General features: G+C 41.0%; 1 protein-coding gene across 1 annotated transcript; it reads right to left on the bottom strand.

The window, feature by feature from the left end:
- Positions 1–19,088: 19,088 nt before the first annotated feature.
- Positions 19,089–34,391, bottom strand: LOC109214977 (4-coumarate--CoA ligase-like 9). The gene is made up of 6 exons (XM_019378958.1): positions 33,196–34,391; positions 22,913–23,102; positions 22,499–22,644; positions 22,327–22,394; positions 20,143–20,245; positions 19,089–19,423 (listed from the first exon to the last, which is right to left on the bottom strand). The coding sequence occupies exons 1-6, from the start codon at positions 34,216–34,218 to the stop codon at positions 19,298–19,300; spliced, it is 1,656 nt and encodes a 551-aa protein (XP_019234503.1). The 5' UTR covers positions 34,219–34,391; the 3' UTR covers positions 19,089–19,297.
- Positions 34,392–61,327: the final 26,936 nt, after the last annotated feature.

Here is a 61,327-nt window from a genome sequence, read left to right as displayed (position 1 = left end):
AAATATATATATATATATATATATATATATATATATATATATATATATATATATATATATATATATATATATAAAATTCAGAAGATAGGCACTGAAAGCCTGGATGGGATAAATATTATCTTAGTGTGACTCTCGTCCCTAGTAGAGCAAGGACGTTGAGCAACCCGAAGAGCCGATGGATGAAGCAATGGGAGCAAAAAGCAAAAGGATGTCTTGTTCGAGTTTTTAGAATAAAGTAATAGACATAGATGTTAGCGGGAAATAACAAGAGAGTTAATGAAGCATTATGAGTAAGATGTGATACACGGATGACAACGTTAGGTAAAAAAATGACAGTATTACAGAGTCTACAGTCAAGTGAAGGAAAAGACGAAAGGTGAGAGGCCTTGAGACAACAAAAGAGTATAGGCCATAAAGTCATATCCTCATTTCAAGGAATAAGTTCGTGACTCCAACGCCACTACCAGAAGTGAGAGTTAAACCCCAAAGTTGTCACGACCCTAAACCCGGACCCGGTCGTGATGGCGCCTCTCGTGAAGACAAGGCCAGCCGACACACTCCCACTTCATTCTTAAGCAATTAAATAATAGAACTAAGTCTAAATCATAATAATAAATCCCAAAATAAGGTAGATAATACTATTGCGGAATAGACATAGCCCGACATCGGGGTGTCACAAGTCACAAGTATCTACTAAGGTCTAAATACAACGGAAATTCAAAAAAAATGCACTAAATATAGGCTAATGAAATCAGGAGGGAGAAATGCAGTGCTGCGGACGTCGGGCAGCTACCTTGCTAAACTCCGATGACTCTGCCTCTGAGCAACCAATACCCGCTAGCGAGTTATACCTGAATCTACACACAAGGTGCAGGGAGTAAAGTGAGTACTTCCAACTCAGTGAGTAATAATAACAAATGCAGACTGAGTAATAAGAAATCGCGTAAAGGCACATCAACAGGCTATAAAGAAGCAGTGAAAGCCAGTAAAAATAGTGAAACAATGAAAATATATAAAGTCACTCTAGTTCAATTTAAGCTTCTTCAAAATGCCTTTTTAATAGTTAAGCAAGTAAATTATAGGCAACTAGAAAAGATAACACATAAAGAACCGCCCCTCGGGCACAATATCAACAGAATCAGCCCCTCGGGCAAACACATGGAACAGTACCAGCCCCTCGGGCATAATAACAGCAGAATCAGCCTCTCGGGAAATAACATAGGACAATACGAGCCCCTCGGGCTATATCTCATATCACAATGGGTACCCGCGCTCATTGGGGGTGTACAGACTCCTGGAGGAGCCCCTTACGGCCTAAGCGCAATAAGAAGCCATCTCGTGGCATAAACAATCCGACCCTCAGCCTCACATACTAAACAAAATCATCACACTGGGTACCCGCGCTCACTGGGGGTGTACAGACTCCTGGAGGGGCCCCTTGCGGCCCAAGCACAATATCAAGCCATCTCGTGGCATCATCAGTAGGCTCTCGGCCTCATATCAACAAGCCACCTCGTGGCGTACAAATCTCAGGCCCTCGGCCTCATAATCAACAAGCCACCTCGTGGCGTATAATATCTCAGGCCCTCGGCCTCATAATCATAAATCAGCGTATCCTTACACACACATGCCCTCGGCCTTACTCAGTCTGAAGCTCATAAGCCACTCTGATAGCTTATATGGGTCCACCAAACAAAAGAGTACCTGGTCCTCTATGAGATTGATACGTGAAAGCAGTAGAGACTGAATGTAAAGGAGGCCAGAGGTTTTTCTACGTGGAAAAATAGCTACATTCCAGCTGTGCACTTTGAGTTGTACTTTTGTCAGAGAACCCCAAGGGAGCAGATCCCTGTTGCGTTTCTCTTTATCTTGAATGTGTACAGTCACTGACTTGTCCTTTTGTCAGAGAACCTTAATGGAAAAGGTCATCGGGTCCCGGTTGTGTTCCTCCATGTGGTCGTCCCATCCAATTGTTGATGTTCAAGCTTCGATCAGTTCATATGGGATATGTATGAAGCATAGCAGGTACTCTATCTCGTTCTTTACAACAAGTTTGTTAAATCATCAAAACCCAAGAAGCATAAGGTTAAGTAAAACCCATCAATTTCCCCCTTTTTGATGATGACAAACTTAGTTATGGACAACATTTGTTTAGAGCAAAAGTAACCCAGTAGTGATGAAGTTCCCCCTTAATCTAAGGTATCCATCATTCTCACAACTTCATCACACTGAAGTTTACATGAGTTCCCACGTATAGGGAGTTCCCACGTATAAGGTCTAAGTTCCCCCTTAATGTAAGCGTTCTTCCCCCTTTTGGCATCATTAAAAAGATAGAGAAAAGAGAAGCACCAGCAGACAAGAAGCATAAAGAAGTCTAACACAGCTAGCTCATGCCACATATGTGCACACAACATAACAGAAAAGAGAAGCCAAAGGAACACAGCGTTGTACATGCAAGCAAAGGGGAGTTGTTTCATTAATGTTTACGTTGGACTGACCAAGTCAGGAGCAGTAATGGGTAATTTCCACATGCCATCACAACAACAAAAAAAATAAACACCAGTAAAACAGCACCCATAGAAGGTTGGAACAAAAATAGTTAGACACTGGGGGAGGATCCTAGGGAGCACCAAGGGACGGAGGGTTCGATGGAGAGACAGCAATTGTTTTGAGAACCAAGTCCAGTCTGGCGTTTGCAGCCAGTTGTTCTTCAAGTAGTTGAGCCCGGAGTCTCTCATTTTCCTTTCTCAGTTGAGCAACCACCGTATGTAAAGAATCGGGTCCCTGACCTGCTTGGCTAAGCTGAGTTTCTAGAATGGCATTTTGAGTCGTCAGTCTTTGTATCTCCTCAGATGCTACATCTTGGGCGTTTATCAGCTGAGAGATGGTCGAAATGCTTCCACCAACATTTTCTATGCACTCACATTCTTCTAAAGTGGTCTTTGAGAAGGTTTTCTTGTGTGTGCCTACTCTAGGGTTACCCAAGGGAACCTTATAGAATCTGAACACTTGAGTGAGGAGAAAGCCATAAGGTAATCCATGATTGTCACCCTTAAAATTTGCCACTTTTTGCATGTGATCTATCATGATTGCTGGCAAGTTGATTGGCACAAACTCATCAAGAGCTTCCATCAGGACCAAGTCTGATTTTGTAGCAATGGAACGTCTCTCAGAGCGGGGCAGAAGCACTTTATTGACCAGTTCAAAGAGAAGCTGGTACTCAGGAGCAATACCTTCTTATGAACCTGTTCCCCCTGTTGAATGGCTTGCTCTTTCATAATGGCTCCTCGAAAGTTTACTCCACAGACACCCTTAACTAAGTTCATACCTTCAGACGGAACTCTGAGAACCTTCCCCAATGTTGGAGCATCTAGCACAATGTCAACTCCATTTACGAGAGCACAGATGTGGTCCCCCTCAACAGTGAAAAGAGAGGCGTAGAAGGCTTGTACAGCATCTTCGTACACTCGAGGCATTCTTTCTTCAAATAAGTGTTCCCATTGTTGGAACTCCACAATTTCCAGAATTTGACGCATTCCTATCATTTCCGAAATAGCTCGATCAAATGTGCGTGCCACAACACTTTCTGAGTTCTAAGTCTCTGTTGCCAAATACCCCTGTTATTTGCCATGCACCTTATCGGACCAGGTTCCTTTACTGTTTCCACTTTTTGATTGCTACAACCTTCATCAGAATTTTCTTTCCAGCTTGTTGTTCTCACATTATTGTCTTCAGACGCAGCCAGCTCAATTTTACTACACTTCAACTTGCTCCTATACGTCACAGATGGACCTTTCTGTTTCTCAACAATTTCAGCGAGTCCCCTTTCCATGGATTGTTGCTCTATGGAACCAGGTTCCTTGGAAGCATCTGTGTCTGCTTGGTTTACTGACCCGCTGTTGATAAAATCCTTTGGATTAATTTTTCTCCTTTTTCTTGGCTTGACACTCTTTTTGCTTTTCTGAAGTGAAGATTCGAAGCTTTCTTGCTGTAGAGGCCTAATTGTGAGAGATTTTGAAGAAGATCCTATGATCTTGGAATGAATGAGGGGTACAGAAGTGGGTTTTCTTGGAGGAGGAACGGGTTCACCTGAAGATTTTTCTGGGAACATTTCACGAGTCAGGGACTCCAAGAGTTCCGCAGTTCTTGCATTTTCTAAAACTGAGATATCTTCCCTCTAACACTCAGACGAGAAATAAACTTCCTCATTCGTCAGACTTTCAGCAACTATGGCCAATATGTTGTGAGCTGCTTCTTCTTCAGGTGACTCCTTGAGAGTCACAGTGTCCAACATAGAGGATTTTATATACTGGTCAGGGTCATCCTCATGGGCTTCTGAAACCAGAGAAGTGAGACCTTCTGTATGTTCTTTTGAAAAGTCATGGGATTGACTGGACATAGGGTTCTCAAAATAATGGTAGGCAGGGTTTAGTAGGAAAGGGGAGACAGTAGGAATGGAGAAGAGATCAGAAGTGAGTAGAGTATTAGAGTGCGGGAGACGGTAATGATCTGAACTTGGTTTCAATAAAGGCAATGAAATAGGGACGGTGTTCGAGGTGGTAGACTGAGACGATTGTTAGATCGTAATTTCATAAATACCTTCCAGACAGGTAGCTTGGAGATGGTAAGAGATGAAGAGTGAATTCTAGCTGTACAACGAAGAAGAAGGTTCATGACTTGTCTTAGGAGGGAAGATTTATTTGAGAAGAAGCTAATGATAAGTGAAGACAGAAACGGGTTCTGAATAGTCCTAGAGACGGCGGCAGGTTTGTGGGAAATAGGTGAAAGGATTTGACGGACAAGACATGACCGACAGACCTTGAAAAGTTTGATGATGTGGCAGCTGAATTAGAGGGAAATTATTACATATTTCTTTTTTGAGAGTGCATGCAAAAATTAAGCTTATTACCACTAACCTGAGAGACGAGAACCTGATGATGGATCAGTCCTTTTGAACAGGATTTCACGGCTCCCCCCTTTTTGTAGTTGATAACTCCACATTTAGCTTCTATGATCGTTATGTATGATTACCTATAACGGTATCAATGTGAGTTAGGCTTGGTTAGAAAACACTTTAGCTGCCCTTACCTGATGGTCTCTTACACAACCAGCAAATTGATGATCAGGTTCTTCATTGGGTTCCTGTGACTCCATCTTCTCTTTGATTTTTCTGGAATGTTCACTTCTTGAAGCTTTGTTGCCGAGGTCTGGAATTTGGTGTGCTTTCCATAGAACAGTATTCCCTCCTTCATACTGATTCTAAACGGAAGGTCTCTCCGTTCCAGTTGTTGGTGTGGTCGTTTCATTTTACTTTCGTGTCTCCCAGAAGATGAGGCATGAATCATCACAGGTACACTTTGCTATTCCAATTTGTGGCAGAAGTTGGTTGAGAAGAGAAATATGGTGGTTTACTCGACTTCCCATGCTATGTGTTCTGCTGTTTGCGTAGTGCCTAGAGCTACATCTTCGCTTCATCCTTCACCTTCATAGATAGTCAGTAATGGACCAGGTTCTTTATGATGGTGCGATGTCTCTCGCCAGTCTTTTACACCTTGCTCACTTTATCATCTTCCTGATTTTGAAACCTCAGGCATTTCCCAGAGACAGGATTGGTCCATCATTTTAATCTTCACAGTTTCTTTCTTGACAGAGAGAGAGAGAGTGTGCCCTTGTTTTGTGGATTGTTTCTCAGGAGCATTCCTTCTCTCATCTGTTTGCATTGTGCTTCCCAAGCTGATTCTTCCTGTTTTCTGGAGCAAGGCATTTTCCTCTAATTGGTGGTTCCTGGCGAGTTTTGCTTTGAAGAAGGACCTAGTTCAGCACCTGTTCTTCGGTAGGAATTCAAGTTCCAAGGGAACACTTCTGCTTTTTCATTTTCTGAGAATGTACCCTTTACTTTCTTCTCAAGGATACATTCTCTTCCTGCAGGGCTTTTAGTGAGAAGCATTTCATGAAGTTTTCGACTGCATGCTTTTAGGCATTTTACTGTCCATAGTCCATCATGTTCTGCTTCCTCTCAGTACTCCCTGCACATACACATCAAGGGTTAGATTTAGGAACCCAAACTAGTTTGGGTCCCTTGTTACTATAAAAAGGGTGAATGAGAGGTTTTCTGGTCCATGTAGGCAGCATCCGCTTTTTGTGAGTGGTACCTGGTCCTGTGCTAGTAGTCACTCTATTCGTGAATGCTTTGTTCTTCTGAACTGACTTAAACCTAGCCTGGCAGTTTTCTTTAAAATGCCCATTGTTTCCACAGTGGGTACAGTGACATACTTGCTGTGTGGGTTGTAGGGAGTTTTCTCCCTTTTAAACCCGATGCCCTGCTTGTTCCCGCCATTGTTGAGATACATAGCAGTAACAACATCTAAGGACCAGGTCCACTTTAAGGATTTCTCAAGATCAGTTCTCACTTTCTCCAACTCAATTTGGAGTTGGTGATTCCTCTCGAGTTCTTTGCAAAGACTAGTTTTTACGACATTCAATTCCTTTTCCAGCAAGATGTGCAACTCACTAGCTACTCCCTTCCCTTTCTCAAGATTTACACTCCTATGTTCTCTATTAGGTACCTCACTGGTTTCCTCTAGATCAGCACATATCACAAGAAGGTCATCCCTTTCCTTTTCAATAGAGGCGATCTTTTCTTCTAAAGAGTGTTTCTTATTGATAAGATGTTCTATTGTTTCCTTCAGATCGACAACTACCACCATCAGATCGTCTCTTTCATTCTCCACTCTGGTTATTTTTTCATTCAGGGCCTCCTTCTCTAGTTCAAGATTGGCTATGGTCTCATCTCGGTCTACTACACATACCACTAGATCATCTTTAGATTGCTCTGCCTCTCCTAGTTCTATTGTGAGGGTCTCCTTATCATTTACAATACTATAATAGGCATCAATTAAGACATTTGATAAAGACCTTAACTTCTTGGAAGAATAGGATTTCTGATTTCTCTGAACATCCCGAAGGCTTACCTCATCATCTTCATCTTCTTCATCATCTTCATCATCTGACTGAGCCATCAGCGCGAACAGTGAGTCGTACTTTGTTGCTTTGGTTTCCACTGCCAGCAGGGAACTGTTTTCTGCATCTGATTCCCTTTCGGATTCACTTGAGGAGTCTTCCCAAGCAGCAAGGGCCTGCTTAACGATATTGTTTGCAGCACTTTTTCGATTGAATCTTTTCTCGGGAACCAGGTTCCTTTTTCCTTCCTTGTCAGGATTCTGCTTGTACTGCTCCTCTTTCGCAAGTGGGCAGTCTTTGACGAAATGTCCTGACTTTCCACGTCCGTGGCAAAGATCATTGTTCCTAGTTTTGCTTGAGCTGTCCCACTTTGGTATACCACCGTTGCTTCGAATCATTTTTTCAAATCTTTTGGTAAGATAGGCCATGTCACTATCTTCGTCACTGGAATCACTCCTTTCAGCTTTAAGCACCAGGTTCTTTTCTTTCTTAGGCTCTCTTCGTTCATTGTCCTTCTTTCTCTTCATCTCGTACGTTTTCAGATTACCAATCAGCTCATCCATGGTCAGAGTCTGTAGATCTTTAGCTTCCGTGATGGTATTCACCTTACTCTCCCAAGATCCAGGTAGAACACTGAGAATTTTTCTGACGAGCTTGTTTCTCGGAATGACATCTCGAAGCGAGTGTAGCTCATTTATGATGGAGGTGAATCTAGTATGCATGTCTTGTATAGATTCATCATCCTTCATCCTGAAGAGCTCATACTCTGTGGTGAGCATGTCAATTTTGGATTGCTTGACTTGGGTGGTTCCTTCATGTGCGGTTTGCAACGCCTCCCATATTTCTTTGGCAGTTTCACAAGCTGAGACTCTGTTGTACTCATCAGGTCCTATACCACACATCAAGATTTTCTTGGCACGGTAGTTCTTTTCTACAGCTTTTCTGTCAAAGTCGTTGTACTCTCTTCTTCCTTTGGGTACCATTTGCCCTGTTTCTTCAATCTTTTTCATGGGAACATGTGGACCATCACATATAATATCCCACAACTCTGAATCTTCTGCCATAATGAAATCATGCATCCTGGTCTTCCACCAGCCGTAATATTGTCCATTGAATCTGGGAGGTCTGTAGGTTGATTGTCCTTCTTCAAATCTTGGTGGAGCAGCCATTGAGGATTCCTCCTAGGTGTTAGCATGATAGGAGAAACCTGCTCTGATACCAATTGATAGCTTATATGGGTCCACCAAACAAAAGAGTACCTGGTCCTCTATGAGATTGATACATGAAAGAAGTAGAGACTGAATGTAAAGGAGGCCAGAGGTTTTTCTACGTGGAAAAATTCCACACGCGGGGATCAAAAAACCACGACCTACCCCAATAGGCTTTAAACTCAACTAACTTGTAATCTACCTATTACAAGCCACTTTGCAAACTCCCTTTTGCAAAGACTTCAAACTAACTTGTGATGCACCGCCACAAGCCACTCTCTAACTCTCCTAGTTACAGAGGATTCAACTTATGACTACTCCTAGTCCCAACGAAAACTCAAAAGTTTACAGATTGGTTTGTTCCTAAAACAGTGCTTCTAAGAAAGCGAAGTAGGAATTACAATGTAAAGCAAATAACAAGATTACAACTCAACTACGAATATACATAAGACTTCGTTTAGAAACTGATCCTTAGTGGAGTTGTCTTCTTGTTCTTGACACACCAGTGATTTCAATACTGGATGGATGTTTCTTCTTCTTTTGAGAGTATTACTGAAATGCACAAGTTAGTGTATCATGCACCAGGTTGTTTTATCACAAAGGATATCACAATCGATAATGGTGTCAACTCTTGGTGTACTTCTTGTCAGTAGGAAGTGACTGTTGCACTGTCTGCACAGCCACTTCTGGACAGGTGCGTTCCAGCTGGACGTTGTGCTTCTATCGGGACATACCAATGAACCGGGTCTAATACTTCCGTCAAGACATACCAACGAACCAGGTCCTAGTTATGTTCCTCTTCTGTAACAGTTGATTGATGGCTTTCTTCTACTACATTCCAGCTGTGCACTTTGAGCTGTACTTTTTTCAGAGAACCCCAAGGGAGCAGATCCCTGTTGTGTTTCTTGAATGTGTACAGTCACTGACTTGTCCTTTTGTCGGAGAACCCTAATGGACAAGGTCATCGGGTCCCGGTTGTGTTCCTCCATGTGGTCGTCCCATCCAATTGCTGATGTTCAAGCTTCGATCAGTTCATATGGGATGTGTATGAAGCAGAGCAGGTTCTCTATCTGGTTCTTTACAACAAGTTTGTTAAATCATCAAAACCCAAAAAGCATAAGGTTAAGTAAAACCCATCACACTCGGGCAACAATAAAACATGATGCTCAGCCCAATTATTATTTTAAAAAAAAATCATTTAATGTATTTAAACAGAGTAAGCATGGCTGAGTTATGAAAACAGTGGTATATAACATGACTGAGTACAAGAATAAAGTCAAATAGTGAGGAAATATCAGTAAAAATCCCCTAAGGATCCAAAGAGTTGGCACAAGGCCCAAATATGGCATTCAGCCCAAAACATAATGATAGCAAATAGTTTTCTATCAAATATGCGGTAAAACAATCATTCGGGATGGACTAAGTCACAATCCCCAACTGTGCACGACCTCACGCTCGTCATCTAGCGTGTGCGTCACCTCAATATAGCACCACGATGTGCAATCCGGGGTTTCATACCCTCAGGACAATATTTAAAGTCATTACTCACCTCGATTCGGTCCAAACTCTAGCCCGCGATGCCTTTGCCCTCACAAATCGACCTCCGGATGCTCCAAATCAGCCACAATCAGTACATAATCATTAAAATATGCTAAGGGAACAAAGTCAGCTCGAAAATATCCAATTTGCATCAAAAATCTCGAAATTGCTCAAACCCGGTCCCCGGACCCACGTCTCGGAATCCGATGAAAAATCACATCAATAAAATCCTCATCCTCTCGTGAGTCTATACATATCAAGAACATCAAAATCGGACCTAAATGGCCCCTCAAATCCCAAATTCTAGGTCTCCAATTACAAGCCCTAGTTCTTCAATACTAGGCTTAAATTCCATGATTAATTAGGTAGAATTCACATAAGAATCGAGTATAAAGTCCATAAATCTTACCTGCAAGTGTTCCCCCTTGATTCTCTCTTCAATTCCCTTCAAGAAGCTTCAAAATCGCCCAAAAATGGTGAACTTAGACCCAAAAATCGCGAAAAATGACCGTTTAAACATTCTGCCCAGCTACTAAAATTTCTTAATCGCGATCGCGGGAAAACCATCACGATCGCGAAGCACAAACTTCGCTGGCAATTTTTACCCTACGCGATCGTGGATGTACTCACGCGATCGCGATACACAGCAGCTAATACCAGCGCGATCGCATAACTCACATCGCGTTCGCGATTCTGACTCACCTAAACTCACGCGATCGCAGTTCCAACTACGCAATCGCGAAGAACAAACCTGGATGCCTTCCATACATGCTCTACGCGATCGCAACAATCGTCACGCGATCGCGAAGAAGGAAAACCTGCAACAGCTGAAGCCAAAAATCTGCAACTTCTCAACTATGCATTTTGATCCGTTTAACCACCCGAAACTAACCCGAGGCCCCCGGAACCTCAACCAAACATGCCAACATATCCCATAACATCATTCAAACTTGTTCCAACCTTCGGAACGCTCTAAACAACATCAAAACACCAAATTCGCATCGGATTCAAGCCTAAGAATTCCAAAATCTTCTAAATTACGCTTTTGATAAAAACCCCAACCAAACCACGTCCAAATGACCTGAAATTTTGCACACACATCCCAAATGAAATGACGGAGCTATTGCAACTTCCGGAATTCCATTCCAACCCCTATATCAAAATCTCACCTATCAATCGGAAAATGCCAAAAACTCAATTTCGCAAATTCAAGCCTAAATCTACTCCGGACCTCCAAAACACATTCCGATCACGCTCATAAGTCCCAAATCACCTAACGGAGCTAACCAAATCATAAAAACTCCAATCCGAGATCATATATAAACAAGTAGAAACTTGGTCAAACCCTTCAAATTTCAAGCTTCAAATTGAGAACTGTTCTTTCGAATTCATTCCGATTATCCTGAAAACCAAAACCAACGATTTACATAAGTCATAATGCATAATACGGGGCTAGACATGCCCGAGAATTGGTGAGCGAAGTGCAAAAGCTCAAAATGACTGGTCAGGCCGTTACAAAAGTAATAGAAATCAGTATGGGCTGGCAAAAAAAATAAACTAAACATGAATTAGGGACTGAGTGATTGGATAATAGTTGGCATCATGAGAATTTCAGGTTTCGTTCCAGCGATAATAGAATGGACAACAGAAGAAGATTCATGAGAAATACAGAGAATGGTCATTCAGGAAGGCGCTTCCCTAAAGCAAGCAATGTGAGCAAAGTTAAGCTTAAGGGACTATGTGTGCCAATTACACTAAGTGCCACCCTCGTGAGTAAGGAATTTCGTTATCCTTGTTATAAAAGAATTACCGCAAGGCGAGTAAGGGTCCTCGATGATGTGACAAGACACCAAAGATGAAAAGGTAAAACATCTATAGGTAGATTGCCATAACGTTAAATCTTAGTACTTCCCTAAAGGGGGGAATATGGAGTAATGTGGTATTAAGTCAAAATTTAGTGGTTCTAGTAACTATGGAGTGGTAAAGAAGGAACGCGATAAAAATTAAAAAAGGGATGAAATTGCACTTATTCAAATCCCACAGATATGCTATGATTCCAGAACATTATGCAAATGCGACGTCAAAGAAAAAAAGTAAGGCTTCCTGCCCGGAATGTTATTGAGAAATAAGGAGCCAGTGCGAGAGGTAAGTTAAGACAAGGAAATAACCCAAGAAAGATTACGCAGAATATTGATATAAGAACGAGCCAACGAGTAGTTAATAGTTGATTCAGGAAGAGCCTAGTTATGGCCAGATAAGAGGTTGCAGACAAATCAGCAAATCGTGCAAGATAAACATAGGGAACCCTAACATGGGGAATTCATCCTTGCAGTTATGACATCGTGACCCTTGAGAAATATTCAGATAGGAGGTGGGATAGTTAAAGGCACCGTATAAGTGTTACGGAAATAAAAGAGAGTGCCACTTGGAAGACAGTCATAATATCAGTTCAGAAGCAGGCCTACAAGCATAAAGGCATGGAGGTAAGTAACTACGGATAATTATAGGAAAGGAAGGACATCAAAAGGTCCGTCGAGTATACGATGTAATAAGCTTGCAGCTTTACAAGAGTCAGAGGGTCCTCCCTAAGTACTAAAACGAAAGACTAGCTGAGGGAATAAGGAAGAAGGCTTCAGCCTAAGCACAGTGACCTAAAGATGAAATGGTCTTGTAACAACAGTCTCATAACCACATTGTATGCGCTCCATAAGAAAGTGGCACCTACCGTGGCTAATGAACGGGAAGTGAAATCAGAAGTGATATCCCTGATCATATGAGTTGTATGGAATTCCAATGTGCGTGGGCACTAAGGTAAGCTAAGTATGCACACGAAAGGGGGAAGAAAGACTAGGAAAGGTAAAAGCTTACGTTTAAAGAAAGCTAAGAAGGAACAAAAAGGAATTATTCGCTCAATAATCCGGAGTTAGTTACGTTATGGGTACACTTAAGAGTTTGGAGTTTTATACATGTAACATATACAGTCGTAGAAGATTCCGATATTAGTTAAAAGAAAGAATTGAGCCCAGGTCATAGATCGAATTGTGAAAGGATTATATCATGAATATTCCATAGCACCCATGAAAGGCTACCATGAACCGCAGATTAGGAGATAGCTTAAGCCTACATAAAGGTTGATCAGAAGAAGGAGGAAATTAAAGAGTTACATCAACGAAGTAAATCAGGAATCTGATTATTGGACCCAGAAAATCATAGAAATCGTGATTGAGCACATTACAGGGTCACTCTTAATATCAGAGGTACAAGAAGGATAGTACAACAACCATATTCTATAACGGCCTTATGATTAAGCCGGTTAGAAAAGTACCAGCCTCATAAGAAGTCAGTACGAAGCTTCCCCCGGATTGTGTATGCACCAGAGGTGCAAGTATTATAGTAGAGCTTCAAGTTATGGATGTAATTACACCTAGGTGGAAGGGAGGTCATGAAAGAGATAGAAGATATGATGCGAGATTTTAAGGTAAGTAAGGTAAAGGTGAACAACGTACGAGATACTCAAAGGCAGAAGATCGTGAATAGTCCATTCTTCGAATAAAAGGCTAGAAGCGCGGGGATTCAATATCTAGGAATAATAGCCGCACCGTCAGTAGCATATCTTCTAGCCTATGGTGTAGGTATCGAAAAGCCTGACTAAGAGAGTAAAGAAGAGTTAGAGACGATGTGATGTCTCTCTTGACGTTCCAAAATGACATAAGGAAATCTATGATGCAAGCAAGTTGAAAGATTGCAAGTAATATAAATAGAGTTGTGTAGGTCGCAAGCTATTGTATGGTGAAGCGACAAGGTTCTAGAAGACAGGAGTAAGGATAAGAAGGGGCGAGTGAGAAGGTATTGAAAATGGACAAGTCCTCAGGATTAAGCCCATGGAAACAAGAAGAGCAGATGATTTCTCTAAGTTATACAAAGCTCACTATAGCCTGAATGAACTCAAAGGAGTCTAAGACTAATAGCATTTAGAAGAGATGGAATGTTGCCCTGGTAATAGAATGAGGGTGTAATTGTGATAGATAAAGGATGACGTTTGGGCCTTCGATTGAGTAATAATCTGACGAAGAAAAGAAAGGGATCTCATGAATTGGACAGGGTTAAAATACCCACGCAAGGTGAATCCGATTGGGATGCTGTGAGATACGGTTATGAAAGCATGGTATTGCCCCGGGTGGATCATTCTAATCATTTCAGATGTTCCCCGATGAAACGTGAACCCTAGCGGCAGTGTTACATAAAAGGTTAAGATATCAAGGGTAGATTATAGATCAATATTGAGGTGAATCAACAATGGATGGATAAAATTTACAAAATATGAGATGATATTAGGCCGTCATTCTTAAGATGAACAGTAGTGTGGAAGCATTAAAGGACATAGATTTATACATATTGGATAAGCAATGAAAATAACCTGGAATTTGGTAGCAGACCTCAGTAACGAGAAATCGAGGTAAGAGTTATAGTATAGAATGACCTACTTAGATACAGTGTCATACGGATGGATAACCGGGTCTATGAAATAAGATATAGCAATATTCGTAAGTTCGACAAATACCGAGCGAAGAACTTCAGTAATGGTTAAAAATCGGTGAAAAAAGGAAAGAAGAGACGCATAAGCGCACTTACAAGGTCAGAGTCGTACAGGCTGCATGATAAAAGGTAGCAATAGCTACGAGATTGGAAGGATTCCGACCATAAGTCGTAGTGTGAGAAAGTGGCCTAAAGGGGGAATACTCTGGCCTTTGGACTTATTCACAGAATAGTTGCCTAGATGGCAAGAAGAGCACTAAAGTATTCGTAAGAGCTATGGGTTATGAGAATGATAAGTGCATCAGTCAACATTTGAGGACGAATGTTCCAAAGGGGCGAATGATGTTACACCCCATATTTTCGTACATAGAAATACGCCATAAGTAAATTGATAAAATCTCGGAAGTGAGATTATCTCGAGGTTAGCATAATTATGTTATTTACAACAAGCGATAAGTGCCATGAAGGATAAAGGGTACACGAATTAAAGTAAATGAGTTTAGTTGAAGGTTGTCAATTTAGGATAAAATACGGTCTGAGTTATAATACCTGATATTTATGGACTAGTACCATACAAGGTACTATAAGACCGTGATAGTATGATGTATAAAGTATATTAAAAAATGAGTAGAACTTTAAGTAAATTGAGAAAATTTTTAATTTTGCGGGTAATTGATTAATTATCAGGTAACGGGATATTACATAATTACTTAATAAGTGGATAATGATTAATATTTTCCACCCACCCCACGTGACAGCCACTATGTCTATGTACATATGACTCATACAATTGAGGGAAAGGTGGCAAAACATTAAGGAATTCAAGATTAAGTACTTAGTCCTAAAGAATTCAAGACTCAAGTCTTCAAGGTTAAAATCCTTAATGGTAACGTTGATGACTTCAAGACAGAAGCCTTCATTATCCAAGTCTTGAATTTAATAGGTAAGACTTACTACAAGTCTTTGTTTCTATTCTTTATTTTAGACAACAATCAGAACAAAGATAAGTCTTTGTTTCCATTTTCATTTTGGACAAAAAGAGAACCAAGGACGTTCATATCCAAAGAGCAAGAAACAGATACCATTTTCTTAGTTCAAAATACGGTAGGAACAGAAGCTAAATTCAGTTTACGAAGGCTTCCAACGAGAATTTGTTGGAATCGTAGTAACGTAAAATTTTGCGGTTCTAAATGAGTACGGTGCAATCTTCTCCAAGAATATTATACGGAGTTTTCCCTACTCCAGGTATATTAAGGTTATCCCTTCTTTCTTTTTGGCATGATTCAAATTATACAGAAGAAACAAGCAAACACACAATTTTCATAAACGACTCTATTCATAGAGATACTAGGGGTCTCTGTGTTCTTGATTCTCCATGTGACATATTATTATATCTCCTATTCATGGGTTTTAGAATAATACGCAGTTGATAAAGTTTATCCGAAAGTAATATTGAGATTATTAACATATTTTCATGTATTTATACCTGTGCATTTACCCATGACTCAGACGGCGTTATATATATATATTACGGCGTTATATACGCACCACCACCTGATCAGCTGGTATACGTTGATGATTTGCCCACAGTGGCCGAGATGATATGATGGGATGCCCTCAGAGGCTTGATGATGTTATGAACGCATATACCCATGCATGGTATGACATTTATACGCATATGCACGACATTATAATGTTAAATGATTCACAGAGTTATTCAGATATACATGTTGAGTCTTTTACTCCATGTTTCTCTCATCTCTACTAGTTACTGATTTTCATTCCTTACATACTCGGTACATTATTTGTACTGACGTCCCTATTGCCTGGGGATGTTGCGTTTCATGCCCGCAGGTCTTGATAGATAGGTTGAGAGTCCTCCAAGTAGGCTGTCAGCTCAACCATAGGTGTTGGTGCGCTCCATTTGCTACGGAGTTGCTTCTTTGGTCAGTATGATTAGTGCATGTATTGATTAGTATGGCGGGACTCTGTCCCAAGCTTCATGATATTATGTATTCTTAGAGGCTTGTAGACAGATGTCATGTATACGGATACTTGTATGGCCTTGTCGGCCTATGTTTCGAGTATATAAAGAATCATATCGGCCTTATAGGCTCGTACTTCATATGTATAAGTTTGTATTCCTCATGCTTTATTTCGGTTCATTTACCTACAATAGAATGATATGAAAGATACGTTATGTTGGTAATCGGTTGAGTAAGGTACCGGGTGCCCGTCGCGGCGCATCGGTTTGGGTCGTGAGAAAAGCAATGTGCGAACTAACGTCAGTTGGTTCCTGATTTGGCACTTCCCCAGGGTTTATTGGCGGTACACCGACCCCTGCATTGCTGTTTTCCCCGTGAAATCCAAGACCTTCGTTGTCATGAACAAGTGTATTTTGCGATTTTGACATGTTTAATCCTGAGAATCAAAAAATCTTGACAAGAAAAAGTGTAAAAATAACGTGTGGAACGAGAATCAGTAAAGAAATAATCACTATTATCTTTAGCCCCAGGCGCCAAACTGTTTACCTCGAAAATACGAGTAACAATTAAATTTCATTTGTGGTTTTAAAGATATGTGATTAAATTTGATATCAATTAATAATCAAGAGATATGAAGTAGAAATGAAATAAATAAGTGAATCAAACCAATGTTACTCAGCAGTGGTGACCTCGAGCCTAGTGACCTCGAGATGAACTAAGAGCAATAAAGTAAGAACGATAAATGTAAAGGACAATTCTGATGAACAGTAAGTGAAAAGTAGGATAGTATATTCTTGCCAATGATGAGATGATATTACAAATGATTGGGGTCCCCTTTATATAATAGGGGAACCCTAAATAAGGTATATTTCTATTTACAGTAAGGAATATTCTTGATACAGCTGTCTAACCGCCTGGTACGAAATCGTACAATCCTACTCCGGGATTTGCGACATGATCTTGAGGACGTGACAGGAATCTAGCTCATTCTGTTACAAATCCATAACGGTACAAGTTCGGGGTCGAATCACACTTGACTTCGGTATTCCTCGCACTCCTAACTTCGGGCATTGCATTTCATCCTCGAGCTCGAGTGTAGTCTGTCGACCTCGAACTCGAGCTTACTTGAACTCGGACCTAAGGCGATCCCTCGAGCCTGGGAAATCGAGCGTGCCTGGTTTCGACTGTATACAGATACCATTTTTTCTCTCTCTAATTTTTCCCCTCTTGTTCATTATATATCTCTATTTTATACTTGTAATTTAATTAATTATACTAATGATCTTTAGTTTACTTTACCTTTTAATTTCTGATATTATTGTCCTCGTTAAATTTTTGGTAGGGCAACGCACATAAAAACTAAACCCATTATAGGTGATATTTATTACAAATCAAATGATATTATAAAGTATCAACAAATCAAATGATATTATAAAGTATCAACAATGTAGGGAGAAAATACGAAAAGGAGGCCAGAGACCATCACAACGTACAAAACATTTACCATCAATTTTTTGACCCCGTTATTTATCCCATGGGTAGAGCTTTAAGTTTAATAAGTGTTGCCCCTCGCTTGTTCCATAGGCAACACTTTTGACTTTTTACCTTAAACGTTTGTCCATGGGACAAGGTGCGGCCAAAAAATCAAGATCATCCATTTTTAAGGTCATTGGGTATAATTTCTTGTTCTAGAAATCTCCATGAAGTACATTAACTGCAATTGTATTTATTCTTTATTTTATAAGTGTATCTCTAATATTTGCAGTATTTTGTTAAGATTTGCGATCATATGATTTTGATTTGTGTTTGGTTATCTCCAATATTGGGTTTCCTATGTGCATTGCTCCACCAAGAAATAAAAAAGAACAAGAACCTAGGGTAACATATTTGAGCAACAATATTAATATCACAAACAATAAGGTGAAGTAAAATCAACAGTATAGTTACTTGAACTACAAGAAATAACCTATCAGCTAAGACCAGCCAAACATGTTAAAGAACAAATATGAATTTATTAAAGTTTATGGTCATGTCTTATTAAATTCTGGCTTTAAGCTACCGAATTTATTGAGCTGACCTGATTCATGTCAATTTTAATGATAGTTGTAATCCTTGTTTGATGTGCATCTTGGTATTATATTCAAGTTTACTATGGAGTTGTGCATTTTGATTCCCGAATTTGGATATGAAGTTAAATGTGAAATTAATTGGGAGATAATTTGAGGTACCTGGGTGAAGGAAAATTGAGAGATTTATTTACATGTTCATGAGCATTAAGAGTTCCAAAGTTATGTAGCAGCATATCAGTAGATTCGTCTCATATTTTTTCCTACATGCAAAACCTCACAAATTAGTGTTTTAGTACTTACCCTTCTTCTGTAGTTTCATTGTGTACACTAATACGTATCACTTAAGTAATTATAATGAAATGACAAAGAGGTCAGAACGGGACACCGATAGACGATGGATATTTCATTACGTTGAACGGCTTAATTTACACAATATATCATGTATTGCGACAGAATTCTTGGGAAGGAAATACAAAATTTAAAAAACTTGAATAGAGGATAACCTAGATTATTCTCCTTTGTGACAAGAATTTTCACGTGCTTAATGTTCTAAAAAATCAGGCGTGCTCGTGAGTGAGTGTGTTAAAGATATAATTAAGTAAATAAAAATATACACCTCGGCAATACTACTTCCTTCTCACTTCCTTGAGGATGACCATACTTTTAGAGGATTGAAGGGAGGGTTGGGGAGAAAGACTTATGCAATGTAGAGAAGATTGTGACACAATAGAATTCTCAATGTACTAGCTTCACCCACCCGCCCATCCAGGTTGCCATTCCAACAAACAAGGCAGCTAATAATGAGTAACATTTTAACAGCAAAACTGTTCAATTTATCTCTTTCAACTTGGGAGGTTTATATCAACCAAAAATCAGGAACTATCAAGTTCGCAGTGAAAATCTATTCAAGTTGTAGAAGACTTGAAGGAACATATAACATGTGTACCATTTGGGTTTGGATTAACTACACATATTTCTCCATAAGATTTCCATGTTTCTGTCATAATCTAGCTGAAGCACCAGAAATGGCCTGATCAATGAGTTCTCTTCTCAAGATCTTTCCTGCTGGAGATCTTGGTATTGAGTTAATGAATGCAACACGCCGTATCTTTTTGTATGGTGCAACCTGCAAGATATCCTTTGGTTATAATATGCTTCAGCGGATAATCAGCAATTCTTATTGTCCATCCTAAGAAGAAACACAATCATTTCATCAAAGTTCTCCATCTTTACAGAAAGTAGGATCGAAGATTGTTTGTGTGTATATAAGCATCCCATGTTCACATAAGGTTTGGGAAAGGGCCGCAACTGAAGGAGTGTAGTGTAGGCAGCCTACCATGACACAAGCATCAGTGGCTGATTCCTCGGCTCGAACCTGTGACCTCTAGGTCACATGGAGACAACTTTAACTTGTCTTATGTGGTGTTAAGGATTTTAACAATTGGACAATTTTAGCATGTATCCACTATACACTAAGGTTGCAGTGCTTAAAAGTCCTAACAAATTTCATAGGCGTATGCAGCTTATGTTCAATGGGTTCAACTGAATTGACCAAGTTTAAATTACGTCTTGTGACAATCTAATAGATGCTTCTTTAATGGAAAGAGTTTTAGTCTTATATATATATATATATATATATATATATATATATATATATATATCCAATTGGTAGCCAATGAAATGCTGAAAGTGATCATCATCATTACCGTGAGGACATGAATTATGTGTCTAANATTATTTCTCTTAGTTGAAATATATGTATGATATATATTTAATAGTCACAATTGATATATATATATATATATATATATATATATATATATATATATCCAATTGGAGGTGTACCTGTTTTGCAATTGAATCCACAATGTGACACTCACTAATAGTGCTCCCAGGTTTTCTGACAACATAAGCCATTGGAATCTGCCCTGCTTCTTCATCAGGATATCTACATCAGAAGAAACGAAAAGAATGAGCAAAGCATCAGAACATCAAAGGGATTAAGAACTGCTTGGGAAGCTTAAAATATCCACAACTAGATAAATATGCAGATGATTTTGTATAAGAGTCTTATTAGCATTTAACTATCAGCATAAAACTACTAAAAGAATGTTGGGTCCAACTAATTTCTTATATTACTTGTGCCTACTCCAGACTAAAATTCACATGCTGAAATTTTTAAGCTGAATGGATCTTCTAATTACGATCGTCCTGTCTCTTTTATCATTTTTCTTATAACTGAATGTAGAAATAAAGGTATGATAAGATGAACACAAGCTCTTCTAAATGAGCAGATTGTCACAGTGTGCCCCTGCACAATTCAGACGAGGACCAAAGATTTGATGATCTAAAAGCCTCTCGTCTCTTAGAGTGAACGGGAATAGAATTCAAAGGTACTAAGTCAAAAGTATCCACATGATCGTAAGAGCTGCAGAAGAGAGATTAGAATTATCTTGCGGACATTGCTAGCGTTACAGAAGCCTGGAGAACTGGCACCTATTTTTACTCAAGACTTGCTAGGAAAAAACAACTGCCACACATATAACTATCAATCAGAGGATTCAGTCAAATTATTACTTCAATAAGCATGACAAAGCAAGGAACTGATAGAAAATTCTTGACGTCACACTTCGGGATTGACGCAATACCAAACTCGATACATGTCGAATTTGTATTACCAAGTTCATATGCTTGTTAGGTGGACTGATCAAGAAAAATGATGCATCAAGGATAACCAATTAATGAAGTATCTTAAATATACTCCAGCATAACTTCCCAGAAATTATGAACAGGGATAAGAGAATATAATACTTTCTTGACCAATGTCAAATTTCGAACAGTTATTATGAAATTGGTAGTCAAGAACACCTATGTCCACAAAATTAAGGTAGAGGATGTTGAGATGGATGTGTAAGCATACCAAGATAGACAAAATTAGGAATGAAGATATTATGGACACGGTGGGCGTGGCCCACATGGAGGATAAGATGCGGGAAGCGAGGCTTAGATTGGTTCGAGCATGTTAAGAGCAGAGGCATATATGCCCCAGTAAGGAGGTGTGAGAGATTGGCCTTGGTGGGTCTAAAAAGAGATAGAGGTAGGCCAAAGAAGTATTGAGGAGAGGTGATTAGGCAGGACATGGCGCTGCTTCAGCTTACCAAGGTTATGACCCTTGATATGCAGGTGTGGAGGTCGATTATTAAGGTAGAAGATGAATAGAAAGTCGTGCGTTTTTCTTGTCCATACAAGTAGTATTAGTATTAGTCACGTACTTTCTTATTTTTTGTAGATTTTTATTGCTGGTTGCTATTTCTTTCGCTTCAATTTTCTTGTTATCTCGCTGATGTTACTGCATGGTGCTACTACTTTTTTCATCTTTCTTTGAGCCGAAGGTCTATCGAAAACAGTCTCTTTACTTTCTCCATGTGAGGTAAGGTCTGCGTACACAGTGCCCTCCCCAGACTCCACTTGTGGGATTACACTGGGTTTATTGTTATTGTTCCTTTATAATGAAATTGGTAATTTTGGTGTACTCAAGCAAAAGTTGTAAATTACTGAGAGAGTTGGAAAAAATCAGATACCAGAAATGATAATATGTCGATTTTACAAGCCGTCTAAATTTTATGGCTGAAGTTTCATTATTTCATGTCACGTGTTTAAAAAAGAATTGTGCTGTAGAGCGCAGAACATTAATCTCTAGCTGGAAGATCTGAAGAACCATGTCTAACTTCAAGAATGATCGACCTGTTTAACAGCTTTCACTGAATAGTAGCAGGACAATACAACAAATAAGAAACCTCTTTAAAAGCAAAGTCCATCTTGCAACTTTTGTTTAGTACTTCCCATATGTGCATATTAGATAAAAAACAAAAACACTCGAAATTACGTTTAAGCTGTAAAAACAATTATATTTCCATCATTGGGAGGACATATTTTCTTAGCTCTATAGGGTTTCCCAGTTCAACACTTCTGATACATGGATAGAAGGATGTCAAGGGACAGAAAGATAAAAGAGAGAGGAGCACTAACGGAATAACTGCTGCATCAGCAATTTCAGGAATTGATTGAAGCAACTGTTCCAGTTCAGCAGGGGGTACCTGAAAGAGCATCCATCCATAAGCAACGACATAGTAGAAGAGATGAAACTACAAGTTTGCATAAAACTCAATAGCTGTATCAGGATCACCATCAACAAAATTACCTGATATGCCTTGTACTTTATCAGTTCTTTTAGCCTATCAACAATAAACAGGAACCCATCCGAGTCAAAATAGCAGAGATCACCAGTTTTTAGCCAACCTTCTGAATTAAGAGTGGCTGATGTTTCTTGTTTATCTCCAACATAACCTGCCATTAACCAACTTTCTGTTTAAATACTCAAGCATACCAAAGAAAGTAGGTACAAGCGTACAACACTAGTTAAGATTAGATAAAAATGGGTATATTTTTCGGTTTTTATTTTACTACTTCCATGGTATAACATAATCATGTACAACCAACTCATGACTATTATTGAACTGTCATCTCATCCAATAATTGCTTTCATGTTCATCGATCCCAACTGCCAAGTTTTGCATAAACTAACAGGTTAATTATAAGCTATATATGCATTCACCTTTCATGATTGTTGGCCCGCGTATCCAAAGCTCTCCACGCTTCCCGGGAGGTAAGGCCTCCTCACTATCAGGATCGACTATCTTAGCTTCCAAATTATCTGCAAGGCGACCAGCAGATCCATATCGGGCTGTTTCCTCAGGTCTTATCATCCCTGTACCTGCTCCCGTACTCTCGGTTAGACCATATCCCTACGATGAATCACAGGTAAACGCATTAAACCCAAAGGCTATGTCATATTAGATGCATGGAACGATGAATTAACAGTTAAAAGTGTGTCTATATATAATAAGTAAAGTTCATCTATGAGAACATTGACCTTCTCATTCGTTGCTGACCATAATAATTTGTTAAAAAGGATTACTTGATGCTTAGCTTGTCAAATTTTCCAAATGAACTTTCTATGAGAATCACTATTTTATTATAGAAGAAAAAAGTGTAAACAATAGCATATGCCAGGAAAGGCAACATCAGTTATTGTTTTATAATCAATAAAGAGGTAGACAAAAAGCAACACTTCTTGCTACTAAACATACAGAGAAAATAAACAAGTTGTTGAATGCTTCACACAATGCGGCTAAACAAATGAATACAGATGCATGCATCTGTGTTTACCTACATATATAGTTATATTGCTTTCAGAATCTCCTCTTTCAAGTGTTGTAAACGATAATGTAATGCACATATAAAATATGCAACCTTACTGAAGACCAGAACAGAATGGGAGCCTTGGAGTAACGGTGAAGTTTTCTGTGTGTGGTCTACAGGTTATGGGTTCGAGCCATAGAATCAACTACTAATGCTTGTGTTAGGGTAGTCTACCTACATCATACCACTTAAGGTGCAGCCCTTTCTCCGGATCCTGCGTACTATGCTTTGTGCACCGTGCTGCCCTTTACCGAAGACCAGAACAAATGCTTATAGATAAGAAAAAAATCCAAGGGCATTTCCTTCTCATAAATATTTTGACCAAGTTTCCTAACACCGAGTCATGCATTATAAACGCATTTCAGTACAGGTATCAAAGGCACTGTGATGTGGATCTTATCACTCATGGACTATCTTGAAGAAGGCAGCACAAAATAATGAATATACATGCAAATTGATATATTAATTGCAATGAATGTGTTAGTTAATAGGAAAAAGAAATTTAGCAATTTAATATAAGGAAACTAGTCTTTTAACCTGAATAGAAACTTAAAAACTTAATCTCTGCAAGTTTGCCAAACCTACAACACTACTGAATGAGTCCTAAAGAAAATGAGATTAAGAAGCCAAGTTAAAGAGTTATTAAGAAAGGGCATATACGAGAGAGCATCAGTCCTTGTGCAATACCAGCCGGAAATTGGAGAATGTGTGTGGACATTATTGTCCCTTTTCCCCAGACTCGTACGTTTGGACACATATATGTGAAACCCACCTAACTCAATTAAAGTGGGTCGTGAAGTATGAAGTACTAATTTATGAGTTAGAATGAGTTTAACCAAAATTAAATTATCTAAACAGTTGACTTAGGGTTCTTTTTTTTTTTCTGAAATTGTTGAGAATTAATAATTTTAATTGATTGATTAGGCGTTTGGACAATATTTAATGAAGTTTGAAAAATATATTTGAAGTTGAAACTGCAAAAGAGTATTTGAAAAAATCAATTGCAGAGTACTTACTACTTCCTCTATCCCAATTTATGTGTCATAATTTCCTTTCTAGGTTGTCCTAAAAAGAATGTCATACATTTTCATTAAAAAATAATTTAACTTTAACCTTCCTACTTACACAAAATGAGGTGATTTATAGCCACAAAATATCTATGACTTGTTTTAGACCATAAATTTTTAAAATTTTCATTTCTTTCTTAAACTCCGTGCTAAATCAAATACCACCACATAAAATGGGACAGATGGAGTAGTTATGAACAAGTCATTCGTTTAATAACTCATTCTTAAAGTGCAAAAAAAATAGATGTAACTCGATTGATTAAATAGATGCTAAAAAACAAACAAATATAAGGAGAAGAAAAAAGATTGGGATGGGCTATGATGCATTGGTGTCCGATCTATTGGTGCTCCAACTAATCAAGATTTGGGTTGTGCTTTCTATGGGCTGTTCTTTCTACCAAAAAAAAATTTTTTTTTTCAAAGGCTCGAAATCGGACCTCTAATTATAAATCAATGAATCATATTCACGAGCATAGTCCTTGATGGCTATGATGTCATTACACCATTTTCTTTTTTTGGGTAAAAAGAAGAATTTTCATTAAAACTAATAAACATTCATCACACATCGCAACTCAACTAAGCTCATAAAAAAGTTGAATTATGGCTCATCAGGTTAGCCCATTTAATGCCACGAAATTCGATCCAACTCACCCAACTTTTTAATTATGTTTTCTTTTCCGAAATTTCGAATATTTTTAACAGATTGGACAACTTTTCTGAAAAAAGTAGTAATTTGTATGAAAAAAAGTATCTACAAAAGGGAAATCTGTTAGAATAGTGTAATCCTTCTTAAATATTGTTACCAAAAGAAGATTTATTCAATAAAGAAGCACCTCGATAGTTGTATTAGGGTAAAATCAGTTCGTATTGAATACTCGTATAATAGAGCGACACGTGGAATCAGAGACAGACAGAAAGCGAGACAAGTGGAAACCAAGACTGGGGGCAGCAGCTTCGGTTGGCACCGGAAAGACCCCGAAGGGAATATTGCTAATAAATACAAACGAATGTCTGTCACCCGATAGCATTCAATGAAGAATATTTTGCAATATTAAATACACAGTTCACTATAGAGAATTTTAGCATTCATAGCCCGACGTTACATATTTATCAATGGTCTCCATAATTATCATTTAAGATGGGCTTGATCCTAGGACCTTGTTCCCTATGTGCAGCTATAAAAAGTGACTTTTCAACAGTCATGGTAAGAGACACTAATTTTCTAACAAACTTATGTTAAAGTCATGGTAAGTGACCAAGCTATTTGCTGTCTTATCTCGATTTCAACGCTAAGTCTTTTATTTTGTTTAGTTTACTTATCATTTTGGGATCCAGTTGATTCTCTTGTCTATAAACCACGTTACAAATTCAATACCATTTTACGAGTAAAGAGTTTGACACCCACCGTGAGGCTTAGACAGTTGCGTAGTTGAGTTGATCCTTGCATCTATTACTAACCTGTTTAATTCGTTGTTTCTTAGCGAAAAATCGTAAAAAAAATGGCAGATAACGATGTCAACATCACGCATAACGTTGAGGCCCAAGGAAATCAGCCTCAACACGAAGATTTGATCAGTGATACCCGCAACGAGGAGGATATAACCACGCTGGTCCATGGCAGGCAATATCCACGACACGTTTGGGAGGCAACTTATGATGATGCTGAAGACGAGCACGTTGCGGAAACAATGAGAATCCTGAGGGAACAACAAAAGACTATTATGAGCCATATCTCGCGACAAGATCAGGTCATAAAAGAGTTGAGGAAAGCGTTCTCGGGTGCTTCCAACAACGTGAATGAAAGAGGTTCAGTTCGTCCCGGTGCTCCCCCAAACCCAACAGCACAAAGGGTTGATAATAACACCCCGAGGGGTGAGGTCGGCTTCGACGGGGTCGGTGGAACAACAACGGATCTGGTAACAATAACGGGAATGATCCTTTTAAAACCGAACTCATGCAGTTTATGAGGGAAATAGACGCCCGAATGGACCAGATCCCGGGCGCACCGCCAGTGTTGAAAGGACCGGACTCAAAAAAATACACCCAGTTGTCGTTCAAACTAAGAGCGGCACCGTAGTTAACCCCGAAGCGGTTCAAAATGCCGGACGTGCCAAAATATGATGGGACTACTGATCCTCAGAAGCACATCACCACCTACACAACGACGGTGAAAGGAAACGACTTAGCTCCACACGAGATTGAATCTGTCTTGCTGAAGAAGTTCGAGGAAACCCTCACGAAGGGGGCCCTGACATGGTATTCACTTTTACCCGAGCACTCAATCGATTCCTTTGAGATGCTCGGGGATTCTTTTATCAAGGCCCATGCTGGGGCTAGGAAGGTGCAGGCCCGAAAGGCCGACATATTCAGAATTGCACAAAGAGAGTCTGAACTGCTGCGAGAGTTCATGACCAGATTTTAGAAGGAAAGGATACATCTACCAGTCGTGCCAGATGAATGGGCAACTGAGGCATTTACTAAGGGGCTGAACCTGAGGAGCTCTAACGCCTCCCGAAAACTGAAAGAAAGTCTTCTCTAGTTCTAGGCAACAACAAGGGTAGATGTCCAGAACTGCTATGAATCGAAGATAAGAATAGAGGATGACCAGCTCGGTTTCCCGGCATCAACAAAGGGACGGGACCGAGAGAAGAATAAGGAAAAGTTGAAGGATGATTTCAACGCGGATCAACGTCTTCTAAAGGTCGATTTGTGCCCTACGAAAGGGCCGAAGGATGCGGCAGAGGTTTCCGATCAGCGGACAGGTTCGCTAGCGATAGGAGAGTTGACCGTGGCCGGAATAATAGATCCTTGTAGGACAAAGAGGTGTCGGGCTCCCGGGATTCCACCTACCCCAGATTGTCCGAGTATAACTTCAATGTCAGCGTAGTGGAACTGGTATCAGCGATGAAGAATATTAAGGAAGCATAGCTCCCGAGGTCGATGAGATCCAACCCCTGTTAGAGGGATCTTAACCTATGGTGTGAGTATCATGGGACTAACGGCCACAGACTGGGGAATGCCGACATTTGCGCGAAGAGATGGCGACATTGCTGAAAAACGGCCATCTCTAAGAGTTCTTAAGCGACCCGGCTAAAAATAATTACACTCGCAACTGGGATAACGTGAACCCTCGAAGATGGGAGAAGATTCTCCTCGTCTAACGATCAATATGAATTCCGGAGGGAACGAGATTAATGGTGTAATATTTTCAGTCGTAAAAAAAAAAGGTATCGGCGACCCATAGCAAAAGACTCAAAGAAGTCGCCGAGGACGATATCGCCATCACGGAAGAGGACGCTGATGGACTCCTACTACCGAAAAACGATACCCTGGTAATTTCTCTTAATGCTTTAAATTTTAAGATAAAATGTGTTTTGATGGACCCAGAGAGTTCAGCCAATATTATCCAATGGAGAGTGCTGGAACAAGCCAAGCTAATCGGAAGCATCATTCTTGCCACAAAGTTTCGCCCGGTTTAACTTAGCAAGTGTGACAACCCGAGGGGAGATTTTGCTACTCACGAATGCTGAAGGTAATGAAGATGACCATGTTTGCAGTAGTAGACGGCGACATGGGCTATAACATTATTCTTGGAAGACCATGGCTACACGAGATGAAGGTTGTGCCGTCAACATACCATCCACTTCTGAAATTCCCAACTCCAAAGGGAATTAAACAAATAAGAGGAGATTAACCGGCGGCTTGGGAGATGAACGCGATCTCGGTTTCCAGTAGAAAAGGGAAGGAACATGCGGCATAGCAATTACAGGAACCGACACCTGCTCCCGAGCCAAACGAAGTCGACCTAGGGGAGAGTCATCGGAATCCTATTAGGTACCAACTAGAAGAAACGAACGCAACCAAATCAACAGCACAAGAACTCGAACAAGTCGCATTGTTCGAGAATTTCTTGGAAAGGAAATTCCACTAGGGGACAGAACTAAACCTTGAGCTCAGCTCAGGTATTATATAAGTTCTTAAATTTGATGTTGACTGTTTTGCGTGGTCGCATGCGGATATGACAGGTATCCCATTAGGAGTGGCCGTGCACAAGTTAAGCTTGGATCCCAACATCCCTACGGAAAGACAAAAAAAAAAGCTCTATTGTTGAGGTCAGAAACAGGTTTGTCAAAATAGAGGTAACACGATTGATTGATATCGGTTCAATCTGAAGGGTAAAGTATCCTGACTGGCTTAGCTAATGTAGTAGTAGTTCCAACAAAGAATAATAAATTTCGCATATGCATGGATTATAAGGATCTGAATAAAACATGCCAAAAAGACTTGTTCCTATTGCCAAACATTGATCAAATGATTGATGCGACAGCAGGGCACGAGTTGTGATGCCTATTCCGGGTACAACCAAATCAAAATGAACCTGGCTGATCAAGAAAAAACTCCATACCTGGTGGATCAAGAAAAAACTTCGTTCATAACAAACTTTGGTACATATTACTATAATGTGATGCCTTCGGGCTTAAGAATGCCGGAGCCACTTCTCAGAGGCTTGTGAATAAACCTTTGAAAAATAAATAGGAAAAACAATGGAAGTTTACATAGATGCTATGCTGTTGAAGTCTTTGAACGCAGGTGGTCATCTTAAACACCTCCAAGACACCTTTCACATCCTAAGGAAGCACAACATGAAACTTAACCCTGAAAAGTGTGCATTCAGAGTCAGCTCCGGTAAGTTCTTAGGTCTCCTGGTGTCACAAAGGGGGATCGAAGTTAATCCCGATAAAATCAAAGCCATCAAGGACATTCCCGACCAGCTATCAAATGTGAAAGAGGTTCGGAGGTTAATGGGAAGACTGGCCGCTTTAAGCATGTTCATTTCTCGATCTTCAAACAAATGTCATCACTTCTTCTCACTTCTGAAAAAGAAGAACAACTTTGAATGGACTCTGGAATGCCAGCAGGCCTTGAACGATTTGAAAAGGTATTTATCGAGCCCTCCGTTACTGTCAAAACCGGAGAAAGGCGAACAATTGCTAATTTACTTAGCAGTATCAAAGGTAGCGATAAGTGCCGTTTTAGTTCGTGAAAACAAAGGTATGCAATCTCATATCTATTATGTTAGTGAAATTTTAGCAGGGAGCGGAAACTCGATCGCTGCCCACACCTCGAAAAATTAGCCTTAGCTCTCCTAGTTGCCGCTCGAAAGCTTAGGCCTTATTTTCAATGCCACCCGATAGCCGTGGTGACAGCCTTTCTTCTACGAAATATCCTTCACAAACCTGAACTTTCAGGCCGACTGGCCAAATAGGCAGTCGAAATGAGTGAATTTGACATAGAGTATAAACCTAGGACTTCGATCAATCACAAGGTTTGGCTGACTTCGTAGCCGATTTCAGTCCAAGACTGCTGCCTTTAGCCACCAAAGAAGCGGTGATGGTGTCGGAAAAGGACATCGGGAGTCTGGACCTTGTTCACGGATGGAGCTTCTAAAGCGAAAGTGTTCGGGCTCAGGGTAGTACTAATTACGCCCTCGAAAAGCCCTAAGGCAGGCCATAAGAACTGTTCCCTTGACTAGCAATGAGGCCGAGTATAAGGCTTTGATTGCAGGACTTTAACTGGCCCCGTGACTAGACTCCAAGGTCATTGAAATCAAATGTGATTCCCAACAGGTAGTAAATTAGGTGTACGGGATCTTCAACACCAAAGAGGAACGCATACACCAATATGTAGTGAAAGTCCAGACTCTGCTCGCACGGTTCAAGGAATGGTCAATCACCCACATCCCGAGGGAAGAAACGCAGAAGCAGGCGCACTGGCCAACCAGGGCTCGTCCACGAAAATAAAGGGATCTGACTCCGGTACGATCGTGTAGCTCATGCATTCAGTATTGGATGTGGATGGTTATTATGATGTAAATGCGACCAATTTGGTCTGGGACTGGAGAAATGAGATCATCGACTATCTTGAGTACGACAAATTTCCAGAAAATCCCAAGGCATCCCGAGCACTCTGCACTAAAGCAGCTCATTTCTGCTTCAGGGGAGGCCAGTTGTATAGAAAGTCTTTCCAAGGCCCGTTGGCCCGATGTTTAGGAGCCTCCGAGGCTAATTACGTCATGAGAGAAGTTCACGAAGAAATCTATGTAAATCACTTGGGTGTAGACTCATTAGTATTAAAGCTAATTAGGGCAGAGTACTACTGCCCCGAATAGAACAAGACACTAAGGCATTTGTTCAAAAATGCGACAAGTGTCAAGGCCACGCGTCGTTGGTGCATCAATCAGTAGAACTATTGCATTCGGTATTGCCGCCTTGGCCATTCATGAAATGGGGGTTGGACATAGTCGGTCCGCTGCCGCTCCAGTTAAGGTAAGATTTCTTTTGGTTTTAACTGACTACTTCTCTAAGTGGGTTGAAGTAGGTCCCTAACAGAAAATCGGCGAGCACGAAGTGGTCAATTTCCTGTGGGAGAAAATAATTTGCAGGTTCGGGATACCAAAGGAGATAGCCTGCAATAACATGCCATAATTTTTAGACGCAAATGTCACAAAATTCCTTAAGGACTTGAAAATCAAAAGAATCACATCTTCGCCATACCACCCGAGCGCAAACGGCCAAGTGGAATCGGCAAACAAAGTGATTAATTCAAAATCTCAAAAAAAGATTAGAAGCAGCCAAAGGCAAAATGGCCCGAAGAGTTACCGAGAGTGTTATTGGCATACCGAACGACGGCCAAGTTAAGTAAGGGAGAGACACCTTTCTCTCTCGTATACCGAGAAAATTCCATGATCCCGGTGGAAGTAGGAGAACCTACGATGAGATACTTCTGGGCGGACGAAAAAGCAAACAACGAAGCGTTATTGGTTAGATTGAAACTGCTCGACGAATGCAGGGACTTAGCTCATATAAGGATGGTGGCCCAGAAACAAAGAAAGGAAAGATACTATAATCGAAGAGTCAATCTCCGTTATTCAAAGCGGAGATTTGGTTTTAAGGAAAGTGACTCAAAACACCCGAGAGCTTAACGCAGGAAAGCTGGGTCCGGCGTGGGAAGCCCCTACCAGGTTTCAGCTTTCACCGAAGAAGGATCATACGAATTGAAAAATCAAAATGAAGTAAAATTACCGAGCAACGGGAATGTGGCACACCTCAAAAGGTACTATTGCTGATGGGCACCACTTATACTGAAAGTATGTGATGTACTCTTTTTCCCTTCGCAAATTATATTTTAAAAAATGATAGGTCGACCCTTGAGGGCCCACAGCCCACATAGGGCTGGGGTGGGGCTAACCATTATAAGGCCCATCAAAATAGTGGGCTATCTCAGCCCAACCTGTCAATTGCTAAAGTCCACGTGGGCTGGGCTGGGTTAGCGCGTTCTCGCCCATATTGACAGCTCTAGTTTTACGGGTAGACAATAGTATTCCATATCAAAAAGCTCTTAAAATAATTTTATTGAGATTCTTGTAAGAAAGAAATACGCAGACCCATTTGGAAAAAGTTTTTTGAGAAAAACTTTTGCAAATAGAATCTGTTCAGAAGGCAAAGGTGTTTGAGAGGAAAAATGTTCAAAAAAATGAAAAAAGAACTTCTCCAATGTGTTACAAATTACTACTCCCCTCCGTTTACTTTTACTTGGCTTGTATACTAAAAATAGATTTTTATTTTTACTTGTCAATTTACGCATATCAAGAGAAGACAAATTTTTTTTTCCTGTTATACCCATAGTATTTATTACTCATTTCAAATCATTTTCTCAAATCAAATAAAATATATATTATTTAATATGAGTATCATGGTAAATTATATACTTCATTTATTATTTCTTAATGGCCGTAAAAAGTCAAAACGTGCCAAATAAAAGTGAACGGAGGGGTAACTCCAATCCATATGATTTATTGTTTTGGCAAGCTGAATTTGTATCAAAATATTTAATGCAGGGAACAAGAAGCATTTACTGCTCTTTCTTTTTCTTCAAGTCCGTTAAGTGAGGCATTTAGGAAAAATGTATACAAGGTAATTTAGATAAATATTTTAGTAAAGATATGCAAAATATTTAAAAGATGAATAATATAGACGTGAGATAATAATAGAAAAATAAGTAGACGTATAAAAAGAATCACAAATATTAATATTCTCAAGAATGTACACAATTGAGATTATGAAAACTACAATTGACATTACGATACTAATTGTTTAGAGAAAAAACTCAAGGTATTTGTTTTTGGAAGATTCCTTTGGTGAAGCTGATTATACAAAAATGGAAATCCAAATTCTAACATTATTTACGACAAAATAATAAATTGCAACACTTTACCAATTTCAGAAGATTTGATTTTCTAATTCATCATAAATTTATTTTGGTTATATATCCTTTTCTATGGGATATTAATAAAAAATAAAAAACAAAAATTATTCAAGCCTAAATAAAACACAGGAAATTTCTTTGCACGTGCCATTTATGTTACAAAATTAAATTAAGTCAATTGACGTTCATATGCACAGACAAAATCAAGGACAAATGTCATCCGAAAGAAAAACAACTAAACCATTTCCAAAGAACAGTTACAAAACTCAAAATTCAGTCAAGCGCGTGATCGTCAAACACATACCTGCACAATCTCCACGTTAGAGAACCTCGCCTTGAACCGCTCAGCCACCTCCCTTCCTAGCGGCGCTCCGCCGCACGCCACCAGCTTCAGCGACGTCAGATCATACTTCAGTACCAACTCCGACTTCGCCATCGCCACCACCAAGGGCGGAGACACAGGCATGTACGTCACCTTATACTTCTCCACCGCCTCCAACATCTTCTCGAAATCGAATCTCTCCATTATCACCGCCGTTTCCCCCATCGCCGCTAACCTAATCAGCATGAAGAATCCAAAAACGTGAAACAACGGCAACGTCAAAATCGCCACGTCTTGCTCTGCATTTTCACTTTCGTCGCTGGTGAATTTGTTATTGTATAAGCCGGCAGTTAAGGCAATCAAATTCCGGTGAGTCAACTCGACTCCCTTGACTCGGCCAGTAGTTCCAGAGGAGTAAAGAATAGCTGCCGAATCAGTTTGGTGAACAATTGAGTTGAAGTTGGAGATAGGCGTAGCAATGGGGGGTTCAAGGAATTCGGGGGAGTCAATTAAAATGGTGCCGAGGGGAAATGAAGGGATGAGTTTATGGGAAATCGATGAAGTAGTAAAAGCAATGGTGGGTTTACTGAGTTGGATCATGTGAGTCAACTCGGTAGAAGAAGAGAGTGGGTTAGCAGGGGAAACAACAATGCCAAGGGAGAGAAGGGCGAAGTAGAGGATTGGAACATGAAGCGATGGAGGAGACAGGATAAAGGCGACGTCGTTTTTGGAAAGGGACGGGAATTGAATCTTGAGAGAAGAGGCAAGGGATTGGGTTTTGTGAAGGAATTCGGAGTAAGAGAGGCGGCGGCCTGTGGTGGAGTCGATGAGGAAAGTGGTGTTAGAGGTGGTGGCGGTGGTTGTGGAGTTGAGGAGAGAGAGTGTGTACTGAATTATGGAAATGGGCTGTGATAAAGGTGGCAATGGGAGTGATGACCTTAGGCTGTGGAAAGTTTTGGTATGAGTAGAGTAGCCATTTTTTGGGTTTATGCTATTGTGCTCCATGACTGTCAGAATATGTGTGTGTGTGTGTGTGATGGATTTTGAAGAAGCTCAAATTTTGGGGAATTTCAGTGTGGAGGCAACAAGAAATATATAGAAGAGATTTAAAAAGAAATCAGAGATCTGATGTGAAGATGTAAGAATATGCGGGAAAAAAATAAATGTGATCAGATTTCTATAATATCTCTTTTTTTATTGTCCAAATATGGTAATCGCTTATCGATTAGATTAAGTCATAACTTAAAATTTAAATATTCAAAAATAACACGAAAACTGCTATAAGTTGTAAGTCTTCTCATATCAATATGATAAAAAATATATTTTAAAATATTGGTCAAATTAAAGTTCATATAATTTGAATCTCGAAATGTAAAAAATGTCACATAATTGCGATGGACGGATTATTATTTTGTAACCTTAATTTTTGATGGTAAGTTGTTTTAAACGCAAACACTCACACACACTCACACACACACACACACACACACATATATATATATATATATGTGTGTGTGTGTGTGTGTGTGTGTGTGTGTGTGTGTGTTTGCGTTTAAAACAACTNTATATATATATATATATATATATATATATATATATATATATATATATATATATATATATATATAATATTACTATTATTATTTTTATACTAAAAGTGGGAAGATCCTAAGTAGAAGATTGAATTACCTAAATGCCCACTAAAAATTAATAGACTTTTAGATCCTTATAAAACTAAATAATACCTTCAATTTAGTACACAACATACGTTAGTTACAAGGTTAGTCATGGAATTTTAAAATTCTGTAGATACATGTATCTAAGGTATTGAATTTATATAAAGTTAATTTCTTTTAATTAATACATGAATCACCCCCATTATTCCGTATAAATCCGGTGCGTTAAACAAACTTTTCTTCTCTCCTCTTATAATGTGAAGCTAGCAATCAAGGAAATGAATAATCCAATATAATAAATAACATTTATTAGGATAATGATCAATGGTCTCTTCAATTCCTTGCAATTATTTTGCTCTTTAAAATAAATATAATCTTTGCAAATGCTCAAGTTATTTGAAATTGTGAGCAAATGAAGAGACTGATCAAAAACTACGTTGATGAATTGAGGTAGGTTGCAGCTGGGTGTATATATGTCTCTGGCGGTATAATTTTGCTTTATTTTTGTGCCTCTGGAAATTTCTATAATTTTTCTAATCTTTCTTTTTTGTTTAAAATAGCTACCAAAGGACAAATACATGTATACGGTCAAAATCAAGGAGCCCGATTTCGAAGTCTTAAATTGGGCTATGAGTCCAAGTCCGGGCAACTCGAAATGGAGGTCGGACCCTGCTGAGGGACATATACCTCGAGGAAGCTGATCGAAGGTCTGACACGACCTACATCGAGGGCAGCACAATCTCGAAGTCAATCAAGAAAGAGCGAGAATTTTTCAAGGACACGTAGACCAGGGCATAAATTAAAGGATAAGATTTGTACGAAATGGTACAGGTCCGTACTAGGTTGTTATACACCTGTACCAATAGAATTTTATACCACAATTAGGAATGTACTATATTGGGGTTTTCTCCTCCTATATAAAGGGGACCCCAATCATTTTGTAAGGATCATTCACTGCAATAGAACATTCTATTCTGCTTTCCTTGTTTAACATGCTCAACAATTGTTCTTCACCTTTTTTGTCTTTATTTTATTGTTCCTACTTTATTGCTCTTAGCTAACCTCGAGGTCCCTGGGATAACCAAGCTCGAGGCCCCCATTGGTTCAACAACACTGATTTGGTTCATCATTTCTTCTTACTCAAGTTTAGTGTTACTTGTATAATAACTAGTATTAGAATATATCACATATCTTTAAAACCACAAGTTATCTTTAATTGTCACTCACATTTTTCGAGGTAAACAGTTTGGTGCTCACCGTGGGGCTAAAGATAATAATGATTATTTTAGTGCTAGTTTTCTGATAACACACGTTATTCTTCACACTTTTTCTTGTCAAAGATTTTTTGATTTCAGGCCAAAATATGTCTACCACACAAAACGCACCAGCTCATTGTCGCGCCCCCTTTTTTTTCTCCTCGCGGAGAACGTCCGGGTTTCGATATTTCATGTGGGAACAACTCTTTTTCCTTTTGGGAATCGGGTATTTGAAGAGTCGCCACCTAACGGATTAAGGTACGTTAGGGCACCTAGAGTAATTAACTCATGAAACTAGTTTGCATTACTAGAGATTAGGGTAAGGGCTCGAAATAACCTTGAGGGGAAGGTGCTAGGCACCCCTCGTGGTCCACAACAGTGGGTCCCAGCCGAACTTATATGAATCAGTCATTTTGAACAAGTAAACAGTTCACCACGTATTTGCAAATAAGGGCACATTTTTACATTCTAAATACAGAGACGATTTAGGTAATGGGAGCAAGAGAGAAACTTGAACAATATGCACATGTATATGTAAAGAGAAGAAAGTTTATATTTAAACACATATGGAATTGGGAAAAGGGAGTCCTAGGTTGGTTAGCCTATAGGATCATACCCACACAATGCCCGGTAATCACTCCTCAATGAGGGGCTACACATGGCATTAGCGCATAGTCATCATATCCTTACTACCCAATTCACTCCCCTTTGGTCATGGCCTAAAGCGTTCTAGCAACCTTGAGAGATATCCTATGCGTGCACTACCCGTCCCTTCCTTGTGGCCCTGGAGGTATTTAGGACCTCTAATTCAGGTAGTTCTAGAGCATCCTAATGCACTTAAAGGAGAAAAATCTAGGCGTCAAACAAAACAATTAGGACTGCACTGAAAGGAGAACAATTAATGGCTCACATTTACCTCCACAAACAGAGCAAACAAGTGCACGTCTTAAACACAGTTTCAGGTATTTAAAAGAAGTCCTAGAACAGGATATCTAGGTGAGCAGAGAATATGCAGTATTGAGTTAGGACCAAAGTGTGAAAGGCCTATTCAGTTTGCCTACTGTTTTAGACCTGTTGAATATAAGCAGTCTCAAATGACAAGGCGTAGTTTTATAGGGTTGCAGAATTTTAGTCGCCCTACAGTCTTGCCTAGGCGTGTAATAGCATGGTATCTAATCACTGATCAGGAATGCAGTAAAACAGTAAGCAAATTTAAACGGGCCATTTGGATCCTATAGGCATGCTCTCTAGTAGTATTAATTAAGGCAGCGTTGAAAACTTATTAGAGAAACGGACAGATTAGTTAATTAAACCCACTCAGAATCTATAAACATGAGTTAAATCGATTTTTTTTAGATCTAACTAAACTGGTTTTAGGTCCTATGGGCATGATTTCTAATTAAACATAAGGCGAAACAAGCAGAATTTATTTGACCAAAGTGAAATCCCTATAAGTCTGATTTCTATTAAAGCCGATTTTAACTCCTATAGGCATAGTACCTAATTATTAAAAGCTGAATTAGATCCTATATGCATGGCTTCTAATTGTGTGGAAGTAAAGCAAATAGAACTTATTTAAACCAAAGCAGATCCTATAGGCATGTTATCTAACAAACACATTTGAATCAACATGGACCCTATAGGCATGGTATCTACCTAACTTTACCCACAGTATATAACTACCCTCCCTTTTTCACTATTCTCCCCAATATTTGTTTACAATTGATTATTACAGACCAAGAATTGAATAAATTACATAAAATACAATATACATTAATCTATAGGGAGCTTGAAGTAGGCCCAAAATGATCTCCAAGCCTTTAGTAACCTCAAGTGCTCAAAGTTCCATAGCCAATTTCATGTCTAGGTGTGTCAGAGTTCCCTAAGGACCTCAAGGATCCCGGGCAGTGCTCACACCCAGACCTTTCCAAATGAACTGATTTATGTGCAGTGTAGAAGGGCCAGCCCTGATATGCCAGAGTTCAGAGAGATCTCAAGGGTCTCACGGCAGTACACATACCAGAGGGGCAGGACTTAATAATCTAGGAGTAAGTGAAAGTGCATAATGGTTTGAAAGAGTTTTATAGACAGTATAAAGAAAGGTCTTAGGAGTGAAAAGAGTTTCTGAAAACCAGTACTGATTTAGTGATAAAACAATTTGAGGAAAAGAAATAATTAGCAATCAAAACACAAGTCATGGAACAAACAGTTTTAGGGAGTACTTTGGCAAACAGCTTTCACATAAGGGAAGAGGGGTTGGGAACACAGAGAGTACACCTCAATGGATCACACAAACAACAGGATACATAGAACTTTAAAGGGGTTCTACAGAACTAGTAGGTTAAATAGAATGCAGGTGGAGGCAAGGATGATGCCGGCTAGGAGTATGCAAATTTGAGAGATCCTCAGGCCATGGCATGGTGTCTTCCGGCTATGAGGATGATGCCTTTAGCCTATGACGCCTTTGGATAGATTGGCAATATTTCAGCCCATGAGGCGCAATAATATGATGTTAACAAGAAAAGGCTTAGTCTTGTGAAATGAAGGGCAGAGCTTAGCACGATAGAAAAGCAAATAGATATTACCGGAATAGAGCAATACTTATGCAAGGAGGGACAATGCTTAGTCCCATGCCAATGTGGAGGAAAGGATTAGTCTCATGCAAATATGGAGGCAAGGATTAGCCTCATGTAGGTAGGGAGGCAAGGATTAGCCTCATGCAAATAGGGAGGCAAGGATTAGCCTCATGCAGATAGGGAGGCAAGGATTAGCCTCATGCAGGTGGGGAGGCAAGGATTAGCCTCATGCAGATAGGGAGGCAAGGATTAGCCTCATGCAGATATGGAGGCAAGGATTAGCCTCATGCAAGATAGGGAGGCAAGGATTAGCCTCATGCAAATAGGGACGTAAGGATTAGCCTCATGTAGATACGGAGGCAGGGATTAGCCTCATGCAAATATGGAGGCAAGGATTAGCCTCATGCAAGATAGGGAGGCAAGGATTAGCCTCATGCAGATATGGAGGCAGGGATTAGCCTCATGCAAATATGGAGGCAAGGATTAGCCTCATGCAATATAGGGAGGCAAGGATTAGCCTCATGCAGATATGGAGGTAATGATTAGCCTCATGCAGATATGGAGGCAGGGATTAGCCTCATGCAGATGGGGAGGCAAGGATTAGCCTCATGTAGGTATGCGGGACAGGGCTTAGTCCCATGCAAAGAACGAGTAGCAAATAAGAGTAGCATATGTCTTAGTTGGAGATATATTCGGTGTCTGATGGCCTGATTGATAGTGATCTTATTACGTGTATATATTTGCGGATGCTATTGCTATGTTAGATGTACCTGCGTTCAAAGAAAAATTGTAAGTTTTGTGGGGGGGAGGTTAGTTCGTGCTTCTGTTCTCTGGCCTTGCTTTGCTCCGTTCTGGAGGCCTTTTTCGAGTTTCCTTGGGTAACACTTGACTGTTGCGAAAAAAAAATAGAGTTTTCCAAAATATGCAATTATTGATAAAAAACAGAGTTATTTAGAAAGATATTGAAATATTAGAATTTTTAGATGAACTAGTGACTGTAACACATTACAGAGACACTGCAGCTTTCTTATGTTAGAATTTTGAGGGTCCTCCACAAAATTCTGCCCCAGTTTGGTAGATGATCATTCGGCCGCTTGCGTGTAACGAGTCTTGTTGAGCCTTCCTCTGAATTTTGAGAATCCTTCTCAAAATTCTGCCCCAGTTTCTGATCTTGGGGGGCGGGGGAATGGAAATTTTATTATGATATGACTGAATCCATAAGGCTGCCTACGTATCCCCTCTTAAACGGGAATCAGGTCAAGCGTAGTTCAATTACATCAAGATGAGGAAACATAAATAATCTAAGCATAATATCTTTTGACTGCGTCTGAATTGATTGATTTTGGCCAAATTTCTCCGTCCATTTCCGCAAGTATGAGCGCTCCTCCTATCAGTACCCTGTGAACTATGTACGGACCTTGCCAGTTGGGAGAGAATTTCCCTTTGGCTTCATCTTGATGTGGGAAGATCTTCTTCAGCACCAGCTGTCCTGGTGCAAATTGCCTTGGTTTGACCCTTTTGTTGAAAGCTCTGGACATTCTGTTCTGATAAAGTTGACCGTGACATACTGCGTTCATCCTTTTTCCATCTATAAGGGCCAATTGCTCGTAGCGACTCCTAATCCATTCTGCATCACTGAGTTTAGCTTCCTATATGATTCTTAAAGAAGGAATCTCTACCTCGGCTGGGATGGAAGCTTCGGTACCGTAGACCAGCATGTAGGGAGCTGCCCGGTTGATGTGTGAACTGTGGTGCGGTATCCCAACAAAGCGAAGGGTAGCTTCTCGTGCCATTGTTTGTGGTTTTCTACCATCTTCCTTAGTATCTTCTTGATGTTTTTGTTGGCAGCCTCTACGGCTCCACTCATTTGAGGTCTATAGGCTGTGGAATTCTTGTGCTTGATTTTGAAAGTTTCACACATGGCTTTCATCAGATCACTGTTAAGGTTGGCAGCATTATCAGTAACAATAGACTCGGGAACTTCGAATCGGCAAATAATACGATCTTTGACAAAATCTGCGATGACTTTCTTGGTTACAACTTTGTAAGATGCAGCCTCTACCCATTTTGTGAAGTAATCAATGGCTACCAGAATAAACCTGTGCCCATTTGAAGCAGTGGGCTCGATAGGACTGATGACATCCATTCCCCAGGCGGCAAATGGCCAAGGTGAGCTTGTCGCATTGAGTTCATTCGGCGGCACCTTTATCATATCAGCATGCACTTGACATTGGTAGTATTTGCGGACATACTGGACGTAGTCTATTTCCATGGTCATCCAAAACTAACCGGCCCTGAGTATCTTCTTAGCCAAGACAAAACCGTTCATATGCGGGCCGCAGATCCCAGCATGTATCTCCTCAAGTAGTTTAGAAGCTTCATTTGCGTTGACACATCTTAGCAATCCTAAATCAGGAGTTCTCCTTTACAAATTTCCTCCGCTGTGGAAGAAGTGATTGGACAATCTCCGGAGTGTGCATTTCTGTGTGTGGTTTGCATGCTCCGGATATTCTCTTTTTGCCAAATATTCCTTGATGTCGTGGAACCAAGGTTTTCCATCTATTTCTTCCTCAACATGGGCACAGTAAGCCGGTTGATTATGGACTTTTACTGGGATGGGATCAATGAAATTCTTATCCGGATGCTGTATCATAGATGACAAGGTGGCCAATGCATCGGCAAACTCATTCTGAATTCTTGATACATGCCGAAACTTTATCTTTGTGAACTTCTTTCTCAATTCCTACACATGGTGCATATATGGCAATATCTTGGAATTCCTGGTGGCCCATTCTCCTTGAACTTGGTGCACAAGCAAATCTGATATGGAGGTAGGGATTAGCCTCGTGCAGATGGGGAGGCAAGGATTAGCCTCATGCAAGTGGGGAGGCAAGGATTAGCCTCATGCAGATAGGGAGGCAAGGATTAGCCTCATGCAGATAGGGAGGCAGGGATTAGCCTCACGCAGATAAGGAGGCAAGGATTAGCCTCATGAAAATAGGGAGGTAAGGATTAGCCTCATGCAAATGGTGAGGCAAGGATTAGACGCATGAAAATGGAGAGGCAATGATTAGCCTCATGCAGATAGGGAGTCAGGGATTAGCCTCATGCAAGATATGGAGGCAGGGATTAGCCTCGTGCAGATGGGGAGGCAAGGATCAGCCTCATGCAAGATATGGAGGCAGGGATTAGCCTCGTGCAGATGGGGAGGCAAGGATTAGTCTCATACAGATAGGGAGGCAAGGATTAGCCTAATGCAGGTGGGGAGGCAAGGATTAGCCTCATGCAGATAGGGAGGCAAGGATTAGCCTCATGCAGATAGGGAGGCAAGGATTAGCCTCATGCAGATGGGGAGGCAAGGATTAGCCTCATGCAGATAGGGAGGCAGGGATTAGCCTCATGTAGATATGGAGGCAAGGATTAGCCTCATGCAGATGGGGAGGCAAGGATTAGCCTCATGCAGATAGGGAGGCAGGGATTAGCCTCATGCAGGTGGGGAGGCATGGATTAGCCTCATGCAGGTATGCGGGACAGGGCTTAGTCCCATGCAAAGAGCGAGTAGCAAATAAGAGTAGCATAAGTCTTAGCTGGAGATATATTCTATGTCTGATGGACTGATTGATAGTGATCTTGTTACGTGTACATATTTGCGGACGCTATTGCAATGTCAGATGTACCNTAAAGTAGTTAAGTTTGTGGGGGGGGGAGGTTGGTTCGTGCTTCCGTCCGCTAGCCTTTCTTTGCTCCGTTCTGGAGGCCTTTTCAGTTTCCTGGGTAACCTGACTGTTACTGAAATAGAGTTTTAGAAAATATGCAATTATTGATAAAAATATAGTCATTTAGAATCATATTGAAATATCAAGTAATTTTAGATGAACTAGTGACTGTAACACATTTCAGAGACACTTCAACTTCTTATGTTAGAATTTTGAGGGTCCTCCTCAAAATTCTGCCCCAGTTTGGTAGATGATCCTTCGGCCGCTTGCGAGTAATGAGCCTTATTGAACCTTCTTTTGAATTTTGAGAATCCTTCTCAAAATTCTGCCCGAGTTTCTTAACAGATTTCTGATCGTCTGGCATATGTTGGCGTTGGCTGGACTTGCTCCGGAATTTTGAGGGTCCTCCTCAAAATTCTGCCCCAGTTTCTGATCTTGGGGGAAATGGAAATTTTATTATGATATGACCGAACCCATCAGGCTGCCTACATATCCCCTTTTAAACGGGAATCAGGTCAAGCGTAGTTCAATTACAACAGATGAGGAAATGCAAATAATCTAAGCATAGTATTTAACTACGTCTGAATTGAATGGTTTTGGCCATATTTCTCCGTCCATTTTTGCAAATATGAGTGCTCCTCCTGTCAGCACCCTATGAACCATGTAAGGACCTTGCCAGTTGGGAGAGAATTTCCCTTTGGCTTCATCTTGATGTGGGAAGATCTTCTTCAGCGCCAGCTGTCCTGGTGCAAATTGTCTTGGTTTGACCCTTTTGTTGAAAGCTCTGGACATTCTGTTCTAGTAAAGCTGACCGTGACACACTACGTTCATCCTTTTTCCATCGATAAGGGCCAATTGTTCATAGCGACTTCTTATCCATTCTGCATCGCTGAGTTCGGCTTCCTGTATAATCCTTAAAGAAGGAATTTCTACCTCGGCTGGGATGACAGCTTCGGTGCCATAAACCAACATGTAAGGAGTTGCTCCGGTTGACGTGCGAACTATAGTGCGGTATCCCAATAGAGCAAAAGGTAGCTTCTCGTGCCATTGTTTGTGGTTTTCTACCATCTTTCTTAGTATCTTTTTGATGTTTTTGTTGGCGGCTTCCACGGTGTGATGACCCGGCCCGTCGTCACGTGAGTTACCGCCCCGTTTCCCCCATTTTCTGCTTTCTTATGTTTTATTATACGAGTCTTGGGTGAATGAGTTGATTTGGATTGATTTTGGATGGAAATGAGACACTTAGTCTCTTTAAGGAAGGCTTGTTTTGAAAAGTCAACCGGACATTGACCTATGAGTTAGAGGGCTCGGATGTGATTTCCGGTGATTCGGTTAGCTTCGGGGGATGATTTGTGACTTAGGAGTGTGATCGGAAATGATTTTGGAGGTCCGGTATAGAAATAGGCTTGAATTGGCAAAGTTAGTATTTTGGCGAATTCCGGTTGGTAGGTGAGATTTTGATCCGAGGGTCGGAATGGAATTCCGAGAGTTGCTGTAGCTTCGTTAGGTGATTTTGAATGTCTGTGCAAAATTTCAGATCATTTGGAGGTGTTTTGGTTGGGTTTTTGATCGAATGCAAGTTGCGGAAGATTTGGATGAACTTAGGCTTGAATTTGATGTAATTTGATGGTTTAGGCGTTATTTGTGGTGTTTTGATGATTCGAGCAAGTTTGAATAAGGTGTTGGATCATGTTTGATCTTTTGGTTGAGGTCCTGGGGGCCTCGGGGTGATTTCGGATGGCTAAACGGGAAGATTTGAACTTAGAATCTGCAGCAGAAATATGCAGCAGCTGTGCAGGCCAAGTTTTGCCTTCGCGTTCGCGGGTGGTCTATCGCGTTCGCGGAAGGCTATTTTCTGGACCATCGCGTTCGCGAGTATGGCTCCGCGTTCGCGAAGAAGGGGCCTGGGGTCCTGCCGAGTTTATTCATCGCGTTCGCGGTCAATGGGACACGTTCGCATAGTGGAGCCCGCTGACGCCTCGCGTTCGTGGGATGGACACTGCGTTCGCGAAGGGTTAATTTGGTCAGTGATATTTTTGGGCATCGCGAACGCGAGAAGTCTTTCGCGTTCGCTTAGAAGGAATTGGCACCTGGGCAGAAGGGTTTTTATATTATTTCATTCGCGAAGCTTAGTCCATTTCCACCATTTTTGAACAACCTTGAGAGCTTTTTGACGAGGATTAAAGAGGTTTTCGACTGGGATCGATTGGAGGTGAGTCTTATGGTCTAGAAACATCGTTTAATTGTGGATTCAACACTTAAATTCATGGAAATTTGATTAAAAAGGGAAGAATTAGGGCTTGACTTTTTGAATGAAAATTTGGGGCTTGAGGGAGCATTTGAGCTCGGATTTTGGTAAATTTGATATGTATAGACTCGTGGCGAGATAAGGAATCCGGTGATGTAAATTTTTAGATTTTTCGAGAAGTGGGCCCGGGGCTCGGGTTTTGCCAACTTCGTGAATTTCGATGTGTCTTTTCGATTGGGTTATATTCCCTTAGCCTATTGCAACGTATTCGTTGTGGTTTTGGACAGATTCGACGCGCGAGAAGGTTGATTTGCGAGGCAAGGGCATAGCGAGCTAGGACTTTGGCCAGCTTGAGGTGAGTAATGGTTATGAATGATGTCCTGAGGGTTTGAAACCCCAGATTTGCACAACGTAGTGCTACGTTGAGGTGACACACACGGCATATGATGAGCGTGGGGTCCATTACTGCTGGGGATTTGGACTTGGTCCATCCCGATTGCTGATTCTATTGTATTTTGACTGAGACTTAATTAATATAATGTTAGTTTGGGCTAGTTGCCATGCTTGGGGCCTTGTGCCGACCTATAGAACCCTTAGAGGTATTTGTACTGATCAACCTCACTTTACTCGGTAAAAAAATCATACCCTCAATTATGTTTCTAACCGCTTAATAAAATACGAACTGGCTCTAAATAGCTAAACCAAAAATGAGAGTAACATGTGGGCTGGAGTCCCTATCCTATCTTAGTATGCCGGAGGGGCTAAGTTTATATTGATTGAGAGGGGTTGAGAACCCTATTGTGAGGGTATTTGATATGTATTGGATCGGGCTGCACGCCGCAGCACTATATATATTTATACGGATCGGGCTGCACGCTGCAGCAGTATATTATTGGATCGGGCTGCACGCCGCAGCAGTATATTTATATGGATCGGACTGCACGCCGCAGTAGTATAGCGCTTGGGCTGAAGGAGCCCCTCCGGAGTCTGCACACCCCAGTGAGCGCAGTCGACTATTATTATTGGATCGGGCTGCACGCCGCAGTAGTATATATATATTATATTGATCAGGCTGCACGCCGCAGCAGTATATTATATGGATCCGGCTGCACGCCGCAGCGGTATAATTATGATTTCGGTTATTGTGAGGAGTAGATGAGTGGAGTACTGGCTTAAAGGATTTTACCTGGTTCCTTCATTCAGTTGCTGTTTAAATGTTCTTACTGATTTGGTGTAGAACTGCTTAGTGCTTTTTACGAGATTTCTTTCCGTCAGTCATTATTTATTGCTATTACTCACTGAGTCGGAGTACTCACTTTACTCCCTGCACCATGCGTGCAGATACAGGTATTCCGGAGGCGTAGATTGATCTATTGCTGCTATTCAGATCTCACCGGAGTCATCGAGGTAGCTGCTTGGCGTTCGCAGACCCGATTTCTCCCTCTATCCTCTTTACTTTCAGCATTTTAGACTATCTTTTGTTAGGTTGTTTTCCCAGACTTGTATTAGAGGCTCTTGACTCGTGACACCAGATCGGTGGGCTTTGTAGTGATATTTCTTGATTTCCGCACATTTTATCTACCATTACAGAATTATAATTATGTTAATTTGGTATTTAAATCCTGTTAATTGGTAATGAACTTGACTTGAGGGATTGAGAATGTTGAGTTGGTCGGGCTTGCCTAGCACTGTGTTGGGCGCCATCACGACCGGGGTTGGGGTCGTGACAAGTTGGTATCAAAGCCTAGGTTACTAGGTCTCGCGAGTCATGAGCCGGTTTAGTAGAGTCTCGCGGATTGGTACGGAGACGTCTGTACTTATCCTCGAGAGGCTGCAGAACCTTTAGGAAAATTCCACATTCTTGAAATTCTTGTCGTGCGAACTTGTTGATTCGAATACTAAACTTCTCCTTATTCTATTCTGTCACAAATGGTGAAGACACGAGCTACCGGACGTGGCGAACGACCACCAGTGCCACCTACTGAGGCCACCAGAGGCCGTGGACGCGGTCGTGGCCGAGGTAGAGCAGCGAGGGCAGCACCTATTGATCCACTAGCTGCCCCACTTCCGGATCAGGTTCCAGCAGTACCAACTCAGGCATCGGTTGTGCCCATAGTGATTCTTGGCCTTCAGGAGACGTTAGCTCGGATCTTGACAGTGTGCACGGGCCTGGCTCAGGTGGTTTCAGCCACCACAACACCAGCAGCTACTTCACAGGCCGGGGGAGGCAATCAGACCCCCGCTGCTCGCACACTTGAGCAGGCAGCACAGGGATTACAGACTCCAGAGGCACCTCCAGCTCAGCCAGTGGTACCAGTACAGGAGTTCAGGGTTCCAGTTATGCCCGAGGACGAGCAGCGTCGCCTCGAGAGGTTTGGTAGACTCCAGCCTCCGACATTTAGTGGAGCTGAGGGCGAGGATGCCCAGGGTTTTCTCGACAGATGTCAGCGAATGCTCCGTACAGCGGGGATTCTTGAGTCCAGTGGTGTGGCTTTTACTACCTTTCAGTTTACGGGAGCTGCCTTCACTTGGTGGGAGGCGTATGAGCGGCATAGGCCGGCTGGTGCAGCACCTTTGACTTGGCAGGAGTTCTCCACTCTCTTCTTGGAGAAGTATGTACCGCAGTCTCGCAGGGAGGAGCTGCGCAGACAGTTTGAGGGGCTATGGCAGGGAGATATGACAGTGTCCCAGTATGAGATGAGATTTTCTAAGTTGTCTCGTCATGCAGTTTGGTTGGTTCCGTCGGATCATGAGCGAATCCGGAGATTTGTTGATGGTCTCACCTACCCTCTTTGTGTTCTTATGACTAGGGAGCGAGTGCTGGGTGCCACATTCGAGGAGGTGGTTGATATAGCCCGAGAGATTGAGTCGGTTCGCCGGCAGGATCGAGATGGGAGGGAGGCCAAGAGGCCTCGAGGTTCTGGTAGTTACAGTGGTGCTCCTTCGAGGGGCCATTTCCAGCAGGGTCGGGATCGTTCTTTCAGGCCCGCTCACTCAGCTCGACCCGAGTACCGAGGAGGATCTTCAGGTCGTGGTTATCAGGGTTCTCAGCAGGGTCAGCCATCTCTCAGCCTCTTCCAGCACAGAGTTCATCTCGTGCTCTGTCTGCTCAGGGTTCTTCCAGGCCGAGTGCATCAACTAGTCACTCTGGCGCCAGGGGTTCCCTTCAGTCCCAGTTCCCAGCACCCGGGAGTTGCTATGAGTGTGGAGAGTTCGGGCATATGCGGAGGGAGTGTCCTCATCGTGCTGCTAGCTCATCTCAGCAGAGGGGTCAGCCCTCATCTTCTGGTCCAGTTTCTTCAGCACCCGCCCCGCCAGCTAGGGGCCAGGGTCAGGCAGCCAGGGGTCGCCCCAGGGGAGGTGGTCGATCGGGCGGTGGTCAGGCTCTCTTTTATGCTCTTCAGGGCAGGATAGATGCTATCGCTTCGGATGCCGTTATTACAGTTATTATTTCAGTCTGCCACAGGGATGCCTCAGTTTTATTTGATCCCGGTTCCACCTATTCCTATGTGTCCTCATATTTTGCTCATCATTTGGGTACAACCCGAGGGTGTCTTGTTTTACGTGTCCATGTATCTACCCCGGTGGGCGATACTGTTGTTGTGGACCATGTATACCGGTCATGTTTGGTTACTATTGGGGGTCTGGAGACCCGAGTTGATCTGTTGCTATTGAGCATGGTAGATTTTGATGTTATTTTAGGCATGGACTAGTTATCTCCGTGTCATGCTATTCTAGACTGTCATGCTAAGACAGTCACTCTGGCTATACCGGGTGTACCGAGGATCGAGTGGCTTGGTATGACTGACTATGTTCCTAGTAGGGTGATCACATTCCTAAAGGCCCAGCGTATGGTTGGGAAGGGTTGTCTTTCATACTTGGCATATGTGAGGGATGTGGGAGCCGAGACTCCTAGCATTGATTCTGTCCCGGTTGTGAGGGAGTTTCCAGATATGTTTCCTACAGACCTGTCGGGCATGCTGCCGGACAGGGACATTGATTTTGGTATTGACCTGGTGCCGGGCACTCAGCCCATTTCCATTCCACTATATCGTATGGCACCAGCAGAGTTGAAAGAATTAAAGGATCAGCTTCAGGAACTCCTAGATAAGGGGTTCATTCGACCGAATGTGTCACCGTGGGGTGCACCGATTCTATTTGTGAAGAAGAAAGATGGCACCATGAGAATGTGCATTGACTACAGGCAATTGAACAAAGTAACAGTGAAGAACAAGTACCCCCTGCCTCGTATTGATGATTTATTTGACCAGCTTCAGGGAGCAAGGGTGTTCTCCAAGATTGACCTCCGTTCGGGCTATCACCAGTTGAAGATCAGGGATTCGGATATTATGAAGACCGCTTTCAGGACTAGATATGGGCACTATGAGTTTCTTGTTATGTCCTTTGGGCTGACTAATGCCCCAGCAGCGTTCATGCATTTGATGAACAGTGTGTTTTGGCCGAATCTGGATTCGTTCGTTATTGTTTTTATTGATGATATTCTGGTGTACTCGCGTAGTTAGGAGGAGCACGCGCAGCATTTGCGAGTTGTATCGCAGAGATTAAGGGAGGAGAAGCTTTATGCAAAGTTCTCCAAGTGTGAGTTTTGGCTCAGTTCAGTGGCTTTCTTGGGGCATGTGGTGTCCAGCGAGGGTATTCAGGTCGACCCGAAGAAGATAGAGGCGGTTCAGAGTTGGCCCAGACCGACTTCAGCCATAGAGATTCGTAGTTTCCTTGGTTTGGCAGGTTATTATCGCCGGTTTGTTCAGGGATTTTACTCTATTGCATCGCCCTTGACCAAGTTGACGTAGAAAGGTGCTCCATTTGTATGGTCGGACGAGTGCGAGGAGAGCTTTCAGAAGCTCAAGACAGCTTTGACCACGGCTCCAGTGTTGGTTTTGCCATCAGCTTCAGGTTCTTACACTGTATATTGTGATGCTTAGAGAGTTGGGATCGGATGTGTATTGATGCAGGAGGGTAGAGTTATTGCATATGCTTCTCGCCAGTTAAAGCCCCACGAGAAGAACTACCCTGTACATGATTTGGAGTTGGCTGCTATAGTTCATGCTTTGAAGATTTGGAGGCACTACTTGTATGGCGTATCTTGCGAGGTATTCACTGATCATCGCAGTCTTCAGCATTTATTCAAGCAAAAGGATCTTAATTTGAGGCAGCGGAGGTGGCTAGAGTTACTCAAAGATTATGATATTACCTTTCTGTATCACCCGGGGAAGGTAATGTAGTGGCCGATTCTTTGAGCCGAAAGACGGTTAGTATGGGAAGTTTGGCGTATATTCCAGTTGGGGAGAGGCCCTTTGCAGTTGATGTCCAGGCTTTGGCCAATCAGATGGTGAGTTTAGATATTTCGGAGCCTAGTCGGGTGTTGGCTTGTGTGGTTTCTCGGTCTTCCTTGTATGATCGCATCAGAGAGCGCCAGTATGATGATCCGCATTTGCTTGTCCTTAAGGACAGGGTTCAACATGATGATGCTAGGGATGTGACCATTGATGATGATGGCGTGTTGAGGATGCAGGGCCGGATTTGTGTGCCCAATGTGGATGGGCTTCGGGAGTTGATATTGGAGGAGGCCCACAGCTCGCGGTATTCCATTCATCCGGGTGCCGCGAAGATGTATCAGGATTTGAGGCAACACTATTGGTGGAGAAGGATGAAGAAGGATATAGTAGGGTTTGTAGCTCGGTGTCTCAACTGTCAGCAGGTAAAGTACGAGCATCAGAGGCCGGGCGGTGTACTACAGCGGATGATTATTCCAGAGTCGAAGTGGGAGAGGATTACTATGGATTTTGTGAGTGGTCTCCCTCGGACCTTGAAGAAGTTCGATTCGATTTGGGTGATTGTGGATCGGCTGACCAAGTCCGCGCACTTCATTCCAGTAGGTACTACTTATTCTTCGGAGCGGTTGGCAGGAATCTTTGTCCGGGAGATTGTCCGATTGCATGGGGTCCCAGTTTCTATCATCTCAGACAGGGGTACTCAGTTTACTTCCCAGTTTTGGAGGACTTTTCAGCGGGAGTTGGGTATACAAGTGGAGTTGAGCACAACATTTCATCCTCAGACGGACGGGCAGTCCGAGTGCACAATTCAGATATTGGAGGACATGTTGCGTGCCTGTGTTATTGATTTTGGAGGTTCTTGGGATGCGTTTTTGCCGCTTGTAGAGTTTGCCTACAACAACAGTTATCAATCGAGTATTCAGATGGCTCCGTATGAGGCGTTGTATGGGAGGCGGTGTAGATCTCCTGTTGGTTGGTTCGAGCCCGGTGAGGCTAGGCTATTGGGGACAGAGATGGTTCAGGATGCCTTAGAGAAGGTGAAGCCGATTCATGAGAGGCGCCATCACGACCGGGTTTGGGAATTGGGTCGTGACATGATAACTTCAAAGAAATAGGAAAGTAGAAAACAACAGGAGATACTCATCATAAGAAGAAATAAACACAAGAGAAATTTCTTACACATACCTTCTAATTGTCTAATGCAATCACTAATGATCTTGCGTATTACATTAAATCAAAATATTCATCTTCGAGCTGAATGCACACATCATCACTATTTATAGGGCTTAGTTATTTTTAAAACTTTGACATAGTTTTCCAACAGACATGGATCACTACTATTCTACTTAGAGGACTTATTATTTATTGGCCTTACCATAAACATTCTGGTTAGAACTTAAATTTATATGTGGTCATATAGAACTGCATGAAACAAAGAAATATATTTACAACTAAAATTTCAACGGCACATCATAATCTATCGAATTATAGGAGAAAATTTGTGCATCAATTTACTAAAATAATTGCTTAGACTTAGAGAAGTGCACTACAAGTTTTGATTCTGCACTTAACCAATATACTTTATGAAGTTTGACTACTAAAAAAATAAGTAAGAAGATTTACTTGCTTCTCAGCATCTACAAGCCAGACATTAGATTGTTAAATAAATCCTCTAGTACTTTTTTCCAATTTTTTTTTTCTTTCATGTAGCAAATCTCTTTTTATTTATAAGTTCAGGCGAATAACACAAAAAAAAACTATTTCTTATACAGATGTAGTAAACAATTTCAAAATATATGCTTTGATTTCAAACACCGTGAACTTTGCTCCCCTCTCTACAACTCTTAAAGCAAACCTAGTGCAAAGTAGCAGTAACCGCAAAATGTATGAGAATAAGTCTCAAGGTTATATGCCCAAAAATTCTAACCTTAAGAGAAAAAAAGGCTCTTGTATTGTTTGTGGAAAATCAGGTCATCATGCCTCACAGTGTAAGTACAGAGTATGGTTGTCCAACGGGATGGGATAAAATTAACGGGACGGGATGATATTTAGCCGGGACGGGACAAACGGGACGAAATGCTAGGCCCATCCCGTCCCGCTAACAAACGGGATGGGACGGGTTCGCGGGCTTTAAGTGCCATTTTAAAAAAAAAAATTATTTAAGCATTAAGTTTGGCAACGTCTAGTTTTTTGACAATGACTAAGTTTTTAAAGTTTGCAACAACTAGTTTTTTTGACTTATTTAATAAACTTAAATGTTAAAACGAAAATTAGGAAACTAAGTAAAAAATTATAAAATATTAAAATAAAAGACTTGTAATGAAATATTCTAGTAATTATAGTAGAGTTATAATTTATTTAATATAATTTCAAACTATTAAGTAACTAAGACAATTCATAAAAAAATTTCAATGCTTAGAGCATTTTATTTTATTATGGAACTTTCAAATCTCACATACAAATATAATTCTTTTGAAGAGCACCAAATCTACGCAGCCACCTTCTAGGAGGGGTTCTGTTTGAACTAGGCCTCTTAGTAGCCAATTACAAATTATCATACTAACATTTGTAAGCTCCTATATAGCTTATTTGTAACTTATCTATAATTTCTCTTGGACATTGTTCTGAAATTGGCAATGTTGATTGATGTTCCATGAGCTCCATGTCGTCATTGCTCCCAGTGCTAAGTATCTCATTGTATTCTTCTTCTTCCCTAGTGGTTAATTTTTCAAAATAAAGATTTCTTCTTTCTGAATTAATCCAATCTCTGAATAATACGGTAATCTCTAGACTGTCATCCGCTAATGAATGTCTATGATCTCCAATTTAAAATCTTGCCGCGCTAAAAGCACTCTCCGATGCTACTGATGATGCTTGAATAGCCAGGATATCTCGGGCCATTATTGAAAGTGTTGGAAAAGCCTTGCCACGCTCCCTCCACCATGCCAAAAGTTGTTCGTTGCGTTCTTCGTCTTTAATACTTTTCAATCCTTGATTAAGATAAGAATCAAATTCTTCATCAATAGAGGAATCAAAACCTGTTATGTCATCCATATCTACCCATAAAACTTCTACTCTAGACTTAGAAGTAGAAACATACCACCTGTTGTTTTCATATATTTATATTTATCAAACATTTATCTAGCACAAGAATATAGCTTGGCAGTCTTCGAGAGATGGTTGTTCATTTTCTTGAATTGCTATATTCTAAATTTTACGAACAAGTCCCTTTGCACCTCTTAATTTTAAAGATGGGTTAAGTAGAGTAGAAATTAAATAAACTTGGGGAATAGGAAAAAAAATACTTTTTAAATTTTGAAATCATTTCATTAATGGCCGGTGCATAAAGTTGGATTTGTTTATACTTTACCAAATTACAACTAGAAATTNCCTTATACAGTTTATTGTGATGCTTCCCGTATTGGGCTTGGTGCGGTATTGATGCAGGATGGCAGAGTCATTGCTTAATGCTTCAAGGCAGTTGAAGATCCACGAGAAGAATTATTCGGTTCATGATCTAGAGTTGGCAGCCATTGTTCATGCTTTGAAGATTTGGAGGCATTACTTATATGGTGTGACGTGTAAGGTGTACACTGATCACAAGAGTCTGCAGTACTTGTTCAAGCAGAAGGAGTTGAACTTGAGGCAGAGGAGGTGGTTGGAGCTACTGAAGGATTATGATGTTACTATCTTATACCACCCGGGTAAGGCCAATGTGGTGGCCGACGCATTGAATAGGAAGTCTGCCAGTATGGGTAGTCTTGCTTATATTCCGGTCAGCCAGAGACCGCTTGGTTTGGATATTCAGGCCTTGGCCAATCGATTTGTGAGGTTGGACATTTCTGAGCCTAGCAGAGTGTTAGCTTGTACGGTCGCTCGTTCTTCATTATTGGAGCATATCCGTGATCGGCAGTTTGATGATCCCCATTTGTGTGTCCTGAGAGACACGGTGCAGCGTGGAGGTGCCACGAAGGTGACCTTAGATGATGATGGTGTTTTGAGATTGCAGGGGCGAGTTTGTGTGCCCAATGTCGATGGGATTCGAGAGTTGATTTTAGCGGAGGGCCATAGTTCCAGGTATTCTATTCACCCGGGCGCCGCGAATATGTATCAGGACTTGCGGCAGCTTTATTGGTGGCGCAGGATGAAGAAGGATATTGTTGCATATGTGGCTCGATGTTTGAACTGTCAGCAGGTTAAGTATGAGCATCAGAGGCCTGGTGGTTTGTTTCAGAGGATTGAGCTCCCCGAGTGGAAGTGGGAGTGGATTACCATGGATTTCGTTACTGGACTCCCGATGACTCGGAAGAAGTTTGATGCTATTTGGGTCATTGTTGATAGGCTGACCAAGTCAGCGCATTTTATTCCTGTTGCAGCCACTTATTCATCGGAGAGTTTAGCTGAGATCTACATCCGAGAGATTGTTCGCCTTCATGGGGTGCCGACATCTATCATTTCGGACCGGGGTACGCAGTTTACCTCGCGCTTCTGGAGAGCAGTTCAACAGGAGTTGGGCACCCAGGTTCAGTTGAGCACAGCGTTCCACCCTCAGACGGACGGCCAGTCCGAGAGGACTATTCAGATATTGGAGGATATGCTCCGAGCCCGTGTCATTGATTTTGGAGGCTCATGGGACTAGTTCTTGCCTTTAGCGGAGTTTGCCTACAACAACAGCTACCAGTCCAGCATTCAGATGGCTCCTTATGAGGCGTTGTATGGCAAGCGATGTCGGTCTCCGGTTGGGTGGTTTGAGCCGGGAGAGGCTCGGCTATTGGGTACAGATTTAGTTCAGGAGGCCTTAGATAAGGTCAAGATCATTCAGGAGAGGCTTCGTTCAGCTCAGTCTAGGCAGAAGAGTTATGCAGACCGTAAGGTTCGAGATGTAGCTTTCATGGTTGGTGAGCGGGTATTGCTCCGAGTGTCGCCTATGAAGGGCGTGATGAGATTTGGGAAGAAGGGCAAGCTTAGCCCTAGGTACATCGGCCCGTTTGAGATTCTTGATCGAGTGGGTGAGGTGGCTTATAGACTTTCGTTGCCACCTAGCTTATCAGCCGTGCACCCAGTTTTCCATGTATCCATGCTTCGTAGGTATCACGACGATCCTACCCATGTGTTAGACTTCAGTACTGTCCAGTTGGACAAGGACTTATCATATGAGGAGGAGCCGGTAGCTAATCTAGACCGGCAGGTTCGTCGGTTGAGGTCTAAGAGTTTTCCTTCTGTTCGTGTTCAGTGGAGAGGTCAGCCTCCTGAGGCATCGACCTGGGAGTCCGAGTCTGATATGCGAAGCAGTTACCCCCATCTTTTTCCCGACTCAGGTACTTCTTTCTCTTATCCGTTCGAGGACGAACGGTTATTTTAGAGGTGGAGAATGTGACGACCCAAAGGGGTCATCACCTGTACTCCTACTCACTCTGTATTCTGAGGCCGTGAAAACCTCACTTGGGGGTTTCCTCGAGTTTGTGTGCGCAGTCCGGGCGCGTAGCCGGAACGTTTAAATGTGAATTTGTGAGAAAAATAATAAGATTTTGATGTTTTAGTTGATTAAGTTTGACTTCGGTCAACGTTTTGGGCAAGCGGACCCGGACTCGTGATTCGACAGTCCCGGAGGGTCCGTAGGAAAATATGAGACTTGGGGGTGTGCCCGGAATCAAATTCCGAGGTCCCGAGTCCGAGGAATGAATTTTTACGTGAAATTGTTTTCTGAAAATAAATAAAGAATTGGAAAGTGTTATTTGTTTAGAAGACTGTGCTGTTGGGCTCGTATTTTGGTTACGACGCCCGGCACAGGTCTTAAATATGAGTTAAGCAATTGCTGTGAAGTTTGGTTAGATTTGGACGTCATTTGACGTGTTTTGAGCTAGAAGCAGTAAAATTTGATGTTTCATGGCAATTGGAAGGAAATCATGGGTCTTGAGGCCTAATTCGATGTTGTTTTGGCGATTTGATCGCACGGATGAGTCTGTAGGATATTTTTGGAGTTATGTGCATGTTTGGTTTGGATCCCCGAGGGCTCGGGTGAGTTTTGAGTGGGTCCCGGGAGGGTCTTAGACTTAAAAGTATCAGAAATTTGCAGGTCCAGGTGTTGCAGGCCCCCAACGCGGCCGCGGTCATTTCCGCGCGGTCCGCGCTGGAAGCCGCGCGGCCGCGATGCATTTCTGCGTGGTCCGCATGGCTAGGTTCAGAGGGCCAATGAATTCTAGGTCGACCAGCGCGGCCGCGTACCAAATCAGTGCGGTCCGCTCTGGGAGATTCAAAGAGTGGGAATTTTGGTCCATTCCTTCAGCGCAGCCGCGCACCAAATCAGTGCGGTCCGCGTTGGGTAGGTTCAGAGAGTGGGTTCCTCACCCTTTCCTCGGCACGGCCGCGGGGCATTTTTGTGCGGTCCGCGCCGGGTCTCCAGTACAGTATATAAAGTCGGGATTTTCAGTCATTTTTCACTTTTTCAAAACCCAAAACATAAGAGGCGATTTTCCAAACGATTCTACTTCTTCAAAACGATTGGTAAGTGATTTCTAACTTATTTTCTTTACTTCTTAACATCCTTAAACATAATTTCAACTTCAAAACAAAGATTTTAATGGGGGAATTTGGGAATTTAGGGTAGAACTAGGGTTCCTAAATTTGGGGGTTTTGGACCTCAATTTGAGGTCCGATTCCAAAATAACTTATATATTTGAGTTCATGGGGGAATGGATAGTCGGGTTTTGGTTCGAACCTCGGGTTTTGACCACGTGGGCCCAGGGGCATTTTGGGGATTTTTGAACAAACTTTGGGAAATTTCGTTTTCATGCATTCAAATTGATTCAAGTAGCATGTGTTAATACACTCAAATAATTTGTGACTAGATTCGAGCGGTTTGGTGGTGAATTCGAAGGGTAAAGCGATACTAGAGGCTTGAGTTGAGTTTGGAGCATTGGAGGTAAGTGTTTGATCTAACTTTGGCTTGAAGGAATAGGATTAGAGTGTTATTATTTGCTAATTGCTAAATGATCGAGTACGGTGTATAGGCATGGTGACGGGTATCTATACACCGGTGTCTAGCATGACCGTGGGTCCTTGTATGTACTTATCCTGATATTGTTATGACTCCTCCATGTTAATTGATGTATTCTATGCAATGTGAAGAGTATGAGGACTAATTTCGAATTGTAAATTCTTTGGAGCGTTGGCTCGAATGATAAGAAGACTATTGAGTAAGAAATGAAAGGAATAGAAAGTGATGTGATTAATCCCTTGCCGGAATGGTTTGAGTATATTGATTTTCTCCCTTGCCGGGATGTGAAAGTATTATTGTTGCCCCCTTGCCGGGATTTAGCTGTTAATTGTGTAATTCCCTTGCCGGGACATTTCTTATTATTTGTTTATCCCCTTGCCCCATTTGGTTGTGATTACTGTTTGGGTGAGGAAGAGTGATAATGCACGAAGGGTCATTCCGTGCCATGTTTTGAGAGTTATGTGAGGGAAAGCACGAAGGGTGATGCCGTGCACTTTATTTGATTGCTTTTGGTGAGAATCAGAGTAAAAGCACGAAGGTTGATGCCGTGCAACTGTTGATTTTCCTGCTCTCATTAACTATAGTTATTGCCCTGCTTCTTACTTAAATATTCAATTTTGTATCCGGACTGTACTCCCCCATAGTACGCTTCCCTCCCTCTTAACTGTTTAATTCCTTTGTTCTTTCCTTTTATTGCATATATGTACATTGAACTGCACAGGTTTATTTGGTAGTCCTGTCTAGCCTCGTCACTACTTCGCCGGGGTTAGGCCAGGCACTTACCAGCACGTGGGGTCGGTTGTGCTGATGCTACACTTCTGTGCTCTTTTTCACAGATCGCGGTACCGGAGCAGCTTTTGGACCACAGTAGCAGGATATTGATCGGGAGCTGACTTCAGTCCAGGGACTTACGAGGTAGCCTAGCTGGCGTTCGCAGGCTGGAGTCCCTTTCTATGTTTTCAGTTTTGTCTTCATTGTACCGAGACAGACATTTAGGCATTTTCTATTCAGACTTGTTTGTAGCACTCTTTAGTAGTTCGTGAGATAGCGACTTCAGTCTTGGGTAGAGAAATATTTAACTTTCGCATTTTGGATTTTCAGTTATTATGTTGTTTTTTTTAAGACTTCCGCATTTATTTAAAGACTCGTTGTCTTGTTATTGTTGTGTTGTCATCCGAAATTGTTTAAAATGTTTGGCTTGCCTAGCTCCGTTAGTAGGCGCCATCACGACTCCCGATGGTGGGAAATACGGGTCGTGACATATACGCATGAATCTTATAAACAACATCAATCACTAACTAAGTGGGGGATTATTTTATTAGTTAGTGTTTTGATGGGAGTATTTGAGAAGAGGTTGCTTTGTCCCTCATTGGAAAAAGAAAGAAAGGAAGAAGTGTTTAAAAGCACTTCTTTGTCTTACATGATTTGAATAATTTAAAGATGTTTTAGAGGGAACTAGAATTTGGCTATATTATTAATAGTCAAGATTGGACACTTGGGCACTTGGGGCTTTGGGCTAATTAAATAGCCCGAAATTTATTTCTTTTAGTCATCTATTAATTTTATTAATTAATAAAAAAATGTTTTAATTTTACAAAGAGGTGACTTTTGTTTTAATAGGTGCCTATTGGCAAAGGTTGAGTTTGTTAGTCCTAACAGACACCTAAAGGGTTTGAAAAGAGGTGACTTTTGGTATTAAAAGGTGCCTATTGGCAAAGGTTGAGTCTGTTAGTCCTAACAGACACCTAAAGGGTTTATAAATACCCTTTTCTTCTCCAAAACAAAAATCATCAGAAAAGCAACAAAGTATCTTCTTCTTTTCTGCTATCTTCAATTCACCAAATTTGTTCAAGTGGAAATTCGAGTTAGTTGCTGGTGCTCGAATTTCAGAGGCTTTGTAAAATCCTGGAGGAATTCTGCCATAATCCCTACAACAACGAAATTGGGAGGCTTAAATTCCTTAAGGACAGTGACTACACTATCAAAGCCTAATTATTTCTTCCCTATATTCTGTTATATTTTCTAACAATCTTAAGGAATTTAACAACACTGCAATGAAGGCTTCTGGTAGTGATTCTGGTTTCAACAAGATGTTCGAAGTGTTCAAACTGGATCGATTTGATGGCTCAAATTTTACCCGCTGGAAAGACAAATTGTTGTTCTTTCTCACGGAGTTGGGAATAGCATATCTGCTGAGTTCTGATCTTACTGCAATGCCAGAACCTACTAATGAAGACTCTAACAAAATTAAGGCGGCACGCAAAAGACGTGAAGATGATGAGGTGCGCTGTAGAGGTTTTATTTTAAACTCACTTTCTGATCATTTATATGATTTGTTCCGTCCTCACAAATCACCACAAGAAATCTGGAAAGCCTTGGAATAGAAATATACTGCTGTAAAGCAAGGAACGGACATATTCCTTGGAATGACATTTTTTGAATTTCAAATGATAGATGGGAAATCTGTCATGGAACAGGTTGATGAGTTGCTGGTTTTGATATCTAGACTCAAAGATTTTAAAGTCGATGTTTCTTAATCTATTCAAGTGGCTGCTATACTTGCAAAATTACCAGCCACTTGGAATGACTATAGGAAGAAATTATTACATTCTTCCGAAGACTTTAATGTGGACCAGTTGACAAAGCATATTCGGATTGAAGAAGAGTCACGAAAACGTGAAAATAAATATGCTGCGGAAACTAGTTCAAAGGTGAATTATTATGAGTCTAGTAAGGCAAACAACTCAGGAAAATCTGGAAACAAGGCTGGAAAGAAGAGAAAGTTTGAGGCTGCTCCAAAGGAAAATTCTTCTAACATTAAGAAAGGTCCATGTTATACTTGCGGAAAAATGGATCATTTTAAGAGAGATTGCAGGTTTCGTAAGAGACAGAAAAATAAAGAAAATGCTGGACAGAAGAGGGTAAATAATGTTGAACAACAACAAGCTTCTTCTTCGGATATTGTTGCTATGATTTCTGCTTTTACCAACTTGAATCTCAGTATGGTAACTGAATGCAACATGGCAGCAACTATGAAATCTGCAGATTGGTGGTATGATTCCGGTGCTACAATTCATGTATGCAATGACAAGAGTTTCTTCAAACATTATGAAGTTGCAACAAGTGATGAAAAGGTTTTAATGGAAAATCATGACACCGCCAAGGTCTTTGGAAAAGGAACGTTGAACAACAATTCACTTCGGGAAAGAAGTTGATTTTAATTAATGTTCATCATGTACCTGATGTTAGGAAGAATTTAATTTCTGCAAGTTTATTAAGTATGAAAGGCCTCAAAACTATTATAGAGGCAGAAAAGATTATTTTCTCTAAGAATGGTGTATTTGTAGGACAAGGCTACTCTTGTGAGGGCATGTTCAAATTAAGTATTAATAAAGTTGAAGTTTCTGCTTATATGATTGAGTCATCTATTAATTTATGGCATGCTAGACTTTCACATGTTAATTTTCGATATGTTAAGTTTATGTCTAAAAATAAATTAATTCCTGTTGTTGAGAATAATGATAAAAAATGTGAAATTTGCATACAAGCTAAGATGACTAAGAAATCTTTTCCAAAGAATGAAAGAACAAGTAATCTACTTGAACTTGTGCATTCCGATATATGTGAATTGAATAGCCATTTAACTAGAGGTGGAAATAGATACTTTATTACTTTTATAGATGATCATTCTAGATATATACATGTTTACTTAATGAAAACAAAAGATCAAGCATTTGATATGTTTAAGAGTTACAAAGCATTAGTTGAAAATCAATTGGAAAAGAAGATTAAAATCCTACGTAGTGATCGAGGAGGCGAATATCTTTCCAATGAATTTTCTGTATTTTGTGAAGAAAATGGTTTGATTCACCAAGTTAGTGCACCGTATACCCCACAACAAAATGGTCTTGCTGAAAGAAAAAATAGAATGTTGGTAGATATGGTTAATGCCATGCTTTTACATGCAAAGTTACCAACGAATTTGTTGGGGGAAGCTTTGTTTACGGCTTGTTTTGTGCATAATAGAGTTCCTTCAAAGAAATTTAAGGTTTCACCATATGAATTATGGAAAGGAAGAAAGCCTAACCTAAATTTCTTAAGGGTATGGGGCTGTTTAGCCTATTATAGAATTCCAGATCCTAAAAGGACTAAGTTAGGACCTAGAGGAATTAAAAGCATATTTGTAGGATATGTTGAGAACTCAAAGGCATATAGATTATTGGACATTGAGTCTAAGTATATTGTGGAATCTAAAGATGTTGAGTTCTTGGAAACAAAGTTCATTGGTGACTCTAATAATTCACATGAGGACACAGAAATTACTAAACAAGATGGTAATGCAACAAGCATT

Source organism: Nicotiana attenuata, unplaced genomic scaffold, assembly GCF_001879085.1.
Source record: "Nicotiana attenuata strain UT unplaced genomic scaffold, NIATTr2, whole genome shotgun sequence".
Classification (NCBI taxonomy): Eukaryota; Viridiplantae; Streptophyta; class Magnoliopsida; order Solanales; family Solanaceae; genus Nicotiana; species Nicotiana attenuata.
Note: the sequence above shows the minus strand (reverse complement) of the source record. Positions and strands in the feature narration are given on the sequence as shown.

Bases quoted from the DNA above. Each gene is read 5' to 3' on its own strand.
- LOC109214977 (XM_019378958.1), bottom strand. From the start codon at position 34,218: ATGGAGCACAATAGCATAAACCCAAAAAATGGCTACTCTACTCATACC. The intron at 22,645-22,912 runs GTGAATGCATAT...GGTTAATGGCAG, and splicing joins CGGGCCAACAATCATGAAAG to GTTATGTTGGAGATAAACAA. The intron at 22,395-22,498 runs GTAATTTTGTTG...ATGCTCTTTCAG, and splicing joins TAAAGTACAAGGCATATCAG to GTACCCCCTGCTGAACTGGA.